The 62037-nt window shown below is 37.6% G+C and overlaps 2 protein-coding genes across 2 annotated transcripts; one reads left to right on the plus strand and one right to left on the minus strand.

Annotated features, from left to right (window-relative positions):
* The first annotated feature begins 15596 nt into the window (after positions 1-15596).
* Positions 15597-50500, plus strand: LOC145775503 (lipoxygenase homology domain-containing protein 1-like). Its single transcript, XM_082586799.1, has 55 exons — positions 15597-15725; positions 17582-17714; positions 17990-18196; positions 18484-18641; positions 19034-19116; positions 19438-19564; positions 19952-20078; positions 20243-20319; positions 20511-20670; positions 21852-21942; positions 22235-22364; positions 23274-23400; positions 23738-23941; positions 24610-24804; positions 25134-25242; positions 25542-25689; positions 26272-26371; positions 26553-26626; positions 26720-26806; positions 27143-27306; positions 27468-27693; positions 28054-28132; positions 28386-28464; positions 28574-28650; positions 29117-29190; positions 30095-30233; positions 30651-30747; positions 30939-31015; positions 31177-31337; positions 31781-31922; positions 32341-32484; positions 32619-32717; positions 34393-34493; positions 34776-34937; positions 35215-35414; positions 35682-35815; positions 36067-36240; positions 37243-37391; positions 37725-37853; positions 38484-38646; positions 39489-39643; positions 40137-40330; positions 40451-40563; positions 40896-41007; positions 41524-41620; positions 44106-44212; positions 44565-44689; positions 44968-45170; positions 45275-45488; positions 46051-46212; positions 46607-46765; positions 47051-47290; positions 47452-47658; positions 48567-48721; positions 49253-50500. Exons 2-55 carry the CDS (start codon positions 17582-17584, stop codon positions 49421-49423), a joined length of 7521 nt encoding a protein of 2506 aa, XP_082442925.1. The 5' UTR covers positions 15597-15725; the 3' UTR covers positions 49424-50500.
* Positions 50501-54114: 3614 nt separating this feature from the next.
* LOC145775594 (uncharacterized) lies at positions 54115-60724 on the minus strand. The gene is made up of 4 exons (XM_082586908.1): positions 60636-60724; positions 59996-60115; positions 55323-55845; positions 54115-54727 (listed from the first exon to the last, which is right to left on the minus strand). Exons 1-4 carry the CDS (start codon positions 60685-60687, stop codon positions 54385-54387), a joined length of 1038 nt encoding a protein of 345 aa, XP_082443034.1. The 5' UTR covers positions 60688-60724; the 3' UTR covers positions 54115-54384.
* Positions 60725-62037: the final 1313 nt, after the last annotated feature.

The raw sequence follows: 62037 nt of genomic DNA on the forward strand, positions 1-62037 counted from the left end.
GGATGTGTAGTGGTCGTGGCGTGTCATATGTTGAGAAACCCACTCATATATAACCGTCGGCACGACAAGAACACTCCTGGGAACAGTGGCGGTGAAGGGTGCCCATGACCAAGACATGCAGTCTTCAATGCTTCACGTTTTGATGTAGTTAGGGTAAAAATATACAGGCGAAACACAATACAGCAAGCATAATGTCAAACAAAACATTAAAAAGAAAACGAGCAGAGGACGGCCAATTTGACGTTGAAATTAATCTATGACCACTTTCAACCGGCCACTCAATATAACCACCAACTAATAACACTAGTACTGAAGACTAACCATCCCGGAGCAAGAAATTAGCAATACAGTAGAATTCGCCTATAGCCTAACGGTATCGTTTATAACGTCAATTCGCCTATTACGTCACATTTCGCTCGGTCCGGCAGAATTCCTATCTTTTACGTAGCCTACATTGTAGTTCGGCTACAACAGCATCGCCTATAACGTCAATTCGCATGTAACAGCACCCTTTGTTGGTCCCCAGACGTCTTTTGTTCGTTTATAACGTCACTTTAAGCCATCACCTTCATCACGAACGGTCAGTCTTTTAATCCAGTTAGCAGCAGGGCCTCTGAGAGAAATTTTCACTAGGGGTACGAAGAGTCATTCCGGGCCCCCCTCTCACTCCGGGCCCTCTTTGTCTTGGACAAAAAGTGGGATGTTTACTTAGGTGTATTGCACACCACACAACATTTTACTGCAGAATTGGACATCTGTGCGTAATAATAGTATGAGGCTGCAATAAAACTATTATTTTGTGTTGTGCAATCATGTGATCTGACACTTGCCAATTTGTGTATCCTTCATTGAATTCGTGTGTCAGTTGTTGATGGTGCTGTACTGCTGTTGAGGTGTCGCTTATATGTAGGCTACATCTTTAATGTAAAATTTGTAAATTCATTTTTTTATTTCTCTTAGATGTAGCTTAGGCTATAATTAATTCTGAAGAGGACACTATGTGATGTCGAAAACGTTGGATTTAGTACAGTAGTTTTTTCATGTTTATTTTTGTGTGTTTAGAGTGTTAGATGTATTTGGTACAAGCCAAGCTCTCTATCAAGACCAAGGCTCAAACACAACATCTTGTTAAAACATAATCAAGTTAATCATCTGACCAATCCTAATTTTTCTTCATAAACTTTTGCATTCACCACATGCCCAGCACAGCAGAGGTGAACGAGAGAAGTCACTTTTTTTGACTCCGGCTCCGGTCCTGCTCCGAAAGTATTCTCCGGCTCCTGCTCTAACTCCGAAATTCATTTTGAAGTGAAATAAGCGCGAAACTACCTTTGTCAAATAGTTTTTAAAAAACAAAAAACACCTGGGCTTTTCGCCTGGGTTTTTCTCAAACCTGCTTTTGGTACACTATGCCTCTCCCCCCCCCCCCCCCCCAGGACAGGAGAATAACTAACTTTTATGATTTAATTTAGAGTGCTTTTTACAGAACATTTTTGCACGTAAAGCATTAAATTACCACTTTGGGCGCCTAATTTGCTCACAAAGCACTCGATTACCTTTCTGGGCCCTTTTGCTAGATTGCGGGCACCCCAAGACTAAATAATAACAACTTTTATGTTTGAAATCAGTCGTTTAGGATGGGTTTAACCAAACATTTTTGCGCGTAAATTATAAAACCACAATTTTGGGCCCCCCAACAAACACAGGCCTGGGCCCTCAAGGGTACGCCGTACCCTTCGTACTCCCTTCTCATAGGCCCTGCCAGTTAGCGTTGCTGCTTGCAAAATGTCTTCCCTTTATTTTTCTATGTCGTACAAGAGGAGGCCAATGGTGATGGCAACGATCCTGTAGAAGCCGTTTCAACCCCAGTAGAAGCCCTGAAGTCAATCAGACAACTAGACCGATACTTCCGAAGTCACGACGATAGCGAGCAAATCCTACATTATTTAGCAAAAGCTGAACGCTATGTGGTAGAGAAATCCGTGTCAAAACCGAAACAGCTGAAGATCAATGCCTTTTTTGCTAATAAACAATGAACTTCTCTACTGCTGTATGTAACGAGCTGTATTGAGCAAATTTCCTGTAGCCTACCTTTCGCTGTAGGTTAATTTGTTTAAACAATTTCTTTGCTTACTGTATTTTCTGCGTGACTTTTGTCAGTTTGGTGGTAGGCTACACAGTAGGCCTAAACCTGACTGGATTATACACCTCTTTCTTTAATCAAAAGACAGTTTTGGAATAGTTTGCGGTAGTTCGTCTATAACGTCAATTCGGCTATAACGTCAGTTTTTGCAATCCCCTAGAGGTGCCGTTATAAGCGAATTCTACTGTACCAACAACACTAAGCTGTAGCTAAGTAAGCTGTAGGTCTACTGTACCAACAACACTAAGCTGTAGTATCGCATTGGTACGAACCCAAATTATCTTTTTAGCTGCTTTTGTGGACACAAATTAGGCTACTTGCTTCGCGCAAGCGTCCTATTATCGAGAAATGTCCATTCTAGTGTCTTAGTTTTCAAGCGCCTGGAAGAAACAATTCGTTGTTTATGTTTAATTTAAGTTCTGTGTATTGGGTATTTTGATGAGCCCAATTTCATGGGCAAAATAGGGGAAAGTAGGGCAAAATGAGGTGGTAGGGCAAAACGAGGTTCTCGTTTTTTAAAAAAACTACTTATGCCACATAGCTGAAATTTTGGTAGGAAGTAGCCATCTTGGAATTGAATCAGTTTTTAGTTCAATTCTGTAATTTTAGTGTATAGAGGTGTTTTGTGCTGCAGAATTAAAAAACAGGTAATTCGTTAAAAAAAACGGCCAAATGTTTCCGTGATTTTTTTATACTAAATAATTATTTGTTGCAGTTGTTGCTTTTTCTCATAATACTTTAGGAAGTAGTGATTTACTGATAGCATAAGAAGAAAAATCTTTGAATTTCCTTTCACTGCAAGTGTTTTACAGCCAGTATTTTTTCTGTGTAGTGCAATGGGGCATAATGGGATAGTTACATCATTGCATGAAACTACATGTGAAATGGGTTTCTTCGTTTTTGTTAGCCTACTTCTGGAAGCTATATGCTACAGGACATAGAAAAATTAGATTATTTGTTTATTAATAGACCTTATTATAGCTTATCATTCAGGAATAACCTAGCTAATATTTTTGGTACAAAATTAAAATGATAAGAACTTATATTCGAAAAACAACGCAGCAAAATTGGGATGAAGTCACAATGAAAGCCGCTATAGAGTGCATTGTGAATAAAGAATGTGGATACAAGAAAGCTGCACAGCTATTCGACATCTGATGAAGGGTGGATTTGTTGTTATTCTTGTGAGCAATGGGCACATTGTTCTTGTGCAGGAGTTCAGGATGATAATAGTCTTATTGTTTACACTTGTGATTTATGCATTGAATAGGAATGGAAATGACAATATCGAAAACGAACAAAACTGATCATAATTGTGGTTCAATTGTTATTTCTGCTATTTTGCATGTTTATTGTTTAATCATCAACGATAAACTTGTTTCTAGACTGTCAATGCATTGTTGCTGTGCAAATTTCTGATTCATTTCTCTCATCCCATTTTGCCCCACCCATGGGGCAAAATGGGAAAAAAGGCACCTCTGGAATTTATTTGATACTTAAATGAGCATTATCATTTTTTATATATTTTTTGTTTGATTTGTGTAGCATGATGCCTGACCTTTCTGCTAAAACAAAAATTGTTCGTTTTTCTTAAGTCTCTAGAATTTTATGACTGTTTAGGCTTAAGTATCCCATTTTGCCCTACTTTCCCCTACGTGTCTACTGCTGCCAATTCTTGCTGGCCTGCAATCGGCTGCGAAAAACAATAAGCACATCGCTGATAAAAACTACTCAATCAATCAATCATTTTATTTTTCGTCATTAACGCGTCCAGGACAAAAAAGTTACTAACTACAAAAATCGACACAAACCTACCAGCACGTTAACGAACGGGAAAAGTGTGGTGTAGTGTATTTTTGGTGTAGTGGCCCACCCCAATGAAATAAAATCAATTTCCCTTTTTAAGTAGCCTACGGATAGCCTACTTTTAAGTAGCCTACGAGTAGCCTACTTTTATTTTATCTGCTGCGAAAAATAGTAGCCTATACGGTACAAATATAAACCGGTACAAATATATTACAACAACAACAGACAGGAAGCAGCGTAAGCCGAGCGAAAGACTATATTAGTCATCGAGTCTGCTGCTTCCCGTTTTTTAATGTGTCAAATGTAAAGCATCGCCTGCATCGGCATTACGTTGCAAACAAGATAAGCATCAGTTCCACAAAAATGTAAACAAAAAAGTGGATTCCTGTGGTTTTATTGACACATCAAAAAATATCATGCCCTACAAAAGTAAGTTAGTATGAAAAAAAAAAACCTATGCAAAAATAACAACTGTTAGCTGCTAGCATAAAAGACGAAGCAAGAACACTAAAAGTATACTTATCGTAATTTATAAATTCATACTTGAACAAAATCAGTCAGTTTATAGGCCGACTTGAGTAAAATTAAAATGATTGCAGTCGTTAATAAGTAGTACGTAGCACAAGTTCGTGAGTAGTAGGCCTACGTATAGTACTAACAAAGTTTAATCCGAACTATTGATTGTTCAATCCGAACTAGTCATTGTTTTCCCGATCAAGCCCCTGTAGGCTACAAGACAGTTGATGGATTTTTGCACTGAACTGAAATATTTGAAACCAGCTCCTTTTCACTTTTTATAAACCAAGCAACCGTTACATTTAAGTTTTTACTGATATAAACCCAAGTGTCTCGTCCTGTTGCTTAACACAACAAACAGACGAACAGTGTACCAGCCTCATTTTTTTAATCAAATATCGATTTCGCTTTTAAAGCATCTTCAGTTTGATATTGTCAAGAGCAAAATAATAATAAAAAATTGCAATATCAAACTAAAGATGCTTTAAAAGCGAAATCGATATTTGATTAAAAAAATGAGGCTGGAGTGGTACACTGTTTGTTGTGTTGAGCAACAGGACGAGACTAAAGATAAGAGACAGTCAACCGCTTCTAGTGGATAGTTTGCTGGGTGGTTCACTAAAAACAGAAAAGTTTTATTAGTCAATTGTAGTGTATTGAAATGTGATTGTTATGTTATGCTTATGACCGGTTACCAGAATATCTTTTGGCAAGTATCCCGGAAGTACATTCTGTTGTCAGTAATTAATCAAAGTGGAAGTGTATGTTGTTTCTGTATATAATACACCAGTAAACAGACAGAATATGACATTTGGCGACGAGGAAAATATTTAAATCTGTAGCCTATTAGTTCAAGAGGTCCAAGCAGACAGTGAATTGTTCTTATCGTGTTGTCCAAACTACTAGTGAGCATCATGAATGGAGCTGCAGTTACCTGCGAGGTGTCAGCAGTATTACCCTTTGATGTCAATGGTGATGCACAAAGCCAGGGACAACGTTGGAAGCGATGGAAACGGGCGTTTTCATTGTATATCACTGGAAAAGGTGTCACCAGTGATGAACAAAAACAGGCTCTGCTGCTGCACACTGCTGGTGTGGATGTGCAAGAAATTTATTTTTCTTTGGTTCCAGACAATGAAGGTAAAACTCTTCAAGAGACTTTAACATTGTTGGATGATCATTTTCTTCCTAAGGCTAATGTACCTTTTGAACGCCATGTTTTTAGGCAATTGATGCAAAAACATGATGAGCCGGTGAACAAATTTGTTTGCAGACTGCGACAACAGGCAGCTATGTGTGAATTTGGTGATTCATTGGATACCCAACTTCGTGATCAAGTAATTGATAAATGTCATTCCAATCATTTACGACGAAAGTTTTTGGAAAAAGGAGATGTGCAGTTAAATGATATATTAGCTATTGCTAGAGCACATGAAGCAGTTAATTCACAGGTTAAGATGATGGAAAGAAAATCATTAGAACCTAGCATGCAGCATGAAGTAAATTCAGTTCATATACAAAGAAAGAGTCACGTTAAGTCAAAACATGGCAAAGACACACAAGAGTGTTTTGCATGTGGATTATTTGGTCATTTCAAACTTGACAGGCAGTGCCCTGCAAGAGGGAAAAAGTGCCACAAATGTGGAAATCAGGGACATTTTCAAAAGAAATGCAGATCAAAAGTAAGGAATACAACACAGTTTTATCAACAAAGAAATGCAAAATCTAAAACCTTTTTAAAATCTAATGCCAATCAAATAGATAATTCAGGATTGGGTGAAAATGAATTTGGTGCATCAAGTAATGTCTTTTCAGTGAAAAGTTCAACACATGGGCTGTGCAGTGTAAGTTTAAACATTGGTGGTGTGTCGGTGGGAGACATGTTAGTTGATTCCGGTGCATCATGCAACATTGTGAACAAGCAAACTTGGGAATGGCTGAAGACATGTAATATTAATGCAACAACAAGGAAATCTGCTAAAACATTGTACGCGTATGGAAGTAAGAAACCAATTCCAACATTAGGAACATTTACGGCAAAAGTTGAATCAAAAGTTACACAAAAAGTATGTGTTGCTGACTTTGTGGTAGCAGATACCGATGGACACAGACTATTGGGCAAAGACACCGCAGAGACTTTAGGTTTGTTGCATGTTGGTCCAATACATGTAAATGGTGTTAAATCTGGTGCTAATAATGTTGAACCCCAAGTTGATAATGACATTGTGTCTAAGTATGATGGTTTATTTACTGGTGTTGGCTTGTTAAAAGATTATGAGTTAAAATTGCATATTGATGATTCTCTTAAGCCAGTAGCTCAACCTGTTAGAAGAATACCATTTCCGCTGAGAGAAAAGGTAGATGTGAAGTTAAATGAATTGCTTGATGCTGATATTATAGAAGAAGTCCCAGAAGGACCATCAAGTTGGATCTCTCCATTGGTAGTCATACCTAAGAGTGATGGTGACATTCGCATTTGTGTTGATATGCGACAAGCCAATCAGGCTATAGTTAGAGAGAGACATCCAATTCCCACTGTTGAAGAACTGTTGTATCAACTCAATGGTAGTACTGTTTTCAGTAAGTTGGATTTAAAATGGGGCTTTCATCAAATAATGTTGGATGAAACGAGCCGCCATATTACAACATTTGTTACACATCGAGGTCTATACAGATATAAAAGGCTAATGTTTGGACTGAGTTCTGCTCCTGAAAAATATCAGAAAATTATTTGGGATTTATTGAAGAACTGCGATGGTGTTGCTAACATTGCAGATGACATTGTCATTTATGGAAAAGACAGGACAGAACATGACAGTCGATTACATGTGGTACTGGAAAAGTTGTTAAAATCTGGATTGACTTTGAATAAAACAAAATGTCAGTTTAGAATGTCAAAGCTTACATTTTTTGGACATGACTTGCACCAACAAGGGGTAAGTCCCAGTGCAGAGAAAATTGCAGCTATTCAAAAAGCACAACCTCCAACTTCAGCTAGTGAAGTCAGATCATTCATGGGTCTTGTTCAGTTTTCAGCTAAGTTTATCCCAAATTTAGCAACCATTGCAAGGCCTATACTAGACTTGACCAAAAAGACTGCAAAGTTTCAATGGCATAAAGCACACCAAGATGCATTTTTGAAATTAAAAACAGTGATCACAAAGGCTGATACATTGGCATATTATCGGAATGACTGCAAGACAAGAATTGTGACAGATGCATCTCCAGTTGGTCTAGGTGCTGTGTTGACTCAGTTACAAGATGGAGTGTGGAGAGTCATTTCTTATGCATCTCGAAGTTTGTCAGATGTGGAAAAGAAGTACAGCCAAACGGAAAAAGAAGCTCTAGGGTTGGTTTGGTCTTGTGAAAGATTCAATTTGTATGTATTTGGAAGACATTTTGAACTTGAAACAGATCATAAGCCCCTGCAATACATTTACACGAAGAAATCAAGACCATCAGCAAGAATAGAACGCTGGGTATTGCGTTTACAATCGTTTGATTTTAGTGTTATCTATCGTCCTGGGAAAACTAACATTGCTGATGCATTGTCAAGGCTAAATAAAGAGCCCTATGAAGAAAGCAGAGATTTAAAAGAACCTTATGATTATGTGAGATCTATTGTTCTTCAAAGTATGCCAGTCGCTTTATCTACAGAAGAACTTGAACAAGAATCAGCTGCTGATCCACAATTGTCAGAAATTAGGGACTATATTCATTCAGGAAATTGGTCCAAGTGTACAGACACAAGCTTTTTGCATGTAAAAAATGAACTGTGTACATATGGAAACTTGTTGCTCAGAGGGACAAGACTCGTTATACCTGCTACATTGCGTGAAAAAGTGCTCAATTTGGCACACGAGGGTCACCAAGGCATTGTCAAGACAAAGAATCGATTACGCACAAAGGTGTGGTGGCCAAAGATCGATGCTGATGCAGAAAAGATGTGTAAACTTTGTCACGGATGTCAAGTCACCAGCGACTTTTGCAGACCAGAACCAATTGCTCGGGTATTGCCACCAAGTGGGCCTTGGCAAGATTGTGCGGCAGATATTCTTGGTCCATTACCAAGTGGTGAGAACATTTTAGTAGTGGTAGATTACTTTAGTCGTTTTTACGAAATTGCAATCTTGAAATCAATCACAAGCGAAAAATTGATTCAAGCGATTCTGCCCATGTTTTCAAGGTTTGGAGTACCTTACTCATTGCGAACTGATAATGGTCCACAATTTGTATCGAATGATTTTGAGAATTTTCTTGAAGAATATGGAGTAATACACCGCAAAACAACACCATTATGGCCTCAAGCAAACGGTGAGGTGGAACGACAAAATCGAACATTGTTAAAGGCAATCAAAGTTGCTCAAGTTGAAAAGAAAGATTGGCGGTATGAGATCAACAAATTTCTAATGGCATATCGTTCAACTCCGCAAGTTTCTACAGGTTCTACTCCTTATTATATGATGTTTCGCAGAGAAATGAAGTCTAAATTACCTGAACTGTGCCGAGAACCTCAGATCTTTGATGAAGGGATTCGAGACAGAGACTGGAAGGGTAAAATAGACGGTAAACTATATACTGACTTTAAGCGACGTGCTGTCGACTCAGATATTCGGGTTGGAGATGAAGTTTTGGTTAAAAGTCAAAAATCAAATAAACTTTCTGCAAATTTTGATAGCGCTACCCAACAGGTAGTTAGGAAGGAAAGGGGGGAAGTGACAGTACAAAACAATGAAGGGGTTCAATTGACACGAAATTCGTCGTTTTTTAAGAAATTGAACACCAGTGATGAAAATGTAAACTCACCTCCTGCTGACATGACCGTGAACGCTGATTTGAATGAGTCCTCAATACCTGTACGTACTCGTCCGACACGTAATGTCAGTAAACCTGCTCGCTTTAACGATTATGTAACTTGAAGTGACTAGAATGCAGACTTGTATGCCTATGATTCCTTTTGTTCTTTCGTTATAAAGACTAGCTCTGGAACGCATGTCTATTTGTTTAAACGTCATGTCAATTGAGTGGTAATCTATTTAATTGTTCGCCACTACAATTTCAAGATCAAAGTGTGAAAAGTAGAAGCAAACGTATTAGGCTAATCATGATCTTTGGAGTATGGCTATATTGCTTTATACAGTAAATGTTGGTACTTAAAGTTAATCTGTGTATACCATAGATTGCATGAATGATGCTTACGTAAACGAAATCTAATGATGATGCGTCGTTTGGTTCAAGTGCTCATGGTTTTCATCACCTGTTATCATTTAATGTAAAATAGGTTTTTATCGAAAGAAGTAATGCCTTTGAAAACTACGTTTTAAACCGAGAAGGAAGGGATGTAGTGTATTGAAATGTGATTGTTATGTTATGCTTATGACCGGTTACCAGAATATCTTTTGGCAAGTATCCCGGAAGTACATTCTGTTGTCAGTAATTAATCAAAGTGGAAGTGTATGTTGTTTCTGTATATAATACACCAGTAAACAGACAGAATATGACATCAATAAACCCAAGTGGGGAAGGTTTCCAAGAGATGCTGCTTAGATGTTGAATTTAGGAACAGTGCAGTAAGTGATCGATATTACTGGTAGGTAGATCAGTGGTTGTTAAACCAAGTGTTGCAACGTCATGGTAGGAATCGAAATTTATAAGGTCATTGCGCGATGATTTGGTTTGGCAGTTAATTCTGCTACTAAACCAAAAAAAATCAAGTTTTTTAGTGAAAGTCATGAGCTTAGCCTACATTGGCTTGTTATTTTTGAGTACGGTAGCCTACTATATTAAGTGGCTTGTGTTCTAGAATTTTGTTTGTATTGTACACAGGTGTGTAAGCAGCGTTTAAGCATCAACGATATTCGGTATTCAATTACGTATCTCAAGGCTATGATCCAAATCACTATTCAGCACTGTGTTTTTGTTGAGCCCATTCTCTTTAAATAAAATACTGTAAACTGAATTTAATGTCACCATGTAAAATAAACTTTGCAGTTGATAATCATTACATCTTTTACGTTACTAAATGTTTAAAATTAATATTAATTACGCAAACATAAGTAATTTCGCATGCTTTTATTTATAAAATTTTAAAGGAATTACAATTTAAATTGTTTGCATTTTCAAATTGTTTTATTTCATTGTGAAGAAAGGAGCGTTCTTCCCGGCAAATCAGCACAAGGCTGAGCACTCACTAGGGGCGTCTTTAAATGTAGCAAACCTAGCAAACCTCGCAAACCTAGCAAACGTAGCAAACCTCGCAAACCTAGCAAACGTAGCAAACCTAGCAAACCTCGCAAACCACAAGGTTGCCAGATAGTATTTTATTAATTGTATTTTTTTTAATTTCTTGGCGTTTAATTTGTCTGGTGCCTGTTTTTTAAAACCCTTTTAAATATGTTATTTGTTTAGTATATTGATGTTCTATTATCATCTATAAAAAAATATCAAAATCTCTGCTTTGTTGTTTGTGGTTAGTTTTGATATAAATACGTTTAAAGCAATGCCTTTGCGATCAACATTTGTGAGATATTGAAAGTTAATATTATTGAAAGTTAATATTAACGCAATATTTGGTAGTCAGACATTCGGGAATCAGTATTCCCTCCCTTAAACCATGGTTGGGTGAGTTCACTAATCACTGGTTCTCTAAAAACCGAGCTGCAGACGATAAATAAAACTTAACTTTTGCAGGCAACCGTAGTTCCTGCCCTTGGCTACGCCGTGTGACACACAACGAAGAAGTTCCTAATGACAAGTTTTTGTGTGTGTTTAGAAAGTAAGGAATCTTTTGTGAACGAAACCGGTTTTTCCAAGTTTTGGGAATTTGAAGTGTGTTTAAAATACCTATATGCTTTGGCTCCTTTTTAGGCTACTTGCAAAAAAAATTGGTTTGTTTTTGGGATTGGTTTGAAACGTGTTTTTGGCTGGGTAATTTTGTAGAATCTGGCAACTCTGCAAAGCTTGCTTATTTAAATGTAGCAAACCTAGCAAACCTCGCAAACCTGACAAGGTTTTACTATCTAGGCCAGGGGTGGGGAACCTTTTCAGTATTGCGGGCCACATAAAATGAGAAATAACACAAGCGGGCCACTAAAAATTTCGAAATTTTATTTACAGAAAAAACTGATTCGCAGCGGTAGGTGCTTCCAAACAGAGACACATATTTCAAAGCATGTTCCCGCATGACTGGAAAATCACCAGCATTTATGCAGCTTTGATAAAAGTTGAGCTGTGGAATGTTTTGGTACATCGCTTTCAACGTACCGTCATTCTGGAGATCTACTATTTCATGTTGGAAGTTATTAGGAACATCATTATTAAGAACATCTTATTGTTTTCAAGTTGTACTTTCCACAGATGTAGTTTTTAGCTTCAAATGATTTCACTTTTGCAAACAAGGAGTTCAAAAGCTGATTCGGTCCCTGCAACTTGACGTTGAGCTCGGAGAGGTGCTCGCTAATGTCAACCATAAACGCTAGGTCACACAACCATTGGCTATCAGTGAGTTCGACGACATGGTTTCCCTGATTATTCATGAACTGATCGACTTCGTTTCGTTTCATTTCTTCATCGACGGCCATTCGCAATATACCGAGAATGCAGAGCCTACTCTTTTTTGAGCTGTTGTTTCAATATATTTTGGGTAAAGAAATTTTGACGCGGGCCACATGGAACAGTCACGCGGGCCACATTCGGCCCGCGGGCCGCAGGTTCCCCACCCCTGATCTAGGCTATGACTTTGAGGAAGGTTAATTTGTGCATTTGTCAATTGATAGTTATGAGGTTTTCTCAGCGGGTGTCTTTAAATGTCGCGAACTCCAAATTCCTCGCAAAGCTTGAGAAGGTTTCTGCATTTGAAAGCCTATCCCAATAGGTTTTCATAGTCTCTCAAAAGAAGATAGATTTAGATTAGCAGCAAGTAATGGTAAGGTTGTCTGTAGTCTAGGCCTATCTATTTTATGCAAACTATAAACAGTTGAAAACCTCATCGGCCATCAATTGTAGAAACCTTTCTCAAGATTTGCGAGGTTTGCTAGGTTTGCTACATTTAAAGAAGCAAGCTTTGCAGAGTTGCCAGATACTACAAAATTACCCAGCCAAAAACACGTTTCAAACCAATCCCAAAAACAAGCCAATTTTTTTTGCATGTAGCCCAAAAAGGAGCCAAAGCATATAGGTATTTTAAACACACTTCAAATAACAAAGACTTTTGGAAAAACCGGTTTCGTTCACAAAATATCCCTTACTTTCTAAACACACACAAAAACTTTGTCATTAGAAACTTCGTTGTGTGTCACACCACAGTCTCTATATTACTATAAAGACTGTGGTCACACGGCGTAGCCCAGGGCAGGAACTACGGTCGCCTGCAAAAGTTAAGTTTTATTAATCGTCTGCAGCTCGGTTTTAAGAGAACCAGTGATTGGTGAACTCACCCAATCATGGTCTAAGAGATTGAATACTGATTCCCGAATGTCTGACTACCAAATATTGCGTTAATATTACCTTTCAATATCTCACAAATGTTCACAAAGGCATTGCTTTAAACGTATTTATATCAAAACTAACCATAACCAACAAAGAAGAGATTTTGATATCTTTTTATTGATGAAAATAGAACATCAACACTAAACAAATAACATATTAAAAAGGTTTCTCAGCAGTCGACTGTTGCAAGAATTAACAAAAGACATGCACCCGATAAATAAAACGCCAAGAAACTAAAAAAAATACAATTATAAAAATACTATCTGGCAACCTTGTGGTTTGCTAGGTTTGCTACGTTTGCTAGGTTTGCGAGGTTTGCTAGGTTTGCTAGGTTTGCTACATTTAAAGACGCCCCTCACTAGTACAGCGATCAGTTGCGATTCGCTAACCATAACGGTGTAGCTTCCACGCTAGCCATTCAGACCATCCAAACATATGTTTTATTTCATGTTATAATGTTGTTTATGAGTACGATATTATTTTATCCCCATCATCAGGTACAGCTTCCAGGAACATACGGTAGTTTGTGCTGTGAATGTGGCGTTATATAAATTCTGTTATTATTATTAGTTTATTACAATATATATTTTAATAATCTTACAAAGCTTGGTGCATTTAGGCTTAGACAATGACAGGGTATATATCTTGTAGGATTTGTTTATTTTTATGATGAGCTATATAAATGGCTTATGTTGTGTTCCCCTCACTTAGCGTACTAGCAACTCATTTGATAACACATCTTAGTGAACCAACCATCCAACTGTCTGTATTATATAAATTTTTTTTTGACATTTTTTACATAAAATTTTTTACCTTTTACTAATCGAAGTGACTTAGCACTAGGTATATATGTGACCATGAAAAATTTTGCAATTGATAAAAATTGGTTGACTCTTCACCAGGCATTTCATTCAACAACATGATACTCCATTTTGGTGTAAATAAGCTAAATTATCACAAGGTGTTTCAGGTGATAATCTGCGTTTTGCACACTAACATTAATCAAAAGCCTCATGAAATGATCATATATTGTTTTCTGCTATTTACAAAAAAACGTTGTAAATTCTTGTTTGGCATATTGCCAAGGTGGCAGCTGACTTGATAACTCTTCGCGGTCTTTTTGCTGTCTTCTTTCTATTCGGTCGCAATTGCCAGTTATTAATTTTGTTATTGTTAATGTTTTCGTTGTGTCTACTGAATGGAGCATAAACTTGATTGATAATTCGGTTGGCTTCATGCTGATTGTAAACAATGCAGTGGTAGATTTACATAGCATTAACACCAATAGAGTGTCTTTTGTTATTAAAAAGTGTTATTGCTGTGCAGGGTAGAAGTGACAGATAACAAAAAAATAATAAAAGTAAGAATGCTTTACATTAATGATCAAAGTCAAATTTTGTGATCCAGTTTTGTTAGTATTTTGATTTCAAAACTTTAGGATCTATTGCTCATCCTCATTTGATTCAAGACATCTTTAGTTGAATGCTGTTGAGGTTGATGTTTCTTGGTTGGTTGAAATGTTTATATTCAGACTGGGAAATCTTCTCGCAGAGCTTAATCTTGGCAGTTTCGCATAGCTTACTTGTAGATGCTTTAAATCACTGACACAGGCCAGGTCACTGAGATTGACAGAGTGAAATTTTCGATCGTGGAAGTCTTGTCGCCGCAAATTATTCCATCTATTAAATGCTGCTGAATGGAGACTGGTGTGGAGAGCAGTCCTTAACGTGCATTGCTCAAGTGCACACCCCAAGAGTCGAACCAGTGCCGCTTGATCTTGAAGCTTCTTCGTTGCAGAAGTCACATGCTAACCAACTGAGCTATCGGGGCAGATCTTAATAGAATTTCTGGGATAAGATTTTCTGAAGATGCTAATATTACTATAGCGAAATCGATTCTTAATAAATTACACTAAGAGGTTAGATTGTTGTGCAAATGTCAGCATTTGATGAATGCAAAATAGCAGTACCATCTAATGAGATTCTGCACTGCATAATCTTGTCTAGAGCTCATATTCAGTCTGTATACTAACTTTGATCTAATTATTTAACTGATAAAGCTTTGGTAGAGAGTTTTCTTTGTTGAACCATAGAGAAATAAAACATAGTAACTTTAGCGGGTTTAGCATACTTTATTTCACACAAAATATAACATAATTAAATAAAATAAACTCAAACGTTTTCGACACGTACGAGTCCTCATCAGGAATTAAATCTGCAATACATAAAATGAAAAATCGTAAGATAAATTTGACTATGCACTATAACTGTAACGACACTCTGGACTGAAAGCACAAACTGAACAAATGATACGAGAATGATTGCGAGTAAATTATGCGGTGGGAAACAGATCACGTGAGGTGTAGACTACAGGCATTGGACAAAACAATCAGAACACACACAAAAGGAACGATGAGCCACAGGCAAATAACTGCCGGTTGAGAGATGGATTGTTACGTTTGATTCTTAAGGCTTCCATGATCTTAGTCTGAAAATCAGATCTGCCTCGAGAGATGATTTTAAATTGGTTGATTGAGACATTGTCAGTGCACGTTTCACAAGAGGCGATGTGCTCTTTAATTGCACTTTTAGTTGTTAGGTTTGGGTTATTTAACTGATTAAAATAATCTTTGTTATTATATCAGGTTGATTCTGGATAATGTTAATTTCAGCAAAATTTTCTATTTTATTTTCGCTGGATTACTTTCCTATCAAGAGAAAATATGATATAAGAATATTATAACACCAGTCCTGATTTATTACAAAGATTTAAGGTATGATGGTAGGCTCAGAGATATTTAAAGAAAGGGATATGAAGGCTTTTATTGCGTCTGACAATAGAAGGGCGTCTGTTTATCGTAAAATTACAATTGGTATCGATAGTAATTTAATTTAACTTTAACTAATTTTGATAAATAATCTAATCAACATGTTTTTGATAGTATTCACTAGCCTACTGCCGTTCATTTTATTACAACACATCTGTATATATCTTTCATTTCCTAAAAACTAATATTTTTCATCATAAAGTTTAACATTTTCATTATTTGAAATCCTTTATGCAAAGGAGTGTATATATAATTCATCAGGGTTGCACTATTCTTATTAATAGCCTTTTTCGCTTACCATTTTTAACAATTCATTTGCACTGTTTTCTTTGCATATGGCATTGTCCACTTGCAGGTTCCGCAAGCCTGTAGTTTAATGATAACTAGGCTACCTTTCTTAGTGTCTAAACTTTGAGTAATCTAGCATTACCCTGTAGGCATACTAATACAACGTCAGATAGTAGTACTGTTTCGACCTCTGGGTTGCATTAGTACAAGGGTCATACATTGGATAGAACACTTTAGTTTAGCTTGCCTGTATTGTTGGTAGATCATAACAGCCAGGGACCAAGCATGAACATTTTTTATTTGTGGTCCCGTGACTGTGGCTGTATTCACCCATCTTGCCAAAACTGTAGAAACATTGAATCATGCACACTATAGCAGCAAGCTATCTCCAGCAAACCACTTAATGGATATAGGAGATACAAAGAAGTTTATTTTGAACACAAAGAAATTAAGCCTTATGCACTTTTTTATTTAGTTGGTTCTTTTTAGACCTTTTGCTTTGCCAGTCCAAAGGTCGAGGAGCTCTGCCTTTTATCTCCCTTGAGAAGGGATGACTAAAAACGTTTTTTTTTAGTCATTTTTTTGTTTTTTATACTATTACCAATCGTTTCATACATTTTTTCCTGTAACAACTGTTTTCATTTATCATAACAAAGAACTGCAAAAGAAAGTGTTGAATAATAGCTGCTGAATAACTTATTATAAATTAGCTTGCTGCAGTTTTGATTAAAGTTCTATAAATCAGAAGTATGGTTGCATGCTCTGAAAATGGTACCAATAGCCCATCCAATTTCAAATGCACCAATGATGAGGATGAGGACTGTTTGATCCCAATGGTGACCATTTTAACTGTCAACCTCCTTTGTTGCTTGTCCTAATTTCTATTTTTCTTGTTATTTGTTTCATTGCATACATATAGCCTATTATGATGAGTATTATGATGTTCTTTAAAGTCTAATTGGTGAATTTACAGTCTAGTCGACTGATACATGTTAACTTATCGATAAAAAAAGTAGACAGTACCACACTAAATTGACAAATTCAAGTTCTTTCAATTAAAATTGAATTAACTTGAATTTGCCAATTTTAGTGTGACACGCTGTACATTTTTTAATTGCTGTATTTTATCACACTCGGCATCATTTTTAAACATTAGTGAAGTCAAAAGAAGATTTTAATAAAAAAGTAGTGACAAAGTTTTATTTTGGTAACTTATCTTGATTATTTCAGAACAAACGTCTTAGAAAAGCAAAATTGCAAATTTTGTTTTAACATTTAAATTTTAGACAGATTGATGGTGCAAAAAAAGCAATCGTTTTTTGTTTTTGTTTTTTTTAAACAACCACAAAAAAACGACTCACATCTCAAATATATATGTTAAATATGTTGACAAATATGTTAAGGCCCTTGACAAATATGTTAAGGCAGGACTCAGGCTAGATATTTATGCAGTGTTATTTAAAAAAAACAACGATTTTCTCTTTTCTGCTCACATCACTTTTCTCACTTGCCAGATGCATCACATGAACTCATCACTGTCTATGACCATGGCACTCCAGCCAGACTTATGCCCGCCTAGACCACAAGCACAAGGTTGGCAATCCATCTATGCAGATGAAACGTCATCACCCTACAGATCTAACCAAGGTAAGGGTTCATTAGAAAGGGGTATATACCGCATTTACTGACTGCTTGTGTTTGTTTGCAAAAATTCTTAATATACTGTGAACGAACTTTATCACATCCTACAGCGTATATTTTCTATTGTTAAAGTCAAGATATTATTTACAAAATTCTTGTTTTGTAATGTCTAAGAAGATTTGTTGATAAGACTGATTGTGATAACATTTTTCCTCATCGGAAAATAAAAAAAATTCTAAATGGGAAATCTTAGTGAGGTTTCTATATTCAATGTTTTGCAGCACGTCCTTCATCTGCTCCCGTAATGCAGCCACTATCCTCGAGCTACAATGCACTTGCGGAGCCGTACCAACATTTCAACCCATCTGCTGGATATGACGATGACTTTCGGAGGTTTAATGGAGAATCGATGCAATATGACGTCACTATCAGCCCACATTACTCCTACCAAAGTCACAATCCAAGACCTTTTATCCCATCGCAGCCATGTATATAAACATATGGATTAGCCAAAATTTGTACTGATTTATCAAGGACAAATGGGGCATACAGATAATTGCCTGACTTAAAAAAGTGGCTTAAAATTGCAAGACTCACATTTTGAACAACCAAATATGTCAATTTTGTGTTGTTTACGGCAATTATAAAGTAACATTTCGAACAACAACGTGATTTAGGTCAAACTGAATTAAAATATTGTAAGTCATCAGACCAACTTTGAATTTACCAGCTTAAATGTGTAAGAAAGGATGTAATTTTTGAATGTTTATAACAGATTGTAGTCCTGGGCAAATCAGTGGTACACTCACAGTTTATCCTCAATTGGTAAATGACAGTGGCATGCCATTCAAAGAACACGATAAGTACCAAGATGCATATGTGGATGATTATCTGGACGAAACTAGGAATCCTGAACCCTTCCGTTCAGTACAAGTAAGTATGCTCATTGCTCACTTCAGTTAAGGCCAATGTCGAGATGTTAACTTAGTTTTAAATGAATTGTGTCAAAAAGCATTTTTTTCTATTGCAGGCTGCTGACGACTTAGGTCATGTTGTGGGTTTGCATTGAAGATTATTGTTATGCATAATGTACTATTTATGACTAATAACGATGGCGATCAAAGCTGACTAAGCATTGAATTTCTAACTATGGTTATTGCACTGATGAGAAAACCTCCAGTTATATAAATCGATCATAAACTCACATCAATAGATCATAAACTCACAGAAAACTATGCTATCACGCTCCACTTTTTTTTGTAAAAGTAGTTTTATGTAAATGTCAAAAACGCCTAGAAATTAAACTACAACTTTTCTTACTGTAGAGTAGAGCAGCATCAGCCCGTCCTTCCATGCCTTCGTTTTCTCACTCTCCCAAGTATTCATCCGACCAGTCTCCCTTTCTGAGGTTTGACAAATTCCTGTTGATTATTTTCAGCTCTTTCTTGTGCACTGTGCAATATTGGAGTTTTTCGTTTTGAATAATGTACAGTATTTATTTGTTATTTTGGCCACACATAATTTAGTTTCTTTATCAGTAAAAGTGTTTAAAGTTTATCGATCTCATTTTTAAAGACACAAGTTTTATTTATATAGTTATCTGGAGTTCAGTATCTTCTATATTAGTTCTCATACAGCGTCACAGGTCACATTTTTTCCAAAACGGTATTTTTGTTTGTTTTTACTGATAAGATTTACAACTTGCAAATGCTTTGTCATTAATTCTCAGGAAACGTTTGCCTAGTAGCACACGCAGAAAAATTTCAATAAAACCCACTTACTCTGCCAGTGAAGATGTAGACTACAAAGTGACAGTGAGAACAGGAGATAAACCAAACGGAGGGACAGATGCACAGGTAATTGGATCTTTCAGTTTGGTTTTCGTCTGATACTATTCATCGCTGGTGTAATTGAGGTATAAATGATAAAAGTACATCATGAGTAGAATGTATCAATAAAGCATCAGTATTGAGTAGCCTATGTTTTGTCAATTCTTTAAAGCATTTGCACTAAAAGCGTGTTTGTATCTAATGTGCTTGTGCCTTGTGATTTAGACAGTGGAAAGAAAATTGATGAAGTCAATCTTCGTGTCTACTTTCAATTTTTTTATTCTGTACCTCGTCAGACCAAAGCACTTTGCTCTCGACCGGCGTTGAACCGACTTTACCTGCGCTGGTCTCTCCGCTCTCTCCGCTAAAAAAATCTTCCAAGCAATGTGCAGTAAAAGTGCTTTCAATGTTCAGGTTTACGCAACTTTGATTGGACGAAAAGGAAAAGTCCCCAAATGGAGGCTCTTTAAAAAGTCTGGCCAAGCAAACCATAAAATGTTTCGATTTTCTCAAGGATCTTCGCACATGTTTAAACATAAAGGTATTGTATTGTGAAAATACGTTGCGTACATGTAAACTTGTTAATTGCTTTGCCTTGCAATCAAAAATATAATGATGAAAAAATTTGCTGAAAAAACAAACTTTATAAGTTTGTTCTAAGTTACCTTGCGCAATGTTAATGGTATTAACACTGGTGATTTGAAGGTGCCGATGTTGGAGAGATAGATGAGGTTATCATTGAACACGACGGCTTGTCGGAGCGTGACAGTTGGTTTTTAAAGGTAAAGCTTGTTTCACGTGTATTGTTTGCTTTAATTTTCAATTTTTGTTTACTGTTCAATCGCTAAGACAGTAAAAAGTTTTTTTTTTAGTAAAAATGTACTAATCTACGAAGAACGTAACTTTAGCATTCAAAAATATATTCCACTGTTTTCTCGATTTTCATAACCATCAGTTTAACGATTGTTTGCAGGAATTGATGGTTGAAAATACTAAAACGCACCAATCTTACACCTTTCCTTGTGATCAGTGGTTGTCTTTGTTCAAGGAAGATGGCGTCGTCTGCAGAAAACTAAGCGCTGTCAGCGGCAAGCAAGCCAAACGAACAACTTACGAAATTACAGTTGTGACTGGTACAACATTTTAGTGTGTTTTATTTGTTTCAGTCAAGCAATCAAAGTTCTTTTGCTTTTGTTGATACAAAACGACTGTTTTAATGTCAACGATGTGATGAAGTTTTGAAAATTAGGCTACTCAGAAAACTTATAAGTTAAGAAAAACATTCTATTTGTAATCAAGGTTAACTGAAGATGATCTAGCTGCTAGCTGATCGAAATCGATTTTGACTATTTATGATTGAACTGACTCGTGTGAGAATAAATTTCTTTGCATAAGTTAAGAAAATGTCAGTTTGCCAAAATTAGTATATAATCCTTCAGAAAGTTTTGCAAAACCATAAAAATATCAAAGGGAAGCATTGCAACGTGTGTTAAGAGATTAGTGCAATATTTGGTAAACTTGTAATTGTAACTTAAAGCTGTACGGAGCACAGGCCAAGTAGCCAGATATTACAAACACAACTGTGCTAATGGCTTGATTGAGGAGTCGCTTTAAGTTAGTTTTTGTGCGCTTTCGAAAAATTCGGGCTAAATTTAGTAAGCAATAGCCCATGGACTTCTAAATAGTAGCATCTGGACTGGAAACGCAGTGACCAACAAAAGGCCAAATAGTTGGTACAACAGTTGGCCAACAGTGGGCCAACAGGGTTAGTTACTTGGCTGTTGGCCAACTGTTGTACCAACTGTTTGGCCTTTTGTTGGTCACTGCGTTTCCAGTCCAGATGCTACTATTTAGAAGTCCATGAATAGCCGCTTTTGAACTACCGAACGTACCATTTGGCTTGAAACTTGAAGAAGACCTGGCAACACGTTTGTTTAATACACTTTAATGTCGTCACACTGTGTTAGTTACACTTGAAGCACTGCAGAAATAATTTGACTGACTGTAGGAATGTTTATTCTCGGACTGTAAAAGCTTCTTTGCAAGCTTTATCATGGCAGTTTCGCATACTCGTTGTAGAGGCTTTGAACTACATAATTGCCAGTGAAGCTCATGTATGCCTGCCAACTGTAACTGGGACGTATCAGCTGCCTGTATAGTGTATACGAACTGTGTAAACAACTTTTAATGTTTTAAGAAGTTTCTTTCATACCGTACATTTCGTGTATATGTAGCAGGAGTTCTTTATTTGAATGTCAGCTGACTAACAGACATTCGGAAAATATGAAATCCATAATAATTCTCTCCACATCAGGGGAAGAGAAACAAGCAGGCACTGAGGCTAACGTTTCCATCACGTTGCTTGGAGCAAAGGGAACCTCTCCAAAACTCCGCTTACGATCAGAGTATGCAATATACTTAATTCTGTTATTGTTGCTAGCTATCTGCAACTTCGTTATGTAGGAAGTAGGTGTAGGCTAAAGGAATCATGAGACAAAAATTTCAATGTTTGTCTGGTGTTTATTTATATTTTAATAGTTACCTGTCATGTAAAAACAATTTTAACTTTAAAATCTTGTTTCAACTGAATACTTTCAGCATAACATTAATTATAACGATTTGTTATATGTTTCAACGTCATTTTTTGTAGTTTTGTTTTAATTCAACGCCAAATTGTGATTTTTAACGTATTTGCAGAAATCGCAAAAGTTTTGCCCGCGGCCAATCTGCCGTGTTCAATATTCGGTCAGCAGATGTTGGCGTCTTGAAAGTTTTACGAGTGGAACACGACAATCAAGGTTATGACCCAGCTTGGTTTTTGGAAAGGGTGAGATGCCGTTATTTGTTCAATGTTTTCAACTTGTTACAAAACGTTGCTCGCTTTGTTGCATCAAACTGCCAACTACTTCTTACAGAGAATTGGCAAGACATGTCTATTTTAATGCATAAATAGTTAGTTTGAATCTTTATCCTCGGACTGAGAAAGCCTCTAAGTGGTTATTCCACGCAAGTTCGCACACTTGTAAAATCTTTGAACCACTGACGGCCCGGTGTAACGGTCCAGGGAGTTACTGCGGTCCAAAAGTTACCGTGCTGCTGCAGCGTGGCAGTCTAGAAGTGACGCCAGACCACAAATGACCAAAGCTGCCCGGCGCTTCCGAAAACGATATTAAAAACAAAAATTTTACAACTAAGTTTAATTGAGTAGTTGCTCTCAAGCTAATGCATACCTTTTCATTTAAGATTAATCAATGCTTAAAATTGTCAATGTATCTTTTTGACCAGTAGGAATTTCAATTATTTTCATAAAAAAATATATATATATATATATATTTGGCAACCCTGGTAACTCTTGGACTGCGGTCACTCCTGGACCGTTACACCGGTTACTGAGTTTAACAGAGTAAGTCTGCAGACGTTGAATCAAAGTAAAAATGACAGATTTTGCTCGCTGGGTCTTATCTTCTTTCTGTGAGTGAGGTGCTTCAGAACAGAGCACAGGCCATTTTGTCAACGATTGTGCCATGCTCAATGTTCAGATCACCGAGTGGAGTACAAAGTCTTGCCGTGTTGGACTATGAGGCCGAAGACCGACCACTGCAATTGCTTTTCGGTGTAGCTGGAAAAACACCGCCAACCTGGGATGGCAAAAGTAAATCTTCGAATCCAAAAACTCACAGGACGATGACTGACGTCTAACTTTTACCCTGCTGCTTATTGTTGCCGTGTTTTACAGATTGTTGTCGTTGACATGAAGAAACCGTCGAAGAAAATTTACTTCCCATGTGGACAATGGCTGAGCGAATTTGAGCAGTTGTACAGAGAGTTGGAAGGAAGCAGCAACCCCCTTGCTAGACCTAAAAGTATTCACATGAATTCAGATATTATTTTACTTTCATACGTCTTTGGAGGTTTATTATAGTATCCCATTAGCGTATCTTTGTTATATTAATATATACAGCATAAGCGTACATTATTCATATACTAAGTTATACAAAACCAAACCCTTACGAGTATGTCTTATGCTGGCTGTGTGTGAAACATTTTGTAGCCATAGCCTACGTATTTTACTTATATAATCGTTTGCGTACATTTTTTTCTCAATACCACCCAAGTCTATCTTTTGTCGGTAAATTTTACGTGAGTTCACATGCAATCTATTTATTAGTTTTCTTACCCAGAACCATTATTGCTTTGCAGTGAACAGTTACGTGGTAACGGTTTTCACTGGAAACGAATCAAACGCGGGGACAGACTCAACTGTTCATATCACCTTGTTTGGCGAGCAAGACACCTCTGGGCAACATGTACTGAAGAATCATGACAACAATTTCGAGAAAGGACGCAAAGATTCTTTTAAACTGTCTTGTCCATACCTGGGAAGGCTGAAGAAAGTCAGAATAGGTTGAGTGAACTAACAGTTGGAATTATGTTTGTAACAATGTTGTTATGTACAAGATTATTGCAGAAATTTTTAGACGTTTTTGTGGCTTCCACCTGGTTTCAAACCGGTTTAGATAGAATGTTTTGTTCCCTACCAGCGGTCAGAGCAGTGTTTTTCTATTCCTTCGAGTTTGAACTTTTATTCGCATCGATAGCGATAAAAATGTGAGCAAGCAACGACACAGATTTAAACATATCAAACCGTAACTTCTTCAACCGAGCCACCACACCCCGCATTGATGGGCATGGGAGAACTGGCGATATGCACCCCGGAGGCAACTTTCCAAAAGGTACCATTAAAAAATCCCTTTAGATTTAGAACAAAAAACAAATGCAAATCATAGCTGAATTAAGTCATCCGTCGTTTGCCATCGGCTGTCTTGGCGCAGAGGGTTAGGGCGGTGATAGTCACTTCATTGACGTGGGTTTGATTCTCACCAGCGCTATTGCTCTTTCTACCACACAAACTTCAGAGGGGATTTTTCAATGGTACCTTTTGGAAAGTTGCACTCAGGAAATCAGTAGCACCTTTAGTATTTTGTAATCTCGTTTAGTTTGAACCCTATTTTGTTACGAAGTTGATGTTTACTAGCGTGACGCGGTAGAGGTTTATTTTCAAACTTCTTCAGGACATGACAACAGTGGAATGTACCCTGGGTGGTTTATGGACAAACTTGTGGTGGATGACGTCATGATGAGTTGCGTTTATACGTTTCCTTGCCAACGGTGGTTTGCAGAAGATGAAGATGATGGAAGGATCACGAGAGAGCTTGCACCCGGAAGAGGTGATGTCGGAGCATCCTACACAGTCCGGGTTTACACAGGTATGGACCGTTTCTTTCATGTCTGCAGGAGGTGAATTATTGCTGAGCAATGATATTTGACCCCACACTAAGCGATACTCTTCACAAGTTTCCTTCAAAGTATCCTGGTGTTTCTCACAAAACTTCAGAGTCGGCTAGTTGCCCACAGCGACCGTCTTTGTAGGTAGCCATGTTTACTTATATATAGCTATTTAAAAGATATAGATATGTTAAACATGGTAAAATATGATCATACTGGACTTGGCTAGCAAAAGCTAAAGTGCATGAGCTAACAGCAACGTTCTTTAGAATAAGTAGTCATGCTGTCTTGTGGTAACTTTTATGATCAGGAGATGTACGGGGGGCAGGAACCGACGCAAATGTTTTCATTATTCTGCACGGAGGAAGAAAGGGACAACAAAGTTCAGGAAAAATTTCACTGAAAGGAAAATTTAAGAGGTTAAAACCAGTGATATTTTAAAGCGTTTCAGAATGCTTGTAATGAACGAATGTGCATATTTGTTGCGTTTCATTTTCAAATCAATTATTATTAAGCAGTGTTTTAAATGACGTTTTGATTTTTTGTAAGCTTTCAGACCATAACCTGTAAACATCCTACAGCTTGATGTTTTTACAACTTTCCCGTTTTTTTTTCGTTTTGGGGAAATTTTAATTGGCGCAACAATTGCTTTATGAAAGGTCTTATGCATATTTCTCAAGCTTCTCGCTGTACAAACTCAGTGTTATGTTTTCCCCAGAAATTCCGTTGATATATGTGACATCGAAAGCTATGGTCTTCTCAGTCCGCTGAGTAAGATCGAGATAGGCCACGATGACAAGGGGATAGCCTCGGGTTGGTTCCTCGACAAAGTCATTGTCACTTGCAAATCGACAGGTTGTGAACAGGTAAAACTATGAGTCTATTTTAAAACACTTGTATTTTTTTGTCCAAAAACGTTTTAAACAAGCCTGACTGTAGCTTTTCTCGGGAGGTTTATTTTCGCTACTAGTTTAATGAAGCTGATTTATTACTTTTGAGCTTTTTAGGCCTACTGATATATGGGTCGAGGTCATACTTTCATTTCTAAGAAGGAATTTCAACAGGTGATTGTCAGTTGTTAAATTGCTGTCATTTACAAATGACCATAAGCCGACTACCCTTTAAAAATTATTCTTCTTTGCGAATAGCAAACTGCCCTGATCTTGATCTTACAGTAGAAAACGTTTTGCTTACCTTGCTTGGAATGGTTTTAACAGACCAAATTTATTTGATCCGTATTCCATAGCTAACTGATGGTCAACGGACGTTTTATGAAATAAATGAGGAATGCTTTGTTCTGTCATCAACGTGGTATAAAGTAGAGTCTTTCAATCTTACTTGACCGCTCTTGTTTTTAAGCTGACTTTAAACAATTGTTCGTGCTCACTCTACCTTTGGCTGGAGTTATAGATTTTTGTCGTTATTTGACCACAATGTGTGTATTTCAGTTCTTCAGCTGCAGGAAGTGGTTTGCCACTGATGAAGGTGACGGGCTCATCTGCAGAGAGTTATACGAATCTAATTCTCAACGAAAACAAGTGGTTCGAAGTAAGATGAGAAGCATGCACCCGCACCGTTTTCATAATAATAGCACTGTGGTTTTCTGATGTAGAAATAACGGCATTTGTGGCATAAATCAAGATACTGTCGTGTTTTGTGATAATGTGGTAATTTTTTTTTATTTCCACTGCAAACATATGTTGGATTATGTTTCTATACTCCTTCATAGAATCTTCCTGGAACTGTTCGATATGGACGAGCGACGTGCGAAATGCTGGCACCGACGCTAATGTCTACATGCAGGTAAGTGATCCCTGGTTGTTAGGTGAACTTTTAGGTTTATCATGCAAGTTTTGAAATGCCTCGTTGTCCTGGTGATGATTTTCACTGCTTCAGGTTTACGGCGACCGAGGCAAATCAGACGAGATCGCTCTGAACAACGAAAGTGACAATTTTGAAGCTGGCCAGAAAGACAAATTCAAGGCAAGTAGTTTGTTTCCGGCTGCTTTTCTCGAAATTGTTTAGTTTGTTTCCTTGGTCTTTTCAAATAATCGGTGGCAGAATTAGTGGTGCTATACTAACGAGCTCAACCTCATGGGCGAAACACGGTGTCTATCGCTGCCGATTCTTGCTACAATCGACTGCCGAGTAACACTTGTGATTTGTAATACTAATAAATGTCTTCAGTTTTCTGCCAAATGATTTCCTTCTGTCAAGATAAGTTAAATTGCGAAAATCACTTACTAATTAACTGCACACTGTCCCGTGTCCACCTCACACTCGAAACTATCTAATAGCCTCCTTTATCTCCGGTTGCAGATTGACATAGAAGATGTTGGTCGTATCTACAAAGTTAGAATTTGGCATGACGACAGCAGACCTTTCCCGGGCTGGCATCTTGATAAGCTTCTGCTTGAACCGATGTTTGGGAAGAAAACTACAGGAGTAACTTACACGTTCAATTGCCAGCGCTGGCTTGCAACGTATGTTATTTAAAACGATCTATGGTATATCAAAAATAATTAATAGCATGCTACTATTGGTCTATTGGAATGTCATAAAACCATACGGGCTTCATCTGGAAGCTTTTGTATGAATGATTTGTAATAATCGCAATGTTAAAAAAATTTTTGAATTTATGCAGAGACGAGGATGATGGTGAAATCGTGCGAGAATTACCCGCTACTGGAGCTGGAATAAGGCGGCCTGAACCGGTTTTGCGTTATCTTGTAACAGTCGTGACAGGTGACAAACGCACAGCTGGCACTGATGCTGATGTCTTCTGTTGTGTGTATGGAGACCAGGGGGACACAGGAGATCGGCCACTTGTCAAATCACGAAAGAACAGAAACAAATTTGAACGGAAAAGTGTATGTAAAATATTACCGACTACAAATGCAATCAGAACAAGTGAAAATTTCTCTTTGTATAATCACCAAAACTTGTTTCGAGCTGAGTTTCAACATAACCTCCTGCTTCAGTAAGAACTTCGAAGCGACGCTTGCAAAGGTCTCGGTTCGACCCTCTCCGAGGGCATGTGATCATGTCTTGGCAAAACGAACGCTTGCAGGGCGATATGAAGAATGGTTTTTTTTATTCTTCCAAATGTTTTTAAGCGCCAGGTATATGTCTGGATGCGACTAAACAACCTCTCGCGGCCCATTTATTTTAACCAACGAATTGTTGTCAGTGTTATATTGCACTTTCTTTACGGGTATTTCCATGCTTAGGTGGACGAATTTTTAATCGAAGCCGTTAATCTGAAGACAATTCGGAAAGTGAAGATTGGTCACAATGACGCCGGTGCCGGTGAGCCATCTGTCAATCAAATATTTGATCACTTCCCCTCGCGGATGTTTTGAACATAGCTTCCCGCAATAGTGATACGAAAATGTTAGTATATCTGAGCTCTTTATCAACCCTGGTCTTTCACTGATTGTGACGACACGGCTTTTGGATTGCTGTATTGTTGTCACATGTTGTAGCCTGCATGCTGTCAGAGGGTTACTGCTTTAAGTGAATGTTTTTGCACTGCGGTTTTTTTAATATCAAACCTTTACAGGAAGCGGTTGGTTTCTTGAAAAAATTACCGTTCAGGAAGAAGGAAACTCTTCCATCTTGAAGACCTTCCCGTGCTCAAGGTGAGGTGTCTCGTCACTATGATAGCAAACGTGTAGTTTTGGCTTGAAGCCATTTAAGTGCTATGAGTTGCGAAATAGCTCCGATATGAAAGCCTTCAATTTTTTTTAGATGGCTGGCTACTGATGAAGATGATGGCGCTATTGTGCGAGAACTTGTAGAGGAAGGATCGCCCCAGTTGTTGAACAGTGAGTGGTGACAACCACTAAAAATGTTACTTTCATTTACTTTATGAGATATCAACTATTGTTTCATTTTTTATTTGACGAAACAAATTTTTAAGATATGTTTATACGTACTGTTTGGCGAAGTTTAGTAGTGTAAAATATCATTTGCATATTCGACACGATTTCATTGTGTTTACACACGTTTGTTGCAGTTTGCTCAAAATATAAGGACAAGATTTTTTTATTTTGTTTATAATATTTGTTTTTTACAACCTTAGATTATTCCACCCAACAAATCGTCAACTGCCCACTGTCAAAGCAGCCTTTGCTGGCCTTCTGCCATGTGCCCAAACTTAAAACATATAAAATATAACAATTTGTAACCAAGTAGGAAAGCTTTCTACCATGCAGTAGATTGGACGATCTTGAAAGGCTAATGGAATGTTATAAGATTTTCCATTTATCAATTTGTGACTTTCTTATCCAGCAACATCTTACCACTTGTCAGTGACAACTGGCGACGTGAGAGGAGCCGGTACAGATGCTAACGTGTTTATCAAGGTAGGCGCTGACGTCATGTCTCTCACAATTAAATTGATTTTGCGTTTGCTAAAATACTGATGTTTTCCAAACGCTTATAAATAAATCCATCTAATTATAATTGAAAATGAAATGGGATAACTGCAAGCTAAGGATAGGGGCTTTGTATTGAGACTTTGCTTACTTTATGTTGTATAATGACACTTGTCTCTTTTGCGAAGCGCTTAAAGCAATTCATATCTGCGAGGGATACAGCACTATAATAGCACATAATATTATTATTAAACAGTAAATACTATTAATACTACAAAAAGTGCTCAATGCCGAGCAAAAAGCCAAGCAGAGCGAATTACATCAAATATAGTTATTATTCACTAGAAACCTCTACAGCCTGTTTCACCGTAAAAGGGGGATCATTAGAAGGTCCTTACTGTATATGAATAAGTATTAAGGACCTTCTGATGATCCCCTTTTTGGGGTGAAACAGGCTGTAAAAGTTTTTAGCGAATTATAACTATATTTGATGTAATATTATTATTATAAATGTTCTTGAAGGGCCCAAGGGCCATCGTGTTTTATCTACAATCTCCAAAATCATTCGGTTGTCAAAGGATCCACTGCGTATGCGCTACAATCACTAACATCACATCCTCAGCTCTTAAAACAAGCTGACAAAAATCAATATTCTTGAGAAATCATTGCAAACCTAAATTGAAGCGACGATTGTTTCTTCATAATTCTATTCAAATTTTTTATCCCACAACTCCATTCCAGGTTGTAAAATCCATCCTTCTTGCATCGATTCGATGCCTAAAGACCTTTACAAAAGGACGGGTTTTACTGGCCGGGAGGGGCATCCCTAACCGGTTTAAAGACAATAGTTGTTGACTTTTTGTGAAAAAAAATAAAACAATATCTCACATAGATATTCGGTGAAAACGGCGACACGGGAAAATTGAAGCTTCATCAAAGCGACAACATCAGAAATAAGTTTGAACGAGGAAGAACTGATTTGTTCAAATTGGAAGCGGTTGATGTTGGAAAGTTGCTACGTATTCAAATTGGTAATTTGCTCTGAAAATCTTCACCTGACTTAACAGTTCATAACTTATGTAACTGACATAAATGACATACGCTGATTTCTAGGCAGCCAACCTCGGAAACAGAAGAGTTAAATTAAAAAGTTTAATTTTCGACTGAAGCTGCAGAATTTGTGCTAGTGCAATTTTTTTATGATATGGCAATAAAATTGTTTGGAATACACGAAAAGAAACACGCTCTTTAATTATTATGTATGACATTGCGCTCTTGCCCATGCATCGCTGTTCAAAACAGGCTGACAAGGGCCATAGATTAACATACAACAATGTCCTGGCAAATTCTTCATGCTTTATTTATGTAAATTGACGTAGATCTACTCAATAGCGCTAGCGATAAATTTGTTGATCTCAGCTTGTCATCAGAGCTTTCTTACGTCACAGGTCACGACAATTCTGGGGCGGGACCCGGTTGGTTTTTGGATGGAGTTAAAATCGATGTACCTTCTAAGGGAATGCAGTATACCTTTAAATGCAACAGGTGATCGTACGTTATTGTCTATGTTTGTCTTAACCTAAAAACATTAACTTTTACAAATTGTTCTATTCAATTTTTTTGTTATTTCTGTTTCGCGCATCCAACACGTGTTAGGTGGGAAACCTGAGTTGCCGATCACGGTAATTTGGTTTGAAATTTCTTAAAAGTGTTAAAGTTATAACCAATACTCACAGGTGGTTGGCCACTGACGAAGAAGACAGAAAGACCGAAGTGGAAATCTACCCGACTCAGGCGAGGCAGCAAGATAAATGTGCGTTTAGAACCACTCTTACTAAATTTTCTCAATCAATCGATTCTTGTCACCATTTCATTTAAACGACATATGTTTTGCTGTTATTTTTCGACAGGTAAAAACTACCAGCAACGAAACAGCATTTTTATTGTTTGCTTTTATTTGAAATCTCGCTTCAGTACTTCCGTACGAGGTGACTGTCACCACCGGGAACAAGTTGAATGCGGGAACAGACGCGAATGTCTTCTTGCAACTCTACGGTCGGGAAGGGAAGTCAGAAGAAATAAAGCTGAGAAATCGAACAGATAATTTTGAGAGGAAGGCCATCGATAAGTTCAAGGTATTGATGTGACGAAATTACACTTTGAAGGAAACTTCGTATATTTTGGTGTTATCCTCTTTTTTAAAGGAAAATCACCCCGGTTTATTTCTTCAGCGCATGAACTTTTGCTAATTTAACGTAAAAACAACAGTGGCCTAAGTAGAACTTACTTAGTTACTTGGCTAGAATTTCATGCAAGCAAAGTTCTAATGCATAGTTTGTCTTTGTTGTACAATTCATTGACGCTTAATGGCTTGAAGTAATAACAATCCAACCACATCGAATGTCTTATGGTTACGACATTTAGAATTTGTCATTGCTCACGCTTCAAGCAGACGCATATGCGAGTTTACGGAAACAACTCACTTTGTTTCTCTGGCAAATTACAGCAGTTATATTTTTCATCGTTCATTGCTTTAAAAATCAGTCCCAAGCGCTTATTCAAATTTTTCCTTTTGCAGATCGAAGCATTCGATGTTGGACCAATTACCAAGATCCGCATCGGACACGATGGGAAGGGAGCAGGATCTGGATGGTTCCTGGATTCAGTAAAAATACAAAGATTTGTCATGAAAACGAGCAAGAGAAAAAAGAAACACAAAGGTAATATCTTGCTGCAAAACTCAGCTTTGTTGTTAGGCTACAATGACGTATGATGTGGGCATGGTGTGGGTTCGCCTGTGTCACTTTTGTATGGCTGAGTGGATACAACGTTTGGCTACTAACTGTGCGATCCTGGGTCGGTATCTGGTTGAACTGGATGTTGAAACAACATAGCTCATAAAATTTGGCGAGCTGTGTAGCTAAATGCATGGTAGATAAAGAAAAAATGAACTAGCCACTCTATCACCATTAGTTTTGTAGCCTAACTTTGCTTCTTGTATCAGGCGCCTGCATGGGCAGTTATCTGATTGCTGTTGCCTTTTTGCTTTTCCGTATGACCCCGTGGTTCATTGCATAAACGTTGCTATTTTTTCTAATTTGAACTACGCAATTCTCACTTTTCCCGCCTTTTTTGTAGACTCAGCTGAAGATCAAACCGAGATGGAAACTTATTGGTTTGTCACGAAACGTTGGTTTGATAAATCAGAAGATGATGGTCAATGCATCCGCGAACTTGTTCCCACCGACGAGTCCGGAAGACCGATGAGTGATGCACTTCAAGGTGGTTTGATTTACTGAAGTTTAATGTTCATTTCCGTTGATCCGATGTAAAAATAGTCATCAAGTCATGACTTACTAAAGTGCAATCAAACGTCACTGTTGTCATTTGAAAATCGTTTTTTGTTGTTGATGCAGAGTTGGAATACACGGTGAACGTGTACACTGGCGATAAACCCGGCGCCGGAACGGATTCGAATGTGTTCGTTACACTCTACGGAGAGAATGGTGATTCAGGTAAGGTAGTTGGACAATTTGGTTGTTCTAACACAGGGGTCACCAACTGGCGGCCCGCCACGCTGTTATGTGCGGCCCGCGGAAGGTATCAGCGTACAAATATAACCAAAAATACTTTTCTTGAGGAGTTAAAGAGCATGAAGGCAAAAAATACTTTCCGAGAAGCATATTTTCGCTGTGTGTACGATTCCACAGACCGACCAATCAGATTGTAGTTCTAGGTGGAGGTCGCTTAAAGTTATTCCAATGCGATGTCCAGCCACACTGTGAGCATACGGTTGCTTATTATAAGTTTGTAAATGTCATGTAAGCACTAGTGTGCGTTTCACTGTTATTGTGTTTCACGAGCAGTGTTCCCTTTATGCAAGTTTTTGTTGGTAAAATAGGTCGGTGTGCCAACTCAATTTATAATAAATTGGCAAAATATTATATCTAAATTTCAAGACTTTTTCTGGTTGTATTATGAAAATATTCAGCTTAGTACTGCAAAATGTTGTTAATTAACCATTCTTGCCATGCTGATAAGCACCGCAAGTGACAGTTGTCTAATAATCAAAGACGGTTTTATAGACTCCCACAAAAACGATGAAAACCAACTCATTGCTTTTTTAGAGGGAACACTGTTCATGAGTTACGGTAGAAACGTTTTTTCGGTGATTTCCACAAGCGTTTGTTTCATGGTGCCTGGTTTCTTTCTCCCTGTTATTGGAGCCTATTTTTCGCTGATACGTTTGCAGGTCACTATTGTTGCCTGTATTGCGATGTGTCAAACATTTTCTTGTTTACTGAAACTGTTAATTGCAAGATATTTTTTTGTGAAGCGGAGTGACAACACCACTCTTGCTTGGCGATGAATATTCTGATGAAACCGCTCGCCTCGCTATAAGTGCGCAAAACAAGTGGCCATGTTTATTAGGCATTGTTAAAGAGTCAAAAGTGTTGTTATAGGAGCTTGGCCTGGCGGTAGCGTTGTTCGGCTAATTTTGTTGCCGCGGTATTCTAAGACAAATATTAACATGTAACGCTGGATACGAAATCCGTTCTTTTCTGGCATAAGAGTCAATTTTATTACCTAAAATTTTATTAGTGCGGCCCGCCACAGCTCTCCTTAGTGCCAAAAGTGGCCCGCGTGCAAAAAAGGTTGGTGACCCCTGTTCTAACATGAAGTATTCATATTCATATTAGGTGAAATGTAGCGCTATACCTAGACTCTTTGCAGTCTACTTTGGAGAAAGCAATCCCGAGAAGTTAAGTTGGATTTCCATTTCGCTTGTCGTTGAACATTTACAGAAATTTTTGAGCATCACCGCTACAGGTTTCCTTATGGAAGCAGTCAAAATCACAATGACAGTTACTTTTTTACGTGAGGTAGAATCTTGCCAGCTAATCAGTCCTGAGTTTTTGGTCGGAATAGCTTAAAAAAACAAAAAAGTTAGATTTCTTAATGCGTAATTTGTGGACGCCAAGAGTTTTGCAAACGCCTGATTAAACATTTCCAAGATGGTTGGAACCAGCCGACTCTGCAGTAATAATACCAAAAAGTAAATTTCTCGAAACTTCCATTAATTGCAACGTTAATTACAAGGTCTGTCTTCTCTAATAACTCATTTCTCTCCAGAAAATGTTCAATTTCGATTTTACTTTTGCGTACATCATTAATTTCACTTCCTTGTAGGAGAAAGAAAGTTGGCCCAGTCAGACAACATCAACAAGTTTGAACGTAACCAGATGGATAGCTTCACTGTGAAAGCTGCCGAGTTGAACGAACTGAAGAAGGTTTGCTATCTTTACTGATTCATGAAAAAATGCACGCAAAGTAAATACAAGATAAAATAAAAACAAAAGTTATGCGCCACATTAACTGGAAGCGTGGTCCACTATGTTTTCATAGGTCACTGTGACAACTTTTGTGTCAGTCAATGAAACAGTGAAATACGTTGGTGTAGCACTGATTTTTAATGAAAGTTCTGTGTGTACCCAACATTATGAAATGTCTTTAACCTAGTTAAATAAAAGTTGCATTTAAGCGCTGAAATACTTTTTTTAAATTTTAATCAGTTGAAAATCCGACACGACAACAGTGACCTGGGTTCTGCTTGGTTCTTGGATCGAGTTGAAGTAACAGCGAACGGTGACGTTTGGGTATTCCCCTGTCAAAGGTGGCTCTCCACAAAGGAAGATGATGGACAGATCGAAAGAACCCTTGTTCCTGTGGATCAGGTAAAAGTATCTGATTTTGAACAAACGAAACCTTTGAAGTTTTATCACACGACGAATTGGAATTGTTTGAATTAAATACGTTGACAAATCACCTTATATAAACAACTTAAATGAAATACTTTTACATTATGGATTTTCTTGTTGAGTTGATTGCTCGTGTGTGAAAATATGTTTTTTGCTTACATATCTAAATTTTTGTTATTTTAACGTAACTGCATGTTGTTTTTACGTTACCTTGTCAAGAGTTTGCTCTCCACCAATAGTTTCATATCTACAGGCCACTTACCAAAGACTCCAACAACAACAGAAATCTGGTAAAAAGGCTTCGTACGCTGTTCGTGACGCTGTTGCCTTGGAAACGAAAGCAAAACTCACGTCATACGAAGTCACAGTGAAGACCGGTGACGTCAGAAATGCAGGAACAGACGCAAACGTGTATTTGGTGCTGTACGGAGAGAAAGACGACTCGGGCATTGTGTGAGTTGTGTGGATCAAACGTCCCTGCCATTCATGTCATAATATTTGACGCTTTGTACAACAAACCCACGTTTTCACTGAATTGACTTTTTTTTAAGTCATTGTTTTACTTTTTCGGTCATCATTTCAATGAACTGATTTTGTCCATGGAATTCATTTGGAGTTTTAAATAATATTTCCTTTTTGTTTAAAAATTCCAAATTGTGGTTTAGTGTGTGATTAATCCATTGGGTTGGTTAGGCTTACTGACTCTGATGCATCATTCAGAAACCTTAAATCGTCAAAGAATCACCGTAACAAGTTTGAACGCAATCAAAGCGATGTGTTCTCGGTTGAAGCAGCAGAACTTGGGAACCTCAAGAAAATAAAGATCGGTCATGACAACGCTGGGTTTTCTGCTGGTACGTAGAATAGAAACGCCATAATTTTTTTGTTTTTAAGGTGTTCTTATTTTACTTCTTCAAAATCGAATGAAGGTCTACAAATTTTCGAGCAAACATAGTTGGAGATCCTGAAAATCACTTCAAAAAAGTATGGAAATGCTTTTCCTATGTCCTATTTAAAACGGCCTGTTCCTCATAATTTTACCACCCCTCTTTGGTGTACTTTTTTTGATGTACTCTATAATTTTACCACCCCTCTTTGATGACAGGGTGGTATCTTGAATCTGTGGAGGTAGATGCCCCCTCCATGGGGTTGAAGTGGACATTTCCCTGCGGAAGATGGTTGGATAAAGATAAAGATGATGGCCGATTGGAGAAGGAACTTTATCTTTCGTCAGATCAGACCGTGGATTACGAGGCTAAAGTACCGTACGAAATTTCCGGTGAGTTTCGTTTTAGGCAAAGACCACTGTCGTAATTTTAAGCTTGGTTGCTACAACAGCAATAAAACGACTGTTAACCAAGGTGAACACTTTGCTTTTTCGTTTTGAAGGGTTTCAGTTTTCAAGTTTTACCTTAATATAAGTTTACAAGTTGAATTAATAAATGCACGCCACACAGTCACACACATTTGATTCATCTAACAACAATTATGAGCTTTTTGGAACGGTGCAAAGTTTAAAATCAAAGTCAAAAGTCTTTTCTGTATTGTAGTATGGTTTTATTGTTGAATTGCTGGGGCGTTAGAGAATACTTGAGCACTGTCACGATTTCTTTCTATCTCTTACCAGGAAAAAGACTTGGAAAGGTTCAATGACGTAGTTTAATGGGTCAAACCGAAAAGCAGTCAATTAAATGTCGAATAATTCTACTAGTGAAATGATAATCTGACTTCTTGAAGAACTTTAACGAACGGCTTCTCAAATAACTCTAAATTCGAACACAATTTATATCAGCACCAATTCTCATCTACTTGTATTCAATTACTTCAAGTCTCAATCACCAATAATTTCTGCATCAACTACCAATCCACAACTCATAGCACAACTCTCATAATCAACTCATAATAATAATCATCATAATAATCCATTACGCAAATTACACCACTATTTATAAAAGGTTTGTTCGGTCTAGTAACTTCGAGAAGGTTACATAGTGTTGCATCACACGAACTCATCGTCGGTCACGTAGCATTGAGCGGCATAAACAAGCAAGTTTAAAGAAGACTCGAGATTGTCACGTAGGGCCGAAGGTTGTAGAAAACACGTTACATAATACAGATTTCGTCATCAGAGGTTACTTCAGGTCATAACCGATAATAACACATCGCACCAGAATTCTACAACCAAAACAACACGCTCGTTGAAGATACAAAGCAAGCCATCGCGAGGCATTGTACCTTGATTGTGACAAGCACATAAACACAAAGTCACTATTACTTTCAGTGTATACGTCGAACGTTTCAAGCGCTGGAACAGATTCGGACGTCTTCATAGTTTTGTATGGGAAAGGTGGATTGATGACGTCAAAATCAAGTTTGTGTCCGAACAAGGATGACAGAAAATCAAAATTTAACAGGAAATCTGTTGATACGGTTTGTAACTATTTCAATGATGTTACATATGCGTTGCAATTATTAACTTTTTAGTCTCCCCTGGTAAATAAAAAACAGTCATTCTTTTATCGATTTACCGTCTATGGCTTTTGAAGATGTAGCCTAAATGTTTTTTTCAAACATGCACAGTTTTACAAAGCTATAGTTTTCTTAAAGGTCCACGATACCACGGAGTTATGTAATTCGTAACAAAACAAATTTGGCTCCGGATATGATATCACTTGGCTTTGTTTTAGCTTTAAAGCACAAGACTGAGCTCTTGCCTAGTTTCAAGAAAGATAGAACATTGAAAACTGAGCGTTTTACTTACAGTTTGTACTGGAGATGAAAGACATCGGGAAGACGATAGAAAAGATTCGAATCGGTCATGACGGAAAAGGATTTGGAGCCGGATGGCATTTGGAAAAAGTTGAAATTCGGAGACTTCTGAAGGGGTCAAAGGTTATCGCTGTGTCTTTGCTGATTTGGCTGTAACAACTTAGAATAGTAACTTCAAAATATCTGAACTTCCAAGTTAATATTACTTGGTATGTGGGGTTATTATTATTCATCATTATCATTACCACGCTGTGGTTGGGAAAGTTTTCTTCCTTTACTTGCTAATCCAATGGATCGTGCATTTTTACTTGATGGTTATTACAATATCCCGTAATTTGATTACGCCTATCTAGTAAATTATTGTTGACTATGCGTATAAAAGTTTTAAAACTGTTCGGCCACACTAAAAGATCACAATTCGGAATCAGCAAAGTTTGCACAGAAGGAAAAGTAGAAGGAAAAAGAAAACGTGGCAGACAACCAAAACGATGGCAAGACAACATTCAATCATGGACCGGACTCCACTTGACGACACTGGGCGAGTTGACTCAAAATCGCCACTCTTGGAAGCAAATAGGCCATGTTGGTGCGCAATCTGCCGCAGGCGGAGATAACGACTGATGATGATGCGTATTAACCTTGATTTCGAAGTTAATATTGAAACTAAATTAAAAATGTATAACAAAAACCGTCGTTTACTTGTAGAAAAATGAACCGAAAATAAGAAGCAGATGACACAATTTTCACTTTCAGGGATCGGAAACCTTTTTATTCGAGTGCGGTAGGTGGCTGGCTCGTGATGAGGATGACGGGGAGATTGTTAGAGAGCTTGTTCCCACTCATCTGGTTCAAGATAAGGTATCTCGGAGTGGCAAGATGAAGAGGACAGAGTCGAGTATTGAAGACAAATTGAAGAGTAAGCTGAAAGCATGTGAAATTTTTTCATGTGAAATTGGTCAATAAATATTCCCCTTTCCTAAGCGATTATGGATTTAATAAGTGACAGACACCATAGTTAAAAGTATTCAATATTAAAAATTCCGTCCCAAAGCTAATTGGATTGTATACGCGGATGGATTCATTTCCGTGGATTTATTATGAGGACCGAAGGCACACTCCAGATTACGAACAAAAAGGTTAAAAATATTGTAAGTGCACTTCTTGAAGCAAGAAAAAAAAGATAAAATAGGTTGATAGAAAATTGATAGCATAAGTCAAAGGCTCCTCCTCTAGCAGTGTAATGTTGAAACGCCGCATTTGAATTTTTTCAAAATGTTTGGCTTGTAAATGCACTTATTATACCATACTGATTATACATACCGAGTGTTACGTTGAAGAAGTGCAACAACAACCATTGTATGACGTTATTATAGTTGAACATACATCTTCAAAACACAGGCCTGCACAATTGTTGTTATAACGTTAAATTGGAGTCTTGATATGGTATTCCTTTTCTACGATGGAGCAGCAATGCATAAGACGTTGTTGATGATTCGTTGTCTGCTGATAGCGGTCTGCCAGTTTAAAAGTATTCCGTTTTTGACTTTTTATATAAAAAAGCAGTTGTTAAAATTTGTAATTTAATTTCGGAGATTTGATTTAATCAAGATATCAGCAACTGCAATTTGAGGTGTGATCTGCTCATTTATCGAGAAAGAATTTATGCTGGTACACTTGGCTATCCTATATACATAACATGAAAGTTAAGCGTCACCGGATGGGTTTGTTTTATGCTTGTTGTTTTTTTTTGGTTGCTAGGGAAACAGTACGAAGTGCACGTCATCACTGGCGACAAGTTCAATGCCGGAACTGATGCGAACGTCTACATGACCATATATGGCGAAAACGGCGACACTGGCGAGAGGAAATTGTTGAAGTCGGAAACAAATGTCAATAAGTTTGAGAGAGGAAAGGTGAGAAAAATGGATTCTTTTAACTTTTCGAATGAGTAGTGAGTACGTATATCGTAAATGGTAGTAGATAATTGGAGCCTTGTGAATTAGTTTATTGTGGAATTTTTAAATAACACGTATTTAAACGTGACGACTTCCGCCATATGAATTGCATACAAGTAATGAAATTTATACTTTAAGTTTATGTATTTTTACTGTATGATTATCTGTCAAATTTTGACCACTTTGCAAGTGCTCACATAAAGTGCTGTGGTAAAGTCGCTGGAAATCAACCAGGAAGCAGTGAAGCACACTGCATGCAGTGTTCGATGACTTGGTCGTATGCGTGATGCGTAGACTTTGTTTGATAACGTCTTCTATTGACAACTTGAAGACTAAGGCAGCCGAGTATACGTTCGAACATTTAAACTTGTCCATCATTACTACATAAAAAAAAAAAATGACGAAACATTACGCTTTGTAGTTCTACTGAAGACAAATTGTCTTCTTCCAGGTGGATGTGTTTAAGATGGAAGCGGTGGATTTAGGGAAGTTGCGTACAGTTGACATCCGACATGACAATTCTCTTTTGAATTCCTCCTGGTTCCTGGATCGCGTGGAGGTGACTGAAGGAGACACCAACCGGAAGTACATTTTCCCCTGCGAGAGATGGTTGGCCAAAGGAAAAGATGATGGAAAGCTTTCCAGGTGAGGAAATGGCTGATGTAAACTAATCTTATTGAAATGTAAAGTCCGAAAAAGTTGAAACAAATACAGCTGTTTGTGATTTAACTTTTGCGCAGTCTTTTACACATTTTTATGCTACAGGTCGTTGCACGTCGAAGGGTACGAGGGAGAAACTTCAACACGGAGAAGTTCAACTTCCTCTGTAGGCTCGAGCGGAGCGCGGAGAAAGTCCACAGTCAAGCAGAAAGGCTCAAGTAAGTTTTGTCGTCATGCTCTAAGCATTTTTTTTTTGTGAACCTCAGAGTAATCATCCGGGAATGAGATATTCAACAAACGTACTTTAATGTGCACGTGGTTGACGTACGTACGTGATCTACGTGGAGTGGTTGTCGTACGTACTTAAGGCGTAATGAAAGAATGTTCGTTTGAGTCAGATGAGGACACATATCTTAAAACTCAAAGTTTCGAATAATAGCCCAAGTAACACATTGTCTTGTACAATTGTACATATATTATGTATTTTTGTACTAACATGAAGTTGGATTTTGTTTCTTATCATTTTAAAATTTGTTTTAATTTTCAACAGCAATTCCTTACGTCATAAAAGTACAGACAGGCTCAGATCGCGGCGCCAGCTGCGATGCGGATGCGTTTATAAAGATATTTGGACCCGAAAAGAAAAGCAAAGTCACTCGAAGGTGAAAGACAACGGTGCATGCTTGAACGCCGTTAGTCCCATTCTTACAGTCACTTTATTGGCTGAAATCGATAAACTGTTGCGTTTCCAATACGTTTATATTTTAATTGTGTTGCGTGTTCAATTTATTGAACTGACTTGCCATGTATTTTATCAATCAACAGTCAACACGATGTTGGTTTGCTGTAGTATGAACTAGTGTGGGTACCTGCAAGTCAGCATTGAGATTGTAGCCTAACCATTCTCCGACCGCCAGTGAAGCAGAAATTTGCATGATTTAGTCAATAAGGCCAAAGAATGGCTACTTTCTAGTAGCCTCTGGGTGTAGTCTGCAGAAACATCGCCAATTTGGGGGTAGTGAAGGGTTAGACTTGGCTGTCGGCCTCGAGTCAAACGACGACGGGTATTTAGTTGAGTTTTTGTGTACCTTTGTCTCAGTTTCAATAGATTTACATAGATTGTCATAAAGCAATGAGTGCCTTTAGTGAATAAATGTGATTCTAACACCTTGTTTCAGAATTGTTCTCGAACCCCCAAATGGTAAGTTCAAACGTGGGACCACGGAAACATTCGATGTGGACGCAATTGATGTTGGAACAGTGAAGAAAATCGAGGTTAGATCTTTCTCCAAGTCACCTTAGTGCTGGTGATAGGATCTTCTCAATAACCACAACGGAGAACTCATTTTTCATTCTCCATCAGTGTCATGTCCAATCGTTCAACTTGAGTTGTGACGTAAGAAGATCACGATCTCGGACATTTGTGCACAAAGAAGCTGCAAGATCAAGCAGCGCTGACTTGACTCTCGATGTATGCGCTTGACCAACGCATTTTAAGAACTGCTCTCTATTCAACAGCACCTGCTGAATGGAATAATTCACAACAGTACTTCAACATCGAGTAAAAACTTTACTCTGCCTATTCCGGTAACCGGGCCTGTGTCAGTGATTTAAAGCCTCTACAAGTACCCAAAACTGCCAGGAATAATTTATCAGAGGCTTTGTCAGTCCGGGGTTAAATATGTAAACGAACCAAGCGTAATTATTAGGGTGTTTCATTTTTTCACCATTTTTGAAATTCAAAATGCCTGGGGTCCCATCTGGTGGTATTTGGGGTAAAAAGTTTACACCCCAAATTTTTTTCAATTATGACGTCATATTGAGGTGGTCCACGAGGTTTGAAATTTTTGTACCTCAAAATCTCAAAATTTGGCCATATCTCCGGAACCGCTCATCATAGATCGACAAAATTAGTATCAAAATGCGCAGAAGGGTCGGTTTCCTATACCTGATGTAGAGAATATTAAGGTCTATCTGCTTCAGAAAAAAAGTTATTTCAAAAAATCTGATTTTCAGTCTATTTTCTCCTGATGAACAGAGATCAGGTGATCAAGGTAACAAGTTTTTCTGTATTTTTCCATCTTGGAAGCTGCTATTGCGTGATAATAGTCCTTGTTCGTTTTGCAAGAGATGAAATGGTAATTTGAAGGTATTACTATTATAATATTAATGTAACCGTTGAGTAAGAGGTATGCTGCTCACCTGCTTTAGATTAGCCTAAGTGTCATTATGGCATTAAAGTCAGATATTAGTAAGTCGATGCAAAACTTCAAGGAATTGGAGAGAAATGTGCTTCCCCTGAATCAGATAGTCAGTCACTATTTTTACTTAAGAAAGTAGCCGAAACTAATCCTAAGTTTTTTAAGAAAATACCCCATTTCAAAGATGAACTGCTGAAAGATGTAGTTGGCATATGGAACAAAGCTGGTCTTCCAGTGCTTATCAAACAGAGAAACCTAGCACTTCTGGCATACAATCTGCCAAAGCATCGGCACTACTATGTTTGAAACAGAAAAAAAGAAATGAAGTACCGTAGTTACATGTCTACATAGTAGCGAAAGCGACTCTGATGGTGACATGAATTGGGAAGATGATAAGGAATACGAGCCTCTGAAACCAGCTGTTTGGGGAAAAGTGTACAAGAAAGTACATTCTTTTTCCATACATGATAGAAGTTGTGTACTTGCTGATCGTAGGATAACTGCGGTACGCCAGCAGTCAAATCTTATGAGGTCGGTTCTTGGAAAAGATCAAGTAGCTGCCATGCTGCATCACCTTCGACAGTATACCGCCAACGACGAAAAACGAGAGAAAAATCTCTAATGGAAAGTGAGAACCTTCTCAACTCAGCTTCTGCCATGCAGTTATATTATGATGGGCGCGTTGTCGATAAAATAGATCGATACGTTTTCTTGGGTCAACTTGTTGATGATAATAATGGTTAAATGGTATGGTAATGGTATAAAACACGAAAGTGTGATTGCTGTTAAATCTTTTCCCAAAAGTGTGTCGGTCACTGCAGAACTGATTTTTGGCACCATCATTGAGTAGGCTTGCAGAGTTCACCTATTCCAAGTATATTCAGTCATGGCTGATACGACTGCTCTCAACACAGGAAAAAAGTCCGGAGTCAATACTCGACTGGTCAATTATTTTAATGATGAAGTTGGTCATGATATTCATACCCTTTAATGCATGTTCCACATGAACAAAATATATCTTTCCCATGTCATTTCTTTTGTGGACGACGCCAAGAAGGGTCCCGGAGCAATGCAAGATGGAGCTTTGCTTAACCAGATAGCAAGACTAGACAAGCCCAGTACTGAAACCTTAACACCAACTATTATTACGCAATAACAGCTTCCAAGAGTGGAAAAATACAGAAAAACTTTTATCTTGATCACCTGATCTCTGTTCATCAGAAGAAAATAGACTGAAAATCAGATTTTTTGAAATAACTTTTTTTCTGAAGCAGATAGACCTTAATATTCTCTACATCAGGTATAGAAAACCGACCCTTCTGCGCATTTTGATACTAATTTTGTCGATCTATGATAAGCGGTTCCGGAGATATGGCCAAATTTCGAGATTTTGAGGTACAAAAATTTCAAACCTCGTGGACCACCTCAATATGACGTCATAATTGAAAAAAATTTGGGGTGTAAACTTTTTTCCCCAAATACCACCAGATGGGACCCCAGGCATTTTGAATTTCAAAAATGGTGAAAAAATGAAACACCCTAGTAATTATACTTTCCAGATTGGGCACACCGATGTGGATGGCCGGTGGTTCGTTGAGAATGTTGTGATTGATCAACCGACCCTCGGAAAGACTTACAACTTCAGCTGCAAAAGGTGGTTTGCCAGGTACGGTGCAGAAGGTGATGATATTTAATTTATGTTGATATGATACTCTTGTTTATTTAGCCAGTTGATTGCTTCGACCGCTGGGTACATTGCATCAACATAAGCTACATCGACAAAAAAGTAGGCCTACTGTCGTTTGATTGATTTTAGTTTTTATAAAACTTGAAACTTGACAGATTGTAGCTTAACGTCTCAATTAGCTTAACGTCTCAATTATGATTTCTTGGATCTCCTTGTTTTGTTTTCACCACAACGCACAATCTGTTATTCTTTCAGCTGATTGAGAGTATTTTGATCATACTGATATTGGTTTATTTTACTAGTCCAGTAAAACACTACTTTCGTGACATAGGGACAGAGAGGATGGCTTAACCTCACGAGTATTGACTGTCGAAGACGCTGAGAAGATCAAATACAAAGCAAAAGCAGCCTACGAAGTGATGTTGTACACTGGAGACGTGAAGAAAGCTGGCACTGGTATGGGAATGTAACCTACGACCTGTTTGAAGCTTAAATGAGCCGGGATTAATTCAGCCAATCGCTGCGTCCCCTTCGAATGTGTCGTTAATTTTCTTGTGATGTCATATCCGCGTGGTATCGACGGCTAATGACCTTTCGAACATTGGGAAGACGTTTTAATTACTCGACCACTCAAGAGACGATAAAGTGAATTTGTGCAATTTCGTATGTGTATTTCATGCTATAATCAAATCAATGATATTTCGGTTGTTTTGTTGACAAAACTTTGCAAACAGACTGCACTATCACGTTGGACATACACGGGGCGAAAGGAAGCGCAACGGGAATCATGATCCGAAAATCTGAACATGCGGAAATACTCCTGGAGAGAGGGTCCGTGGATGTTGTCGATGTAGAAATCGATGACATTGCTCCTCTGAAGATGATACGACTCTCTCAAGATGGAAAAGGACAACGACCGGATTGGTTTTGCGAAAAGGTGCAGCTTTATTTTTGTTGTCCTTTTCATCTTAGGACATCTTCAAAATTAAAGTCGATCGAGTGAAGATCTTGAACCTTAAGCTCTTCCTTTTTTAACTTCAGGTTGAGCTTCGAGAGATTGAGTCGGGCAAGGTGACAGTGTTCCCATGTGGTACTTGGCTTTCAAAAACTCTGGGGAACAGAAAGCTCTACGGTGAATTCTCTGCCTCAGTTAAAGGAAAGTCTATTGTGAAGAAAACCGATTATCGGATTAAAGTGAAGACCACCGACCGCAGGGGAGCAGGAACGGACGCAAATGTCTTTTGCATCCTCTTTGGTATGACCACAAAATTAGCTGTACGAAAAGGAAACTTGATAAACTACTTTGGGTTGGGTTTAATGAAATTCAATGTCTGCAGATTTTGATTATATCAATGTGAAAAAGATTTTGCTAGCTGGCGTTGTGAAAATTAACGAAGACGCAACGTTGGTTCGATACGTTTTGCGGTGTTTGAAGCGCCAAAGACTCTGCATATGACATGTGCACACCAAACGACTCTTCTACTATCAAGGGCACACTTTCACTGTCCTTCTTGCTGTTTCGATAGTTTGATATTTAGTTTCATTTGTATGTGTTGTATGCTTTCTCACCAATGCAATTTGTATGCTCGATCACTTATCACGGTGTTAGGACACGTTTGTTGGGTTGTTTGTTTTCTCACATTTTTTTATTTTATTTACGATTATGTCCGAAGGTTTAATATTTAGACAAAGTTAACAGGAAGGCAAGAAAGCCACATTCAAGCATGTCATTGAGAGTTTTGCGAAAATGCAAATTTCTTGCCACAACATTAATTTCTTTCCTGAGAATTGTATGTAAACTTGTACTGACCTTGAAGGGGCGAACGGTGACACCGGAGAACTGCGTTTAAAGGAATCTGAAACTCACAAGAACAAATTTGAGAAAGATTCAACAGATGTTTTCACCTTCAAGGACAAGCTGTCTGTTGGAGATTTGCAAAAAATTCGAGTTTGGCACGACAACAAAGGTCTTAGTGCAGGTATATGTGAAATTAGCGTTTTCCATTGAAAACGTGTCAGACGATAATTCTTTGTAGAAAATAGCGTCACAGGTTTTGTTAAAATGTAGCATTTACATTAAAACCGCTAACTTTTATTAAACTGTATAACAGGTTTATTTCTACCTACTTCATCGCGAACAACGAGATTGCTTTTAGGAGAGGGATAGGCTACATTATTTTTTTAATTTTTGATTAAAAATCTTGCACTATCAACATAAAAGAAAAAGTGTTTCGTTAAAGCACTAAAAATTGTGTTTTAAGGGACCCTGTTCTCTTCTTGTAAGATCACGTTTGCGATTTCTTTGCGCTAATTCGGTATTATTTTTGTATGTTAGATGTATCTGGCAACACTTGACTGACTTTGTTCATCCAGGATGGCATTTAGAGTTTATTGAAGTTGAAGATCTGTCCAGCGGACACATGGACATTTTCCCCTGCAACCAATGGTTGGCTGACGACGAGGGGGACAACCAAATCATCAGGGAATTATTCTGTGCCAGGCCTACATCTGCTGGTGCCCGGAGTAGATCCGGTGAGTTTGCTGTCATTGATACAAAAATGTCAACGCTTTGATTTGTTTACAAAAGTAACGTTTTTTATGGCTTTGCAATATGTGAAAGTTTAATTTATTTTTAAATCTCTCCTTTATCTTTCTACGTTGATTTACAACACGTTTTGCGTTTGTTTTTTTTGTTCCAATTTTTTTTAATGTGATCTGTGATTTAGAAAAAGTTTGACGTGTGGCTGATGACCTGTGCTTCCAGACAATCCAAACATTACATCATCAAATAGTAGTTTTCATTATTACAACGTGTAGATTCTCCACGTGGACGAGAGACATACACTGTGTCAGTTGTGACCAGTGATAGGGAGACTGCAGAACCGTCTGGAGATGCTTGGATAATTCTGTTCGGAGAGTCTGGAAAAAAATCAAAGAAAACACGTCTTGAAAACGGTAGTGGAAGAAAGATGAAGCTTGGAAGAGGACAGATGAGTGACTTTGTTGTCGAATCGAAGGATCTTGGAAAATTGAAAGAGATTTCACTGGGATTAGCAGGTGTGTCCAATTATCGATGTCAAACTGGTTATAGATGATTTTTTCCAGTAAATGATGTATTTTCGAAGAAAATTGGTGTAGATATCATCATCACAATGTGAGAAATTAAACCTGCTGTTTTTCCTGCAATTAAACCTGCTATTTTTCTGCGTCATGAACAGAACGCGAGCGTTGGCACGTGAAGGAAGTGACGATAGAAACCAACAGCGGTGACATGGTTCAGTTCTTTTGCAACGCTTGGGTGGATAATCGTGACGGGAGCAACACCAAAGGTCGACTGTTCCAGCCCTCGTCGGCCGGGGGTCGAATGACGTCATTGCCGAGTCTTGTAAAATATGACGTGACGGTGGTGACGGCTGATGCAAGAGGTAGAGGCCTACTAGTTACCAACTGACTTGGTTACGGAGTGTTGTTTCGTCTACTTGCCTTTCACAAGAGCGCCAGTCCAAGTAATCCTCACACACTTCATGTGTGAAGATTAGAGTGTTTCATATTTTCATCATTTTCGATTTTTGAAGAGTCTGTGGTTTGATTAAGTGGGATTCTGGGTAAAAAATCAACATCTAAAACTTCGCTCATTATGACGTCATAAAGTTGTGGGGCACGCCCCTTGAAGTTCCGACTACCCTATTATTTACGTATTTCAAAGACATAGCGATCTACATTCTACAATCTACATACACAGGTCTTGAGAACGTGCAAACTGGAGGCCTGACTGAAGGCCGATGTAATTTCGATTTTGAACTCTAAGCTAAATTTACTTTATAATCTCTTTGAAATGATAGTTTTGGGAATCCAAATTACCAACGTGTGATCAATGAATCTCAACCACTGCAAAATTCTTAATTTTACGTTAAAAATGACAATTTTTTTTCAATTGCCAGTGTTGCCAGACGCTTTTTGGATTTCCAGCACGTGCTAAAATCTAGTCCGTTATTTGAATTGTAACAATAGCGCAAAAGTAACTCAAAATCACACAGAATATACACAAAGACTATACTTAATAATTAATACCGTACTCAAATGATTAACTTACGTTAGCGAATTTGGCTACTGACAGATCGACCTTCAGTCAAATTTTACTGCACGTTGTCATGGCCTGTGCATAAAGCTTGCCATGTTCGAAGACTGCTTATCGTAATCGGTATTGTGACAAAATCGGTGTCAAAATGGAAATTATTCTTGTTTACTTTTATTGTTAAAGCTCACTAAAAAACTTTAATTGTTATGTTGTCATTGATTGCGTATGCCTGTAACGTAGTCTTCTTCATCCCAGGTGCTGGCACCGATGCGGATGTCACGTTAACGATCTACGGGGAGAACGGGGACTCCGGCAAGCGACCCCTGAAACAGCGACTCCGCGACTTGTTCGCGAGAAATCAAGCAGATAAATTTAATTTTGAAATGTTGGATCTTGGAAACTTGACAAAAGTACACAAATAGCTTTTTTAGTTTAATTTTTGCTTGCACCTTTTTCTAATTTTATTATGCCTCTTTTTCTACATTCTTTTTGTATTTCTTTAGTTTAATCAACGGCCTGAGGTTTATGTTAGAAAAGTTTTGGAAACCACCTCAACTTATCCACAATATATCCAATAAAGCTGTAACTTTTTACATATTTTTCCGCTGCTGAAATGCATCTTACTTTCTACAGTTTCAGCGAGTTTCAGCAGTGTCAAAAGTTCAATATTTTCAATGATAGTTTCCACCGGTTTTCTGGCTCTTACTGCGTTCATTCTTACTATTCTGATGATCAAAAATTAAATGAAACTGAATGGACTGTTTTACGTTTCATTTCTCATATTTTGTGATGTTATCCATGACGTCAATCCTTGTTCAGTGACGGACAACCATTATCTATTTCTGACAAGTTATTAACCAAGAGTACACTTCTTCTACTAAACTGTACGGTTAGATTAAGTATTTTTGGAGAGATGTCGCTTTGAGCTAAAATTGTTTTAGATACGACTGGAACACAACGACTCAGGCCTCAACCCTGATTGGCTGTGTGATCGCGTGATGATACGTAACACTGCGACTAGCCAATCATGGACCTTTCACTGCGGGGAATGGATTGGCAGCGAAAAAGCAAATCGGCTTTATGTGGATCTTGTACCAACCAGTTTGCACTAGCTGTGACCAATGAAGGGTGTCACATGATGCAGGGAGAACGGTTTCTTTTTCAATAATTTAACGTTTCTGTAAGCGTTGATCCAATCAAAATATTTGTAGTCTGTGCTATGTAGCTATAGGCTACGACATTGCTGAACTATAACGTGGCAGGCTGAAATTGCTATTTTGTATTCTCATCTTCGATCATTATTTTTTCTAATGAGCTTGTTGAAAGCTTTTTATCAGTTTGAAATTTGAAAAGTCAAGACTATATTTTGCAAGCGCTTACAATTAACAAGAATTGCAAAAGACTTCGATACTGTTTGTTGGGGTTATTTCACTATTGCAACTTTGTGTTTTGTGGTCAGGGAAAGAAAAATTAATCTCTATTGTCAGATATCAAATCCACAACAGTGAGCTGGTGGGTACCAATTACTTTGCATTCTGCGACTATGATTGCGGTTTTGCACGTGGATATTTAGCACTTAGCTCATTTAGCCAAAATACTTACAAGCTTTCTTAGTTTTGTTCACTTCGAATAGTTTTGTTGCTTTATTTACTACAACTGTTTGTTTCCGCATTACTTTTCACACCAAATCATTCTCGAAAGATAACTTTCCTTTCATGCTTTGGGGAACCTTTCAGTGATATAACTTATTGCAAAACTTATTCTTTATGTTTTATAGACATCGCAAAACTATATGAAATTCAGCATTTGTGGTACCGTAGGCCTATTGTACCGGTACGTGTTAAGTTGCTGTATATCATGAGAAACAATGTTCCTGCAGGTGGTTTGATTTTTATCCACCTAGGCTAAATATTACAACTTTTTTTCATTTGATACTTTGACTAATTCTTCCCATTTTATTTTTATTTTCAAGTATTTTGTCGTTGCTCTAATGATGTGATTGCCTTTCAGTTTTTCTATGATCTTTATGCATGTTTTAAGAAAAGCAGTTCTTTATCATGTGATGATATTTTAAACGCATTTGAAATTGTCTAAGTTGTGCTTTTTTATCCTTTTTACAGATTTAATTAGTGAATGGCATACTTGAATAGCCTGTATCATTGTTGTTTTATTATTATAGTTTTCTACAAATTGAAGTTGTGGTTTTGTTTACGTGTGGTCTCAGCATATCAAGGATCATTTTCTTAGACAGTGTGTTGCTCTTGCCGTCATTTAAATCACTTGCTCTTGCCAGGCGAGCGAGGCAGTAGTTTGAAGTTTCCATTTGCAAGCCTAATACTGCCGGCAACTGCCTTTGCCATGTATCAGATGCTGTTGAAACGTCATCACTTTTGCGACCTCTTGCTTCGCTACTAGAACTCACGTGGCGAGTATAGCGTTGACAAGGGATATTTTGACCCCTTTTGACCCGGGATGATTTTGGGGTCTCCAAGCCTTTCCAGAACGCCTAGGAAGTTAAAGAAAACGTTGCACAAACTCCATCGTATCAGTGCATTTATAACAATGTGTTGTCTGTGGGGCCTATAGGAATGTCATTAGTACCAGGACTAAATTAGCTTCGTAACGGTCCTGCCCGTGGCTTGTCACTTGTTCACAAAAGTAACATCTATCTAATGACCTGATGTGGTTAAACAATCTTGCGCGACCTGTAAAGCAATCGCTTCTCACTTCATCGCCGAATTCAAATTACAACGTCTGCTGGAGTACGATATGTTAGGTAGGAAATTAAGCTTGTCTCCGCCCAATCCTGTCCGTATGTAGGCACCATTGATGACGTAGCATCAATTTTAGGAAATAGACAAGTGCGACATTAAATGAGTGCACAACGCTTCACCATATAAGCTTACGCCTATGCCGGGATAGTCTCCGCCTCTTGTTCCCCAAATGAAGTTTATTAGAGCCAGAATTTTCATTGCAGTGCAAGATATTTTCTTAGGTTGATCTTGACGCTTTTTTTATGCTTTGTATCCAGTTAAGCTTTTCCAGGGATATCTAGAGAAGGGGATACGAAGGCTTTTAATACGTCTGACAATAGAAGGGCTACTGTTTATCGTAAATAATCTCTGTTTACCGTAAAATTATAATAGGTACCGATAGTAGTTTAATAAATCTTGTTATGGTAATCTGCATTGCGCTATTAGCATCAGCCATTGATACTAATTGCATGCTCATGGTTACTTGTTAATTCAACTACCCGAATACTTGCTTCACATCTAGCCTACTGCAAAGGTTTTGTTAAGAAAAACAGCTTACTGGTACCTTTTCAACTGTCTTTTTAAAGAAGTATTCTTTGAATATGCTCTATGTAACATTTATTAACTGTCTTCTACAGCTGACTGTACCAGCTACACTATAAAACTTTCTGCAATTTTGAGAAGAACTGCTTGTTTAACGCGCTGCAAATACCGCCCTGGTAGTGTCATAAGAATAAGGCAATCGCTGTGAGCCTTCACATCCCCTTCTCTAGATATCCCTGAGCTTTTCATGTGAAAAGCTGCCATTACTGTTTTAGTTTCACTCGTCAATTATGGAGGTAGGCCTAAGCTGAAAGTATTTTCAGAATAGTTTGTCTCTAATGCAATTCCATATTACAATAGCTAGTAGCGATTCAAAAGGGGAATTTGGTCACGCATGGTGGCCTATCTCTTATAAATCGAGAAAAACATCTTTTTTTTTAACTTGGCGGCATTGGGTACATAATATGTGTGGGGTAAAACCAAATGGAGTTATGTCCAAAATCATCAAACTGAGATAACAGCAAAAATTGTTTGAATGTTTTTGATATCTCACAAACCTTACAACCATGCCATGCTCTCCTTGTTTTGCAAACCTGGAGTGCTGAAAAGAACTACGCTCAAAAACCGAGACACTGCAATAAAACTAAAAGTGGACATAACCCAGTTTGGTTTTACCTCAACGAATTATGTTTATAGCAGTGAATTTAAGAACTATTTTTTTACATGCTTTTCAAAATTAAAAAATATAGCAATTCTCCTGAGTAAACACATTATTAACTCAACAAGATTATAACTGAAGTAGCCAACTGCAGTAATTTTAACTGTGAGGTGAAGTGAGTCCTGAATACCAAATAAAGAAAGGAGAAAATATACAGATTTTCAAAAGTTTACTAAAAACTACGGAGCACTATAAAAACTTTCGTCTACTCTAGCCTACAAATAAGTCATTGAAATTCTTTGTGGTCGCGAAACAAATTTATTTGAAAGTTAACTGCAATTGTAAGCCAAACCTTGCAACTCAAAGTCCCGCCCAAACTTCTTTTAAAATCTTTTTTTTTTACTTGATGAATGTGCTCAAGCTCAACTGCAAAAGTGTGTCTCTTGAAAAAAAAAACAATATTAGACCTCAACGTAGTCTGTACAAGAAGCGACCAGTATTTTGTCAAGACATCCCATTGAACGATTTGCTTCTTTGGACTTTAACCTTTTCATTTTGCCTGAATTTATGTTTTGTCAAAACTCAGGTGCCTTCCCAGCATTTGTTTTCTTGATCCTCTACTGGTAAGAGCCAACATTAAAAGGCTTAATTCAAAATTGTAATTGACGTCCACACATAAACTGAATCAATTCTACATACAAGATCATTTGCGAGGCAGTTGTTGCTGCTAATATGTCCGCCCTGGTTTCTTATTTCTAAACAAATGGCATTACGTTGCCACCCCTACTATGAAATGATAAAATTGATCCCTCACTCAATAAATTCTGGAAGTTTAAAAAAGCTTTGTTTTGCTGATTAAAGGTTTTTCAATAAAACAGTTTTACATAGAATTTGAAATCAATATTTTCACTGTATTTTGTTTTTCAATCTCTGAGGCAAATTTACAGACTATTTATTCAAATAGTTTTCACCCACACTTTTCCACCCAATTATAAACTACGTAGGATGTGTGTCGCTTATTGAAACTTAAGGGCAAGCAAGCAAGAAAAAATACGCTCCAGTGCGAACAACTCCTCAGGTCTGCTTGTACCGACTGCTGTCTTATATTCGTCACCAGCCATTATTCTGCAGTGCAGTCCAACGTTATCATAATTCTACTGTTTAGCCTACTTTCAAGTTTTAATATTATTAGCATAATTCAACTGTTTCAAGTTTTATTAATTCATTTCCAATGCGCCTGGCAGCACCGGCGTATGAATATTTTGGTGATAAAACACACTAGCATGGCAATAATCGCTTTTTTCAAATTGACACAACTTGGGATAGCACGTCCTTGTCTCGGCTATCTGATGACATCGACTTGTATGCTGGGTAATCAATAAAGAAATCTTTTTGGAGAAACAACAGTAGTGCTCTATCTATGTATACAGAATGTTAGCTTAGCCACTTCTGTTACATGCTCTCAGCAGTCTGGCAGCTGGTTAAGCAACTAAGAAGCTTGTAGTTGGATGGTATTGATGTTATTAGATGGATAATATTGGAGGCACCCAGAGTTCTGACTACATCTGTTTCTGACTTTTTAACTTCACTCAGTTGTCTGAATGCTTATGTAAGTAAATTGCGGGTTTGCAACCTTCGCTTTTTGCCGCAATTTTTGCACGAGTTTTTGAAAACCATCATTGAATGACTGCAACAACTTAAAATGCTAGCTCACTCCGTGCATGAAGGGAACGCAAATGTATTGAGAAAGTAGATTTCCAGTACTTGAGATAGTAGTTTATTAAGTGTGGTAAGAGGCCTTCTCTCTGTTGCCAGTAGCTTGAGTATTTTAATCTCATTCCAAAAAAGATCAATTGTGGATAACTTTTATTGACAACATTCGTCTCTCACTGATCAATAGGGATTTACGATTTACAACAGTTCAAATACATTTTTCAACGTTTTTTAACGAAAGTAGAGATTGCACGAATAACCCAGTGACAACTTTTCTGAAAACAGCAAAAGATGAGATGTTGTGTTTCAATAACAAATTACATTAATTTAAATCCAATCAATGTTGTCGTGAGTGACGTAAATTCGTGCAATTAACTATGTAGGCTAAAGCTGCTTTCCGCCAAACTCACTTTCCACATGCAGACTGGAAAAGTTCACATAAACGGTCACGGTGGTCTTCGTGCATATGACTGTTACATACAAGACTAACAAAGGCCTTTTCTAGTCTGCAGGCTTGCTTCATTGCGTACGTGTCAAGGGGATTGTACAAAATAGCATTATCAAGTATGAGACGAATGTGATCCATTAGTTTCCACAAGTTGTACGAGTTTTCATCTTCCAGTCTATGCAATTGTATCACGATGCTTTCTTCTTGAGATATATCAATCTTTTGCAAGATTTTTCTCAGCCACATAGGATTTTTAACAATCTCATGGTAGTCTGGAAGGTCTGCCGGCTTGACAGGATCTCTAAATAAAGAAATATTTTAAGGTTTATTTCTAGCAAAAGAGATTCACTCCAGAAAAGCGAAAACAATTCATTTTAGTACCTATTTGAAAAAAGTAATCTTTAGTTGGCAAGCAGCGTTTTCTCTCTCTCTATTTCAGTGGTTCTCAAACGTTTTTCTTTGCGACGCCTTAGGAAAAGTTTGGTGGACTTGCGACGCACCCAGCGATAGGAATTTCAGTTTTCAGTAATTATTATTTATTTCTCAGTGTTTACCATATTTAATATTCATAGTAGAAATGAATAAAAGAAACTTGTATTGCTTTTTCATATCTTGTAAGCGTAAACGACACAAAAATAATTAAAACCCTCGAGTGTTTAATACGTAAACGATAAGTAGGAGTAGTCATTGCGTAATTTTTTTATATAGGCTATACCTGAGAAAAATTTTCAAATAGCTTCACAACAAAAAGTATCTTATCAGCCTGTACCTTTATCTATGGTCTCCCCACACTCTTTCTTTGATTTATCAATAAAGATTGCGTTACTATCCTAAAAAGAAAAACTTGCTTGCAAAGTAGCCTTCTAAGTGCACTTATGTTATTCATATGGACATACCTGAATAAGCGTGTAAACTTATACTTCATCAATTCCTGAACAATACGACGGCATTTGTTAGCTTCTCCCTCTGGACTCATGTCATCCATAGACTCTTCATCGGTAGTTGTCTCGTCGTCAGATAACCGACCAGTGCACACTTCTTCTTCTTCATCAGTATCAGTTTCTGTTTCGCTTTCACTTTCTAATTCAGATTCCGTTTCCGTTTCAGTTTCGGTTTCTGTTTCAGATTCTTCCAACTGCTTCATCTTTTTTTTCATATCTTTCTGGCGGGGCAGAAATGTTGGCATCGGCTTGATTACAGGCATCCATTTTACTACACGCCTCCCACAAGTTACAGGCTTTCTGCATTGAATAGTTGTTTTTCGACGCCGTGTCACAGGTTTTCGACGCCGTGTCACAGGGGCCCGACATTTAGTCACAGGCTTTTGACATCGAGGTATTTTTTTCCGACACCGAACTACTTTCTTTCGGTACTTAACTTTTTTCCGACATCTCCTCCCCGCTCTATTGGTTGGAGCGTCTGTAACGAAAGCAATGGCTCATTGATAACACTTGGCTTCAAAACATCAACGCTATTAATACTAGTGCTGTTCAAAATGAAGATTTTTGGAAAAGACGAAACAAAATTTTGCACTATGAAAGGGGTTTCAAAACATTTTTTTACAAGAAAAATAACAAAAATTACAATTTTTGAAATATTTTGGTTTTTAAAATTTGGCAAATCGTTTGAACAAGAACATGGCGCAAAGTACCAGAGATGAACATGGCCTCGAATTTGAATTTAAATCCTGCAGGATTTGGTGTCAGTCACCGAATTTTGATCGGATTTAAATTTAATTATTTTAACTGGATAGAGATTTGGACCTGCTAATTTGGATACAATATTACTTTAACCCTTTGCGGTCCACCTACATCCCTGGGATGGTAAACAAAACTATGTAATGCGCCAATGCGGTCCACCTACATCTCTGGGATGACTTTTGTGTAGGCCTACAGCGGTTTTACAGGTCAATCTACATATTACGAAAATTAAATTTTTTTTTATCGATTTTGGTACATTGTAGATGGTATTTATTAGGGTTATTCCTCTAACTTAGGTTAAATTGAAGTTAAGTTTATATCAATAATCTTTCAGAATTGTTTATAATAAAATGGCTGCTAGAAACTTTGGTACTAATGATGTGCTTGAAATGCTTGATTTTAAAGAAGAAAATCATTCAGACATGGAAGTTGATAAAGAGAGTGATTTTTCTTATTCAGATGTGGAAATGAGTGATGATGGGAGCTCTGATCCAGATGAGGACTCAGACAGAGATGGATCTAACTGATGATGATGATGAGGTAGTCTGTAGCCTAATGGATGGAGAGTATGGCATGATAATGACAGTGATTTTCCTCATCACCCATTTACAGCTACTGATGGGGGACCAAGCTTGGAACAGATCCCAGAAACAGAATTGGAATATTTTCAGAATTATATGTCGGATGAGATGTTTATGGAAATTTTGGTGGCAACAAATGCATATGCAACTATACGACTAAGCCAATGGCAAGGATGGCAAGATAAACGCTTGATACTGATGCTCAGCACCTGGCACAATGCGGACACTGCACCTCACCGTCGTTGGTGAAATGGGAGGCAGGAAGATGTAGAGAAGCCTGATGTGATCTGTGATTATACTGCAAATATGGGCGCAGGTGATCGTTCTGATCGTTACTGCGCATCATACTCCTTCACACGAAAAACGCTGCGGTGGTGGAGAAAGCCGTTTTTCTGGTTGGTTGAAGTATGAATGGTTAACTCATTCTTGGTTTACAAGGAGATGCACCAGCTTTCAGAATCAAGGCACCTACAATATAGAAACAAGGTGATTGTGCAACTTATAGGTGACGTCCGCAACAGGAACCCCAAACGAGGAAGGCCAAGTGGAAGTGATTCTGCTGAACGCCTCAATAAATTACCGCATTTTATCGCAAAAGGACCAAGAGGTCACACCAAGAATTGTATGGTTTGCAGCACCAAAGAAAACAAAAAAACGTCTTTTTTCTTTTGTGAAACTTGTCAAAGAAAACCTGGACTTCATCTGGGAGAATGTTTCAAAAAATATCACACCCAGGTGCCCTACTAAGACTGACCGTAGGCCGGGCGTCACACAGGAGTTCACCGGAAAAATTCAACAATGTGATACTTTGACTTGTGTACAAGCTGCATTTGTGTTTGAATATACGTCAGAAGTGTTTGAAAGTTGTGATACCTTTTGTCTAGAAAAACCATGATGCAAAATTGCGAAAGTAGCTGTTGAGAAAACGCTAAAAAAATTCAAATTAAAAAAAATTCGACAAAAAAATTCACAAACGTAATCTACACATATTAAACTACCCAAAAATGTACTTTAAAAAAAATCGGACCTGTGGTGACCGAAACTCTGAAAAAAAGAGGACCGCAAAGGGATTGTCTTCGTAAAAATTATCAAAATATTGTTGCTCTTCATTTTGTATTGGTAAACTCGTTGTATTAAAAGCTTGTAGTAGCCTACATGCTATGGGACTCAGTGCTTTTCCACCTGTGGGATAATGAGCACTTGTGCGGATGAAAAAAAAAATAAAGTGCGGATGACAAACGTGATGCGGATAAGGAGGATGGGAATTCTATGAGATTTTTATGTTTTGTTATATGCTATAATTCAAATAAACCTAATAATGCGTTGTTAGCGATGGTCGTATATGTCTTTGGTGTCCGTGCTCAAGCGCACACCCCGAGAATCAAACCAGCGCTACTTGTTCTATCCTCAAGCAGTTTCTTTGTGTGCAAAGGTGTGCGCTAAATCCGGGCGATATTGAGATATTCGGTTATCTGGTATGCTTAGTAAGTATTACACCACTCCACAGTACAAAAATGGAAAATTTATATATTCAAGCTGATATCCAAAATTCTATACCAAAAAAATTCAAAATTTGAAAGAAGAATCCTGCACTTCCTGCAGTCACAACCTGAAAAGTTCGAGACACTCCAGATCTTCATGTCTGCATAAATGGAATAGACTCTGAAGCAGCCTATCAAATCAACGAGCTCTCAATTGCACATTTTGCTTGATAGTTTTGAAGGTTATCTTCTCAGTCATCAGAATAAGAAACAAAGCTGTGCAGTTGAACCCTTTCGACCAACAGCAGCCTACCCAACGAAACCTCTGGGCCCTATTTTTAGAAATGATTTTGTTAGCTAGCGTTTTTAACCGTGAAAAACACGTTGAACTTTGGGTCGAGTTGTGGATAGATCTTATAAATATCTGGCGATTCAAGTACGGTAATCAAAGTTCTTGTGCAAAATCTTACTACAGTCTACTTAGGCTACTTAGCTAAAGCGGGGCTTAGTAGACTAGTTGATGTATCAAAACGAGAAAAGGGAGCTGTCTTCTTCACAAGGCACTTGATGACCTAATGCGGGGAGCTTTGAAGCAAAACGCTTTGTCTATCTGATCTGAAATTTCCGGAAATGTTCAACAGCAGATGAGTCATTATTATTATTAGCCTGCTTCGATATTTGAATAAAAAATGTTAATTCCTTTTATGCACATTAATTTTTGTTGTTGGTAATTAAACAAAATCTCTCCCACGTTCTTTAAAGTGCCCTCGGTCTACTTACGTGGAGCAGGAGGAAGTGAAGTAAATGAGAGTTGAATTTCAAATCAATACATTGCATTTAGCCTACCACTGGTGTTAAAATTGGCGTATGTACATAATTTTAATGAACAAACCCTTCCATTTTTGTTTCACAGATAAGGAAAGCAAATTGCTGCAAACCAACTCTGGTTGATTTGTGCGGATGAAATTTTTTAGCAATAAAAAAGTGCAAACCGTGTTTTTAAAGGTGGAAAAGCACTGCTATAGGTCATGTATTCAAACGTAGGCTATTGCTATTGGCCCAATTGTGGTTGATCGAAAATAACCGTTCGTTTCTTTCCATATTGCACTGCAAGGTCTGTTTAAATTTAAGTGCTAATAAGCTTCCGTTTAAAATGTCCCTCACTTTTAGACTTATGTTAGTTTATTGTCAGATTTTACCGGATTTGGATTTTACAATAGGCCTACTTTCGGGTTTTAAACTTTAAAATCAGTACATTTCTGCAACATACACTTGTTCATCTTTCGTTTCTTGCGTTTTATTTTGAGAACAGCAAAGAAGTTTTGTCTATTTCAAAACAAAACGCAACTATGTACTGTAACACAAGAAACATTGTTTTAAAATATTTTCGATATACGTTGCTGGACTTAATATTACACTTTGTAATCGAACATTCTGTGAAGACGAAATATTTGAAACAGTTTTAACTTGAACTGTGGTTGAGCTTGAAGGAAGAAAATTGTACATCTTGTTGCGGAAAAAGTGCTTGCGATCGTTATAGAATTTTAACTTAAGTTTCATACAGGCCTTGGCAGTATTTATTATTTTGCTATTTAAATCATAAATTTGTATTTTATTTTTATCCATATAGGCTTGAGAAGTCAGTGACAAAAATTTGAAGAGCACAAACATTAAAAACCATATTTTTTATGTTGTTCATTTAATAAAATTTCTGTGACCAAAAGAAGGTTTTATACTGTCAGTGTCAAACCACTATTTTTAAGAAGTAACTACTCTATTTAAATTATTATTTAAATCTAGACTTCACCTTGATTGAAATCGTCGCTCTCGCTATCAGTGTCGCTGTGTTTCTGGAAAGTCAAACCTTCAATTTTTTGAGTTAGTTGTTCCACATGATTTTCATCTTCTTGTGTTCCTACCTGTTCATCTAATCAAAAAAAAATTCTAAATTTTCAATTGTTGCTAACGGTTTTTATCCAATTCAGTTGCTGTAGTTTAACGTTAATTCGTTTCTTTATTTTGCTTATCGAGTTCGCGGTGGTCAATTATTTTTAATTTGTAATTATGATTATTGAATTATTTTCAATTGTATGCTATAAGGTATACAACGCAACTTGTAAATGTACCAAAAAACTAAAATGAATTAAATTGAATAAATTAAAAAGCTTTTTACAAACTACCATATTGCTCTCAAGTTATCTCAACTGTTCAACGTGAAAATGACTATCGCTGCTGCGAAAATCCTCACTCAAGCGCATGGCTATGCGATAGACTTTGCGCATGCGAGATCATTGCGCCTTCGGAACTGCAAAGTTTTGGCCAGAACTACGAGTATAAAACCACTTCCCATCTGCAATAGCGGAAAGAACACAAAATGTATCAAATTTTAGAGTTTTATCTAAGACAAAAATTTAAAAAATAAAAAAATAAAAACTTTTTGCACCGACCTTCTCCCTCCTTCTCCTGGTGCTCCGCTTCTGCATCCTCTCCCTTATTCATATCTGCATAGTTCTTTTTTCCTGTTCCTATCCTGGGAGTATCCACTCATTTTTGAGATTTGTTAAGTTACTGTGAAATAGTGACGCAACTATGTAATTTATGACGTCACACGTTAATGTTCCAACGTCAGTGAGTTTCTGTGGGGCAATAAACGTAACAGCAACATAAAACTGAGCGAAATCATTATTATCAGTGGCGCCGGCAGGGGGGCAGCTTCCAGTGCCGGATTAAGGGTCTGCTGGCCTGTAGGCACGTTTTATAGGTGGCCCGAAAATCAAGGTTGCCAACTGAAAAATTAGAATTATCAGTGTTGCCAAATGCCAAATCATTGTCACGAAGATCGTTGCTGCAACTGTAACACAGGGTACCGTGCAAAAAACTTGGTCATATGCCTATCTAAATAGCAACTTTGCGCGTTTTTGCGATTGAAAACGCGTTAACTAGTTTTTGGAGGTCAATCTTACGGAGTAGATCGCTTTCAATACACAAAAAAGCCAGTGTATCAAGACGTTGTTGACACATTGTTGATGTGTCAACATTGTGCAAAACAGAGCTATTAAGATAAATACTTATTAGTTTGGAAAATAATTATTTTGAAAAGATGACTATATTTCTACTGATTTTAAAGTGGCCTGGATTTTTGACTGGCCTGTAGGCACGTGCCTACTTTGCCTAATGGTTAATCCGGCACTGGCAGCTGCCCTCCCAATGTTTTGGGCATCATCTTTTTAATTTTTTTTTTTTTTTATATTATTACATAATATTATTATTATTATTCTTATATTTGGATTCCAACCTGAAGTCAACTCAAGTTGCAAGGGGGGTTACAAGCTTTCTCTTTTATTTTAAATTTGTTCTTATTGCTGCTGTCATTATTATGATTTTGTGATTCACACAATGCAAAAGTTACACAAGTTCCCATACCGACAGGGAGACAACGAGACGACCACAAGATCTACTAGTCAATTTGCCACGGAAATAACGATTTTGCTATTTAAAATACAAGAAGAAAAAAAAAACATGAAACGTTAATACGTACTTTGCCTGCTGCCTGTTAAGTAACAATTATTGTTACCGGCAGTCTAGCAGATTGGATCTTGCTTAATTGTTTCATTTTTAGTTGTAGGCTATAATATTTCATCATTTCTTACCTGATGGTGGAAAAACCCGAGACAACGCATTTTGACGTAACAACAGCAAGTAACCTACAACAAAGGCATGATTTTTCGCGTGTTATTTTAGGATTTATTTTGTAACGAGCAAGGTCGTAGAATCGAGTGGAAATGTAGGTATCTATGTGAGAGACTGCCTTTCTAAGTTAGTATAGTAGTGGCAGTGCATACATTGGGT

This window comes from Aplidium turbinatum, chromosome 8, assembly GCF_918807975.1.
Source record: "Aplidium turbinatum chromosome 8, kaAplTurb1.1, whole genome shotgun sequence".
NCBI classification, from domain to species: domain Eukaryota; kingdom Metazoa; phylum Chordata; class Ascidiacea; order Aplousobranchia; family Polyclinidae; genus Aplidium; species Aplidium turbinatum.

What these genes read in the sequence shown, in the direction of transcription:
- LOC145775503 (XM_082586799.1), top strand. Translation starts at nt 17,582, where the DNA reads ATGCATCACATGAACTCATCACTGTCTATGACCATGGCACTCCAGCCA. An exon ending in ACGGAGGGACAGATGCACAG is followed by an intron (nt 19,565 to 19,951) that starts GTAATTGGATCT and finishes TTCAATGTTCAG; the next exon opens with GTTTACGCAACTTTGATTGG. An exon ending in GGCGAGGCAGCAAGATAAAT is followed by an intron (nt 31,016 to 31,176) that starts GTGCGTTTAGAA and finishes ATCTCGCTTCAG; the next exon opens with TACTTCCGTACGAGGTGACT.
- LOC145775594 (XM_082586908.1), bottom strand. Translation starts at nt 60,687, where the DNA reads ATGAATAAGGGAGAGGATGCAGAAGCGGAGCACCAGGAGAAGGAGGGA. An exon ending in CCAGGAGAAGGAGGGAGAAG is followed by an intron (nt 60,116 to 60,635) that starts GTCGGTGCAAAA and finishes TTTTTTGATTAG; the next exon opens with ATGAACAGGTAGGAACACAA. An exon ending in GAGCGACGATTTCAATCAAG is followed by an intron (nt 55,846 to 59,995) that starts GTGAAGTCTAGA and finishes CTTTCGTTACAG; the next exon opens with ACGCTCCAACCAATAGAGCG.